Below are 70,933 nucleotides of genomic sequence, written 5' to 3'. Positions count from 1 at the left end.
CAAGGTGAAATATGCCCCGAAACCCCCAGAACACCAAACTCCACAGCAGTCAGTCTAGACACAAGCTGCTCCTCAAATCATCCCACCTCCTTTCTTCCTCCCCCCTCTCATCCCACCATCATTGTCTGAGCCCCCAAAGTGTTTTTTTCCCACGCTATATTTTTCTCTGTCCTGTTTGCAGCCTAGGAGGAGGAGGAGGAGGAGGCGGTTGTAGGGAAGTGATGGGGTCGCCATGGAAACCCCACATTGGTGTGCCCCTGATTGGAGAATGCGGTGGCTAATTATTCAGTGCATATGCTTAAAAAAAAAAAAAAAACAATAAAGTGGGACGTATTTAAATGCAGAGGCAAGCATGGCGTGGTGTGGGATTAACATACAACCCAAAATCCTTCTCTGAAGAAGAACGACTGCTTCATGTACGTGAAATTTTAGTGACTTAAATTACATTTTGTATAAGATTGGAGATGTATAAAAAAATGCTATTGTATTTACATAAAAAAGGCAGAATTTTTTATTTGCTCTAGCTGAAACTTTGTGTTTTTATGTATTTATTTATTCCAGTGAATTAAACATATAGTAAGACTAATATTAGTACATATAGTCATTAAAAAAGCTTTATATATAAGTCCTCTGAGAACATGACAGACCTATAATAAATGAGATGAACAATATGCTTTTAGGGGTTTTCTATATAAATTTATACATGTGTGTATGTGTGTGAAAGGGGGGGTTAAGTTAACAATGGACGGTATTGTTTACCAATCTCCCTCGTCCATTAATCAGGACGATCCGGCTCTAATTGGCGTTTTGGTTAAGCTGCTCTCCAGACCCCAGTTCCCTCCGCTGGCCTAAATAATGGCGTTACGCCACAAGTGCCGCCACACATTGGGGAGGACAATGTGCCGCTTGTCTGAGGGTCCACGATGGGATCCCCACCCTCTCCTTTTCCCCTCTTTTCCTACTGCCCCCTGCTCCCTCCCAAAATAAACCTCACAGAGAAACACAAAGAAGGCCTCACACTATTGAGATCTCACTGTCGCAGCCTCCTTCTTGTCTGTCTGCCTCCCGTCCTCCTCCTCCCTTTCTGCCTCCTCCATCCTTCCTCCTTCAGTCGCTCACCAGAGTTTCTCAAGCCTTAGGTTCGTTTTTTGTTTGTTTGTTTGTTTGTTTGTTTTATCCCGTTTGGTTTAAAAAGATTAGAATTTCCCTAAAGTAAGTAAGGGACTAAAAACAAGAATTAAGACTTTTAAATCTTTACTCTTCCATTAATTATCATTGTTGTATTATTAGAATATTTCAGTAAAAAGTCCCACAGTTAGCAACTGCTGCTACAATAAAATTCTATATAAATAACTAGCAATGCAAAAATGAGGACAATATAAAAGTTTATAAAACAACGTTCACTTAAACTGAGACTGGAGTTGTTTTTAGACGCCAGCAATCCGCTTTAGTTTAGGCTAGCCGCTAGCTCGACAATTAGCCCAGATCTAATCTCCTAATCAGCGCCTAAAGGAATGCGTGCTTGTATAATAAATGTAAAAATTAGCCTCAAAGAACTCATTAGGTGAGTTAATTTAGACATGAAAAAAGGTATAAAGTATTAAAAACCTGTGTGTTTCTACGTACAGATCAGGAGATTCACATCACTGCAATGGGGTCAAACCATCCACATTCTGGTAGACCAGAAGCAACAAATGTTTCTCTGCAGACCAAGACATTTCTCAGATCTAGCCAGAACCAAATGAGTTTTCAAATAGATGTCGTAGACTGTCTGACCTGATGTTTTTACTTCCTGGAGTCTGGATGCGATTCAAAAACCAAGCAGAAAGATGTTTGAGCCACACAGGAAACGCTCCGCTCATGTGAGAACACCAATAAGTGTGATAACAAGTGGAGATTTATGAACGCTGCTGTGTTGCTAATTACGGCTCGTTGTGTATGTGTGGGAGTGAGTGGGTTGTTGGGTTTTTTTTTTTTGTTTTTCACTTCATCAAATCAAGCTGCCTGCATGTGGAATAAAAACCTCGCTGACGCTCCACGAGCAGAAACGCCGCCAGACGTGCAAATTGTAATTCTTTGCAATTAAAACCACTGAAATGATCTAATTAAGCGGAGAGTTTTTTTTCTGAGCATCGCTCCTAAATTCCCCATCCTCTGCACCGTGACGATGGGCACTGCGAAATGCGACGCAGTTGCCCTTAAAAATGCCACCTCGTCAATGCTAAAAAGCCGCTGGCTCCACGTTTTTTCTCCTATCTCGTCGCCTCCTGCATGTCTCTTGGGGCGATCTCTGCAATTAACACACTGGCAGTAATTAACACTGTCTTGAGGCAACCAATGGCGCGGAAAGGATTGGGGGCAAACGTGAAGTGGGGGGAAGGTGCAGCTGTGGCTGTCCACGTTCCCCCCGTTCAGCTGCCATTTTGTGCCAGTCTTAACACCTAAGATGGTGGCAGGACTGTGACTTGCCATGCGGGAGAGGAGGACAAACTGACAAGGGAGGGGTAGGTGAAGAGGAGGATTATGGGATTGAGGAAGGAGTCTCTTATTTTCATTCTTCTAGTTGGTGCATTACGGTTACCACGACAGGAAAAAGAGGAGAGGGAGCAAAAGGCGCGATCGTCACATCGCTGCCCTACATGCTGTGTACACACTCAGGAATTCTCCCACACACACACACATGCAAACACACTCATCACAGAGAAACAACAAACTCCTGGATGGAATACACAACTCCTGGTGTCAGTCTGTTCGTTTAAAAAAAACCAACAACGACAACAAATGTGTAAATTAACATGTGCTTAAAACACCGCTCACACATGTGCCCATGCTTGAGCACACACACACACACACACACACACACACACACATCAGACCCACAAACACAGCCGTTCTCATGGTATGGTCTGCCCCTGAGCATGCAAATGACATTCATTATGCAAATGCATACAAATCAGAACCAACCATCTGAGAATCTGAGCTGGGAAAAAAACAGAAAGAAAGAAATTAAATGAATGAGGGGGTGAGAGGGGGGGCTTCAAAGAGAGGTGGACAAAGTACAGTGTTGCTTTGAGGCGTGTGGTCAACAGAAAATAGATTATAACCTGTTCATTAGGACACGGACATACAGTACTTTGTTTAGCTAAAAGGGCAGGATAAATCTAAATTATTCACTTTCTGTTACCTTGTAGAGAATAAATAGATATTAATACTCAAACAGGATAAAACTCTTAAATTTCTATAAACTTTTCAAGCAACATCTTTGAAACATGAAGCCCCTGCACCCTGATTTCATATAAAAGCTCCAAAATAGCATGCTAACTCAGTATGCATGCTATGACACGTCACACCCTGCCTTGGTCTCTTACAATTTAACACTTTATCTGAATGTTTTAAAAGCCTAAAATGGGTAGAAACTCAGAGCAAAGTGTGCCTGAAGTGTCGTGTGATCTCTTCTCCGAGCCACAACCTCAAATTAAATTTTCAGACGAGACTTTTAAAGGGTAATTATTAAAAGTCTTAGACTGCACGCCTAAAGTGCGATGCATGACATACACACGTGCTAGTTTTCCTCTCTGCCTCTGCCTGCCGTGATGCCACGCTGTCAGGTTGAATGGTTGAATGCTGCTTTAGGATGAGCAGCAGAAAATCAACTGCAGAATAGCTTCAACTGGAGTGGAGATGCTCCAAAGGAGGCAAAGTGCTGCTAATTGCCTCTCGAGCTGGTCTTTGTTTTGTCTCCACCTCTGCCTCTGCAGGACGTGCTCTCTGAAACCCAAGAAGAGCTGCAATCTCATTACAAGCCTTTATGAAAGGTATCATAAGAGAAGCCAAATGCTGATGAGTGTGAATTAATATTCATGTAAAGAGAAGAAGAAGAAAAATCCACGTATAAATATAGAAATTGGCCATTGTGGGAGGAAATGCATGAATCTGTCTCAGTTGACAGACGTCTGCAGTGAGGCAGGTGTCTAAATAATCTGTACGACAAGAACAAGAACAAAAAAATCAAGGAAGAACAAAAAGTCTGCAGAGTTTGTGGAACAAAGGAACATATACACACTGTAATTAAGATATTCTTTGAGACAGAATTCATTAAACCTTTTCTTCCAGGTGCAGAATATGGCAGAGCTTTTTTTTTTTTTTTTTTGTGAAACTATGGTGACACATTTCAGACACACTTTTCTACCCTTTTCACACATCTTCTAGAATGTCTGTATGAAATAACTAATTTATCTGAAAAGGTTAAAACAAGCCCTGAGAACCGACTCTGAAATGAGGCTTTGTCGAGGGTAGCTGCAGCTTCTGTTGGAGGCGAGTGCTGATAAATCTGGTTGTTTTGATCTAAAAAAATGCTTTGATTTTGAGATGTCAACTTTCAACACAGAGTCAATATATTTAAAAAGACTGTGAGAATGATTAGCACTAGTTGTGCAGAGAGATGTGCAATTTCCAGGAGGCAAATTGCAAATTTTAGATGTATATTATAGAAAATGTGTAGAGGTTTATTTGGCTCAAAATTGGTCGTATTTTTCTACAGAAACTTGATGTTTGAGATCATCCTCAAATTGCAGTTTAATTTGAACCTAACATGATGACATACAGCCAGAAGCGTGAGAACGATTGTGAATTTACCTGTTATTTTTGCCCCACAGTGCACACAGACCCTCCCCCTCTCAGTAAAATCAGCCCTTATGTAACGCAGCATCATACCTTCATGTTATTAGTTAGCAGCATCATCCACCTTCAGTCAAGTGTGCAGCTTCTCTCTTTTTTTGTTGTTGTTTTCAGCTTCCAGTGCAGGCATGTAATGGGATTCTTGTTACTTTCGGTTATCTAGCTTTATGAAGAATGTACGTCACTCATACAGCTAGATAACCAAAGATAACAGACAACCCCTCTGGCCTGCGAACACTCTGCTCGTCTGCAGAAACCCCCCCACCACCACCACCCCACCCCGATGCACCTGCGAGGACAAAACAGTGACGAGGGGAAAAGACATCAGGGCTCAATTCACCGAAAACGAAGCTAATTTACTCTGGAATATGTGCTAAACAAGAGTCATAGGTGTAAATTAAGACACAGTATATGTGGAGAATTACCACAGATGACTGATCACATGAAAGCAAGTCAGTGGAATCGTATAAAAAACAAGTGAGACTGAAAATTCACAGGAGGGAGCCTGCAGGGAAAATGAATCTTTCGACCAATTAAATGCTTTATTATATATATATATATATATATATATATATATATATAATACAACTTACCATTTGGTAAAACTAGAGAGGAAAAAAATATATTTGAAAAAAAATCCTAATGAGGCGTTTCAGAAGCTGGATAAATTAGCAGCACTGAAGGGAAAAACTTACTTCATCAAGGAAATGTTATAGGAGAGTGCCAAAAGTGTGAACACGTGCACTAATTTTACAGCAAATGAATGCAGCCTGTCAGTATTTCTTCTGCAATTGATGTTGTTCCAAGAGCAACAAATCTATTTATATTTTAATACAATGTCTTTCTACAAGTGCAATAAATGATAGACATTGTTTATTTTACCTGTTTTCACTTTACTGTCTCTCTACAATTTTAGAGGTTTCATAGTTTGTTTTAGTCAGTTTTTTTTTCTTATGTTGTGTTGTTTTTTAATTAAGTCCCTTTGTTTCTTAATAATTTCTTTCTTCCCTTATCTTGATCAATATCTGCTGTTGCAGCAAAGTGAATTTTCCTACAGAGGGACGAAAAAGAGGTTTATTCTATTTTATTCTATTGTAAACACATACTTTTAAAGGTTAGCCTGGGATATTTTACAGTCTTTATAAGTAATGCAGCTGAATCTTTAATGTAGATAAAGATGGACAGTTGTATTTTATTTTATTCAGATAACAAAATATGCACCTGTCACATAAATATCTTCAAGAACAGTAGCACAAAAACAAGCTGAAGATATGTGAAACTTTAAGCAGCTGAAATGTTTTTTTTTTATTTGTTTATTTTTTTAATATGTTAAACAGGTGAGACGTGAAAAATCTGAATTCAGCCATTTTTATTTGTTTAGGTGGGAAAATAAAATCTCAAAACGAGCTAAAAGCAAAAGCTGTGATTCGGCTTTGTGTAAATAAAATAAAGGCATATTTGTGTATTTAAAACGCTCTCCTTGTTGGTGGTTTTAATTGGCTTTTAGTAGCAGAGGGGAATGACGTCACGGGCGGTGTGTGTGTGTTAGCAGCGAGGTGTGATGCCTAATTAACACACACACACACACTCCAACATGTCATTACGGAGGAGATGTGTTTTTTTTCTTCACAACATGGTGAAAATAGGCCACTGCTCCCGTCCCCACGTCAAACTCAGCTGCTGCAGGACGCATGCGCGCAGAAAACCTTAAAAAACTAAATGAATTAAAACTAAAGACCCCCTGCTCGTTTCAGACACGTTTTATTTTCCTGCTAACCGAGGAGCTGCACTCCGAGTTCAGATTCAGACTCCAGCAGGGATCACTTTGCTCCTTTATGCGTCTTCAGGCCACGAGACGCATTTCCACGCGTTTTATTCTTTCCTGAACTCCCGCACACGCCGCAGTTTTCCTCTTTAAAATACAAATAATTAGGCATATGGAGCTATTTAACTTAAAACCTGTCATTTTTATTTTATTTTTTTCATTCTGTTTGCTATAAGTTGCTCTCCTTGCTGTCAAGATAATATTCCCAAAATCACAGAGGCTGCAAGTTTTATTATTATTATTTTATTATTATCGTACTCTTTTACTTTTGTGAGATTTTAGTTCACTTTAATTTAGTTTTCTTTAATTTTTAAAAATATTTAAAATTGAGAAATAAATGACTGCAGATCTCATATTACATTATTACCCTGCCTGTTACGGTTTCTTTCTGATTTTTAAACATAAATTATCCAATTTTACCACAGCTCGTTCTTAGAGTAACTCAGATTTCTCTGTCAGGTGGTAATTTTAAAAGTACCAGCTGTTATAGGTGACTTTATATATATATATATATATATATATATATATATATATATATATATATTGATATATTATATTTTATTTATATATTATAAGTATTTACTGTTTTTAGGCCAGTAAAACTGAGTTATAAAAATAAATAAAAGTAATATTTTGACCTCTGCGTAAATATTCCTCTCAAGTTTCTGTTCGAGGTAACAGATGGGATTTTCTGCTTCCAGAAATAAACTGCTGGATATTGAAGTTCAAGCGTCGACAAGCTTCCCGCCGAAATGGTTTTGAAACAATGATGTCCGGGTGTTTAATCCCCTCCAGATTGAGTGCATGCTCTGTGTGAAGAGTGAATCAAAACTGCAGAGTCATCGTGTGAGTGCAGCCATCTATATTCACCTGGAGCCTGGAGGATGCCTTGATCTTCATTTCTGCGGCTATAAGACAAAACAAACAAACAACAAACTATAAGAATGGGGATAAAACTGTGATTAGAAACCCATCAAGGCAGGTTCATTCACACGAATATCTCCATCTGGAAAGCTCTCCCTCATGCAGCAGGCGGGAAATCTCTGCTCCTCTCTGACCCAACGCGGCCCAGTTCGTGCTGCTCAGACGCAGCTTCTCTGACTCTGCAGCGGCGGCCTTCAGCTCTCAGACCTGCTGTGCATCTCAGCGCAGTCAGAGATGCAAAGCAGGAAAAAAAGCCTGAAGGGCTCTCCACCTGGATGTGACCTGCTGCGGGTCTGAGCGCGTCTGACACAGCCCTTAAGTTGCACGGGTCCTCTGAAATACGCATGCGTAAAATGCTGCGTTTAGTGCAGCTTTTATCCTAAAAAGCTCCAGAAATGGGGGTAAGTTTGGACCTCATTTGTGATAAATATATAAAATAACTCCACATGTGCTTAAGTGGGAGGCTGGTCACCTCTCACACAGATTAAGCAGGCCTTATGTAAGAGTGCTTTATAATCTCAGGCTGCGTAAAGTCCTGCTGGATTCAGGGCATGGTCACCTGTGTCAAATTTTACCCCATTTCTCCTCCTTTGTTTAACCCTTCCTGCGTGTATGTGATGGTGGCAAACAGGCCAAGGGCCAGAACAGACACAGGTCATCATCAGGACCACAAATTATAACAAAATCAAATAAAATCTGCTATAGGAAGAAGAGGCAGGGCGCGTGTGTCTCTTCAGCTGGGGAAAATGGTGCATCATGGACTTATATAATACTTGGGACAGAAATAGGGGAGCATATGGCTGATCTAGGGTCAGCACCACTGACTGGAGATCAACCAAATCAACATTTGAATGTTTTACCACACGTTGTAGAGACGATATCTGAAGTAAATTTTCTTTCTGGGAGTTAATTTAGTTAAATTTGGACTGAATAAACTGAAGGATGAGGTTTGAGTGGCGCTGCATTGTTGCTCCCATCAGTATCAATAGAGCAAAAAAACAACTATTGTCTAATGTGAATTCAAGAGTTCAGCTGCAAATAAATAGATGATCAGCAAACAAAAGTGTTTGCAGCCACAAGTGCTGCAAGCTGCTGCCGTCACATGAGAGCTGAGCCTTTATCTCAGAAGATGCTGCTGCTGCGCACCGTGCATGCATCCAAAACTCATCAAGACAAAATCAAAAACAAGCTTCATTTCATGGACATGTAGAAAATAAGCCTGCAAAACCCTCAGCTCACATTCACAATGAGGTCTGGCTGCGCTCGCCAGGCTGAACCGTCTCTCTGTCGCTAAAACCCTTCAGAACGCAAATAATTTAAAATATGTATATATAACAATACAAGACAGGGTTCTTACTTTCTCCTCCGCGGGGGCAGCGGGGTGGGCTCCGCCGGGTTTAGGCGGTGGTCCCTCCGGACTGGCGGCATGCTGGGAGCCAAATGAGCGCGTTCATGAGCGGAGCTTTGTGGCGACGGCGCATTGTGACGTCCCCCGCCGGCCCCGTCCATTTATCCATCCAGGGGAGGGGTGCGGGTCCTCTTAATGTCTCCTGGCGCGTAGTCTCCCGCAGCCCCGGTCCTCCCCGCAGCAGAGAGAGGACGGGTCGGGGTGGGAGGTGGGGGGGTGGGAGGGAGGCTGCCCGCCCGGACGGCTACATCTCCAGCATGCCGTGTCTTCAAGCGGCTCCACATCTCATATACTTGGTCCAAGGCCCTCCCCCCTCGTGAATCAGATTGTCCCCTCCCTTTCGAGATTTTTGATATTATGCAAGAGGAAAGATGCAATTATGAGACGGACCTATAGCGGCGCCTCTCACGCCCTCCAACAGGCGCGTGTAGAAGTGCAGCACCGTCACCCCCGTCACCCATCATCCTCCTCATCCAACATGACCCGTGCAGATTGCTCCTTCACCAGCGGAGAGCTGTGGATCCACTGGATCACCACTGGGAGCACAGCCTGTACAATCACGACAGTGCTCACAGGAATCCAGATGTTTGTTGTTCTTCCCCCAGAATAATTCGACTCACATAAAGTCTACAGGTTACAGCTAATTCTAGGCCAACACAAGAGCATTTATCTATGAAGCGGACAGCAGAGCACGAGGCAATTACACTTTCCAAAGTTAAACATGAAAAATTGCGCGTTTTGGGGTCGGCCTATACGGTTCCTGTGGACTATAGGTGCTCTGATCTACAGTTATCATCATCCCAGATTTTATTTTTTATCATTATAATCCCAGAATCCCCTCATTGGAAGAGGGTCTGCAGACCTGTAGTCAGTGAAAACCATTAATAAATGATGAGAACCTCACACTTTAAGGCTCATTTTAAAGGTAAAATCCAGCATTTTTTCGTGTGCAACTTCATCTAAACGCACACAGGAAGATCTTGAACAGTGTTGGCGGTAATTTGCGCGCGCAGAAGTTAAAGTTAAAGTTCATCTCCTCGGTGCAGATTTTTCTCCTCACTCGACGGGCTCGGAGATGTTCGGTTAACTATCTGTCCTCCTTTCTGCTGCGCGCGCTGATAATTCGGGGTTTATCATCATCATCATCATCGGTCCACCAACAGGTTCCTCGAGGCGCGCACACTGGGACACCTGCGCGCGCCCCGTTGCTAGGATACCGCTGGAAGCTGTGCTGCGCTTTTCGACCACCGACAAAACGCTTTTGTCTGCGTGTTAGCAAAATATCTCGCGAACCACCGGGCGGATCGAAATGAAAATTTCCGGCAGTGATCTTCGGATGCACGTCTCCTACTGATTGACTTTTGGAGTCAAGCCAATTCAAGATGGCCGCCACAGCTGGCTGATCTTAGAAAGCACAAAAACGGGTACATCTCAATCAGTTTTGCAGATATTGACCTAGAATCTGGTGTGGTCGTAGCTGAGAGTCGTCTTCAACACATACTCTGAGCGGTGATAGATCACGCTATGATATGGGATTGCGCAAAGCTTAACATTATTTTCAAGATTTAAGTTTAAAAGGCGATGGGCGATATGCATTCCTTCAATGGATTCTGGGCCTTTCATTAATTTATGAAACTTGCTTTTTTTGCTTTATTTCAGAGCTAAATGAGAAGTGTAACCTTTAAAAGGGACGGTCCAAGCCAGGTTGGGTTTTATTCTCGCTATGTGGCAAGAAACGCACCCAGAAAGCATCACATCAGTCCATTAAAACCCTCAATCTGTGTTATAGATTATAATCCATATAATCCATTAAACCTCAGACCGGATCTGCAGATGACGACTAGAGACACTGACAGACCTGCGAGACTTTTAACCAAGTGGCCAAGATTTAAAAGCTCCTTCTGACACGAACCACAGTGGAATAATCAAGCAGACACGCTGTCTCCAGAAGAGACAGAAGGTCCCTTATTTGGACTGTCTGCTTTATAATCAGGCGTGTTTTAGGTTGGATTTATGGCTACCTGTAGGCCTCACAGGTGCGCATAAAAGCAAAGTCCAGTAAAATATTTGGACTTATCCCGTAGTTCTGCTTCCTGATGAAAAGAAGCAACTTTAAAATACATTTAGCTGTAAATCGTCTTGTAGAAATATAAATTCTCCAAGTTTATTTTCAGAGTCATAATAAGTATAAATGGACTCCGAGGCGTGAGAAGCAGACAGGGTTTCAGCCTCCTTATTGTGCGTCAGAACTGGTGACAGCAGTAAACCTCCCTCAGTATCGCTCCATTGTTTTACTGCAGCCTGAAACAGGCAGTAATGTGTGTGTGTGTGTGTGTGTGTGTGTGTGTGTGTGTGTGTGTGTGTGCGTACATGGCACCTTTTCACCCTGCGTCGCGCCAATATTCAAATCAGGGTTTGAATGGGGAGCGAAAGTGGAGAACATCACGTCACGCTGCAGAAACATGTCAGGAAACACATTTCGAAGCCCACAGCGCGTCAGATCAGCTGGTACCTCGGTAGGATTAAATGCGCAGCTCACACGTGAAAATGAAGTTCTGCAGCTCATGTGGAAGCAGCTGAGCTCTCCATCATCCTCTGAGCTGCGGCTGAGAATATTCATGTTTATTACACTTTCTGTAAAGAGAAAATCTGACAACACAGACACGAGGATGCGTTATTTAAGGCCTGTGTTTTAACCAAAATATTTATGTACTCTAATAATTAGACGTTATGAGGTGAATAACTCAGGGGGGGGGTTCTCTGTTTCACTCACATTTTGTTCATTAAAACATTTATTCTCCTGAGAATTGATCCAACAGCCACCTGAAGACACTTCAGTCTTGGCATCTAAATGATGAAGTTATCTCTTTGTGGTAATGAGTTTATTCAAAAATATAATAGACAATAATAGTTACTGCTCTTAATGCATTAAATCTTTACAAAAAATCACAAGTTGCATTCATATATCAAACCAAACTATCAAACAGTTTAATTTAAGTCAGTATTTTGATTCTGGGAGAGTTTCTGAAGCACTGCAGACAAGAAGAGGTCAGACTTTAAGGTTGGAGGATTTATCAGCTGTTGTTTCATGTTTAAAAATAACAGATGATTCAATTTGAAGCTCCTGATTTTTTGTGTTTTTATTCCTATCAACAGCTGATTAAAACCAGGAGAAACAGGTTGCATTGCCTTTAATACCTTTAATACCTTTATGCTTCTTGTTTAGTTGTCATTCAGATATATTTTCTATTTTATTTTTTATACTAGATGAAGAGATGTTGTAGATGCATCAAATAAATTCTTCAAATCTCATTAAGCCTTACACTGAAAATGAGGATGTTTCTGTTTTATTCTCACTTAAAAAACAATGTGAAACATTTTGTCTTGATCAGATAAAAAAATCTATTTTTCTGTTAAATTTGTAATAAATTAATAAAAAATTAATAAAAAAAATCTTTTGTCTTCTTTGACATTTGATTACATAAAGTGAAGCAAAAAATAAAAAAGACAAATAAATTTAATAAGGAAATCATTTTGTAGCATAAAGTTTCACATTTTGAGTCGTTTTTAAATGGTTTGTTTATTATTTGGGGGATAATATAGATATTTTTAAAAGATTTAAATAAAATCTGATATGTTAGTGCTTTTCTCAGAGACATGAGCTCAATTTAAATATATTTTTTATGGAAACAGAAAGTCGGAAAAATGAGATTAAGTTGGAAATTTTCCAGTCGGGATGAAGCTCAGCAGGTTTTTTTATTTCCTGACGAGAGGAAGCTCAAATGTTCGACTGAAGAAAAAAGAGAAGGGATTTTTAAACCTTCTGCCACAGAATTTTTTTTTTTTTTTTACTTATTTTGCACAACATTAAGATTCCGACAAACTCTGAACAAAAGCAGAGTTTAGGTTATTATTTAGGTTATATTTCAGGTTTATTTCCTATAAAGACTTTTTTTTCTTTAGGAGAGGAAAAGCTGCACAAACTGCACAGCTTTTCTGTATGATGTTGATTTTTTCATGACATTACTTTAGCATCATTATTTAAAACAGCTGTGGTGATGTTCTGCAGAGGTCATCCAGGGGAGTTCTGGTTTTATTTCACTGAAACTGAGAATCATTTAGATAAATAAAATTGCTCCAATTTTTTTTTTCTTTTTTCCTGAAATTCATTTAAATCTGCATTTGGGAAACACTTCAAAGAGCTCTGAGCGTTTTTTTATATTTGAATCATCTGAATTCATTTATTAAAAGATCATAAATCAAAACTATTTGTGTTTTCTGTGAATATAGCACTTTGCATTTTTTATATATTTGCATGTAAAATCAACATCAGCTGCACAAATTATATTAATTAATGCAACCTGGGTTATAGTTATTCGTAATTTTAAGCTGCTTAAAGCTCACAAAGTTTGTATTTAAAATTTAGATTATAGGTCGATCAGTCAGGTCTTTAATAATACTTCAACTCTTCATCACAGAGAGGAGTTTATAGATTACCTGCTAGAAAAAATAAGCTTTTAGTAGGTGAAAAGTGAGAAATATTGGTGCTTTATTTTTGTCTTTGTTTCTTTAATTAATGAACAGGTTTGCGACTAACTCGAGCAGAAAAGAAACCATCTGGTGGGTTTTCTTTTCTGTTGCTGCCATCTTGTGGACATTTTGTGTATTACACCCAGGCTGATGCCCTGCTGCCCCTTCAGGACAAACTATTAGGCTCTACTGGAGTAAAAAAAACCTTTTTAGTTGTGTTTTATTGAGCCTCATAGTTGTTTAGATGGTTTAAAAGTCCAGTAGATTTAAAGGTTTGACTCCAAGAAAGTTAATCTGTGCCGCTGTCAATCTTTTACTTGTACAAACCTGAATGATCTGAGTTTGGAAGCGTTAAAGGAGACACAGTGAAGTGGTTTTGTTGAGAATCTTTGCTCATTCTTGTTTATTTATTGTGTTCATATTCAGATATTTGTTGAGTCCAAATATGACTGCTTTATTTGAAAAAAAAGGACAGAGTTACTTAAACATCTGAAACATCTGAAACCTCTGAAATCTGCATCGTGTTTCTGCTGCCTTCTTCTCTGAGAAAACATTCCTGTAAAACTGGTTTCTGGGCTCTTATTTTCTCTGTGTTTGTTTTCTGATGTCAGCCTCTGTGCTCATGTTACTCCAAACACTTACTAAACCAGTTTTTATAAATGAATAAAATAGCAGCTGTGAAATTCAAAACTTTGGGCCTCCGTGCTCAAAATGCTTCTTTTCTGTGAATACTTAGGAAAGACGATCTTTAAAAAATCAATTTTTGGCAACATTTTTACACAAGATTAATTCTGTTTCAGATCTGAGCTGTCAGAGAGTTTCAGGAAACAAGACAAGCTGGGAAGCGAAACCGAGTTAAATATGTTCAGGAAGGTTTGGACATTTCTGGAGAAGCTGTGTGCTTTACTCCTGACCTCCATCAGAAGAAGAAAAACCATAATCCTCACTTCAAGTTCTCGCAAATGAGCATGTGAACACATCTGATGCTGGAAACGAATCCTGTGAACCTTAAAATAGAATTAGCTCCAATTAAAGACGTGTCGGGGGGAGGGAGAGAAAGAGGAAAATGTTTCATGGGAAGAAGCTGTGAAGCACGAGCCAGCATCACATCATCGGGTGAAAAGACTGAAAGCAAGCAGAAGAAGGTTTGGATAACAGGACCCTGAATGCATCATCTGTAACTGTCACACTGTATGGCCCTCCAGCCTTGGAGTCATTAAAAAACACCCTTAAATGAGCAGCACACAAAGTCGGATGAAGAAATGAAGAAAATTTTGCAGGAAGAAAAATGGCTGAAAATCCTCAAAAGAGGAAGTGAAAGACTCTCAGCTTCCAGAAAGTGAGTGTGAATTAAAAAAAAAAACGCTGACATGCAGTGTGTGAAACTTCTGCTTTGAGCTCGTTTCTAGCTTTCTTATGTTGAGACTGCGAAAGATGGAAATAAAAGAAGCAACCATGTTCAGACTCTTAATGAAATGCGTTCAAACGTGAATACTTTATGAAGAGAAACTAATCTTTCACTGATTGAACTGGAGAGTTTTGTGAATTTATGAATCTGTACTGCTGATTTACAGCAGTTTTCTCCCTTTGGTGAGGCTAAAAGCAAACTTCAGCAGAGTTCTCTGCAGGATGTGAACATACAGTTAAAATATATATATTAAAAAATAAACTTCACATAACATTTAGGGAGAATTTGGAACAAAGATCAACAGTTGCTTCAGGACGTTCTGAATCACTTTATAGATCTTGTTCTTTTACATTTTGTAAATCTAAATATTCTCCTAAACTTCCCTGTTTTCTTTATATTTTGCTTCCAAGAAGCCAGACTATCTTCTCATTTTAAGAAGTGGTCTCCATCAGCTGTTCTTCAGGCTTTCTGAAGGTCTTTCAAAGCTTTCCTACAGACTTCAGCTGCTGCTTCACTCATTTTCAGTCCTTATATCCGACTGTGATAACACGCTGTACAGGTGCATAAAAATAAGAAAAGTGGAGGATGAAAGGAAAAAGTGTCAGGGTTAAAAAAAACAGCTTTCTACTGTAGAAAAGTTGTGTTTGTAAGAAACAGAAAATGTTCAGCAAAGTTGATCATGTCTGACAAGTTTTTAGCCCTCTGCTCTTTGAGAATCATGTTGTTGGTGCTAAATTTTTATCTGTCAAGATGTTCATTTTTAGATTTTTCATGACTTTGACTAAAGATACAGAAACAAAAAATCTAACTTTTCTAGCTGCCTGTTATGCTTTGATTCAAAACCGGCTCATCCCTTGAGTTTAGGAGCGATTTTATGCCATTTACAAAAAAGTAACAAAAACATTCCATTTAAATACATCCAGGTACTGGATTAAAAATGAATGAAAAAGCATCCAAAGCCCAAAGAAAAACATTTAAAGAGGTTCAAAAAGCCTGAAAAAAGACTACTGAAGACCAAAAGACAAAAAATATATAGAAATGAAGGATAGTTTAAGACTTTTTGACATTAAAATCTAAATTTAATTTTTCTAAAACTCACTGGGAGTGAACAGCAGCAAGAATTTGTGTAATACGATCATTTCTTTTAGTCCATTTTATTCCAGATTATTATCTGTTCTCAAAATTGATTTAAGGAATCCAAAGCATGCAAACATCAGCTCCTAGCGTGGCCGGATCCTGCTTTGTTTACATTTAAAACCAAGAGTTTATCCTGTTTATTGTTGCATAAATTCAACATGAAAATGCATCCAAAGCCAGAAAGGCCCTCAGTGAGCTCTTAGAGGCAGAAACAGCTCCGAGAGCATAGAAGAGTCGCGTGACGGCAGAGTGGAGTGTGTGTGGAGTGTGTGTGGGCAGCAGAGTGGGACAGACCTGCGTGGAGTGCACTTTGGCTTGTTTTTGTTATCGTCTACAAGAAAGTGAAGCACGCAGACGACCTCTGATGACCAGGTTTACACAGTCGTATGGATGGTCAAACAATAAACCGTCTCACCATGAACCTCTTTGTTCTGCTAGCACATGGTAAACAGGTAAATTAGTCACACTGAGTGTTATCATACTCTAAAGTTTACTGAATATATGAATGTTGGCTTAAAAATATTATATTAAACTGCAATAAGAAGTCCAGTCGTAACTGCTGTGGGACTTTTATTAAAAGACAGTTTTTAGTTTCTTTTTACCCTGCATTTCAGTTCTATACAGTAATATTTGACCCAACTTTTATGCTGGAATTAAGACAAAATCCTCAGTATGTTGAGGTGTTTCTGGAGGCTTCTTCCCTTCATGTGAAAACACGAGCTTTTCATCCTCGGCTGCGTAATTCTCCGGCGTCCCTGCTGTCTCCGTCCAGACTTTAATGATATCTCGCTGTGACTCATCTCCGCGTCTTTTTGGAGTTCACGTGTTTGAAAAATAAAGATCAAGCCAGGCTTTGATATCTTGTTTCCGATCCGAGAGGTCCCTCGTGACGCTACTTCTTTGCCGAGATGTCGTGTGCTTTATTTTTGCGAGCCTCTTCCCTCCCTGCGGCCCTCAGCACTGGCTCTGCTGCAGCTCCTAAACGAGGACGGATGTGCCTAGAAACAGAAAAATGAAAGATGGGAGCATCGTGTTATTGGGGGTAAAACATCCTTTAAAGTCAGGTTTTTAAACTTTCAGCTGCAGCATCATCTGTCACCTTTGACCTCTTAATCCTAACCAAGTGAGCACACTGTAAACTTATTTGTTTTCTAGTTTTAGATCCTGACTGTAAAGTTTTAACCATGTTTAAAGCATTAGTTTTCCATAAATGTATTCCTTTCTTCCTATTAAATCCACTGAAATTAAATTTAGTGATATATCTTATTTTAGCTGACAAATGATTTTTTTCTCAGCCTAATAATTCACTACGAGCTGAACTACACAATTAGAGGACGTGTTTACATGTGAAATGACAGCAAACATTGACTCAAAATGGCCAAAAGGTGACTCATAATTGGAGAAGAATAAAAAAAGAGATGTGAGACCAAAATCAGAAACAAAATGTCCCAAATGTGACACAAAGGGGAAGTAAAATATGGCAAAAATGAGACAATAACTGAGCTGTCGCACAAAGCAAATAAACCTGGAGTGCAAAGCAGCAACAATATGATGTGAAGCATCTTCAGTGTGAACAAAGAGGAAACATAAAGTCACAAACTGACTGCAAAGTGTTAACGAAATGTGCAAAAATCATCTGGAAAATCAACTTTGCACAGACTGCATCTGCTTCGTTTGTCGCCTTTTGTCTCTTTTAGTCACGGCGTCTCCATCCTCAGTAAAAAACAAGAGGGACTTGAACAAATTAACGTCTAAAGGCCTGATGTTTTATTATCCGTTCAGCGCAGTTATAATTATTCTAGCTTTGATGACCAACCAGGCAAAACTGCACTGCAGGGGGTCGAAAGTATTACACCGCCTGGCAATTACTGTGTGTTAATTTGATTACTTGACATTTAATTTGGAAGCACGCTGCTCTCTGGACTAAAACATTAAGGGAGCATTAAGAGGTCTCCAGTTAAAACTAAGTGTTAAAGGGATAGTTCAGGGTTTTTTTAAAGCACGATCCAGGGGAAAGGTCATGAACGCGGGCTAACATCTAGGCCAAGTTCTAAAATTTGGTGTGGTAGTAGCTGAGACTGAACCCCAGCACATATTATGAACTCTAACAGGTTAGGACTATTTGGAGTGCAATCTGTCTGTCTGTTAGCAAAATATCTCATGAACCATTTCACACATTTTAATGAAACTTTCAGGAAACAATTGGCGAATCTGCATCTACAAGTGATTAACTTTTGGAGCCAACCCAATTCAAGATGGCCGCCACAGCCAACTCACTTTAGAAAACACAAAAAAATGGCTGTAATGCAGTCAGCAGACATTGAGCTAAAATGTAATGTGGTAGTCACTGAGAGTCATTCAAAACACATACTCTGAGGGTGAAATCTCACAATATTGCATGAGATGTTTGACCAAAACAGGTACAACTCTGTCATTTCTCAACATAAAAGAAAATTATCTCAGTCTAAAACTCTGGCATGAAAGGCAGCGGGTGATATGCATTCCTTCAAGAAGTTCCAGGACTTTAATTAAGCCTGCGTTAGAGCCTAACAGGGGATCAGGAAACTTCAAGTCCAGACCTCAAGTTAGGAGTAACAGGTAACATCATAAAGAAACGAAAAATAAAAACAAGGAACAAAAAGTGCTTCAAGTCAAAACAACTGCAGAATTATTTCAAACAATCAAAGATGCACAAAGTTAAGAAATATGCTAAATCATCAAAGGGTAGAAAATAAAGTGAAGATGCATGCTCCATATAAAAAATATTAAAAATCATTTATTTCATTTAAAGTCTCTGTGTCTTTTTTAAATGTTTCCTATAAAGTTCAGCTCTAAGATTAGCTGTTACGGCGTAGGATCAGAGTTGCTTCTTATTTTTCTTTGCACAGAATGGCTGCAGCCGTGCACAACAGCCTAATCACAGCTCAGTATTTATTTAGTTGTGACTTTATTTAATATTTAAGGATTTGCTCCAAATCTAACCCCAGAGATAGGAACTGAATTCTTTTCCTCATCCTGCCAAGTGCTTCAGCTTCCCGTTTTGTAAAACCGTGCTTCGTTTTTCGCTGCTGTTTCCGTTGCCACAGCCTGTAACTTTGTGGAACAAACTTTATTTTTATAAGCAAATGAACGATGAAGGGAGTGTCTGCATCCATTCATTGCTAAAGGGGGGATGTAAATCAGGCTGGTGGATGTGTGCTGGTTTAACTTTTACAAAGCAGGACAACAAAATTGATTAAACTGATAAAAACAGTGCACATTTCTGGCTTTGCTTTTCCTAAATCAAGAAGTTTTTAAATAATATATCAGTGCTCAGGGGTCTGTTTATGCTTTCAGAGACTGAGAGACAAAAATAATAAAGAATACTGTGTAAAAGTTTTCATCTAATTTTAATTTCTATTTAATTTGCTCACAAGAGTCCAGTCTTTCAAGGTTTTCCTTTGAACTTTGGCTGCTTTTTCACTCTTTTTCAGTCCAGTCCTTGACCATGATAGCATGTGCAGTATGTGCTTAAAAACGGCAAAGTAAACAAGTGAAAACAACTGTCTACAGCAGATGAACAGTATCTGAAAGTCATGTCTTTGAAAACGGAAAATTACAGCAAAGACCTGAAACAGGACCTGAGAGGTGCATCCTTCAGCGGATCATGACAAGTTTTCAGCTAATAACTCTTTGGAAATCACCTTGTTGGAGCTAAAATACTGTTTTGTGTCTCTTAAATTGTGTTATCTTTGGTATTGGGTATTGAATTGACTGTAGAAATGGGAATAGATTGTTCCTGTGTGGCAGGCTGCTGGTAAAACTGCTTAAAGATCCAATATTATTGCACTTTTTGTTGCTGTCGTCTATGTATCGACACAACACTCAATCGTCTCTTAAATTTAGGAGCTTTTTTTGTGCCTGGATGATGCATAAATCACAGTTAAGAGGCAAACAAACAAAACACCCCTTTAAAGCGATTAGTAGCATACTAAACTGAGAATTAGTGAAAAAAGCAGCCAAAGTCCAATCAGAAAGCCTCAAAAACTACTGATTAAGACCACTTTAAAAGATTACAAGAAAGTCTGGCTGCTTGGAAACGAAGAATAAAGAAATTAGAGTTGATTCAAGACTTTTGCACAGTAGTGTATTTTGTATAAACTTACACAATACACAAAAAGATGTAATCTATTACATATAAGAAATTGGTCTGATAATACTTTTTTTTAAATTATTAATTTTCTTATTTGGGTATTTATTTGTATGTGTCATTTACCTATGCAAATTTACACAAAGCCACATCTGAAATAAAAAAAATAAAAAAGTATCGATATTTAACCAGACTGCTGTGCCATAGGGGTCTAAGAGCATATTTTGGACACAAACCCGGTTTAATTTTCAGCCTTTCTCTGTTTTGTAGCCTCAGAAAACGTCTTCAGAAGTGTTTATTTAGGGCTTTTCAGGCCTGTGGTTAAAAAAACAGACGAGAAAAACAAATGGCCTAGCGGGTTGTCTTACGGAAAGCAGACAGTGAACAGCGGGGCTACAGTGGCATTTTCCCCACATGCAAAATCATGCAAAAGGTAAATACTCAGGCGGAGGGATACAAACACTATTGCAGAACATGGCCGTCACCTCCGTCATGTCCTCTCTCACGGACCGCCCCCTCAGGCCTCTCCGCTCTGTGATTGGACGCAGCTTTCGCACGACAGCCTCCCATTGGCTCACGAACGGGTCGCTCACGGACTAATGTCAATGACGTCGATCGTACACTGGGTACGCTGTGTCGCCTGGGTGGACAGTGTAGTTACATCAACATAAAGTGGAATAAAATGCCGCGTTTTTATGTAAATAGAGACGCCGCTTCACTGGTTCTAGTTACCGCTTCTTAATTAACACGGGTCATTCTCGGAGCAGGTGGTGGCAGGCCTAATTTCGCTTTTTACCAGCAATATTTCATGGTAAGTGGAGTGATACATTTCCTTCCTGCGTCTTTTTTTCCCCTTTCACGGGTTAAAAAAAATAACAGAAAACCCCGTTTTATGATTCGTATGTAACAAAGTAATAAGCATTATTCTTATGAACAAATAGGACGTAGGTACGCGGTCTGAATTTGAAGGTTTTATGAACATAATTTGATCAAAAGTAGTGCGTGCTCCAGCTCGTCTTACCGAGTTACACGGAGAGAGTCAGGAAGGTAATGGCTGTCGGTCGGGCTGGCAACTAGAAAATTGTGAAAAATGGCCCGCGTACAGTAACGTTGGCTCGTCCACTGATTTGTTAATCAAACCCCAGTCGAGTTGGTTCAAAGAGGAGTGTTTAATTCGTGGAAATCAGTATACACGCGAAACGACGCCAGCCTCGGCGTTCAACGTGTCGGGATTAAATCACGAAAGGACTACCTGTCTGCCGTCAGTTGGCCTGCTCAATCTGTCACCCCCGGCTGTAGGATACAGCTAAAACAGACAACTTTCTTTAAAGAAAATGTGCGGGTTTTATTGTGTTGTTGTTTTTTTATTTAAAGCTCATGGGGACTAACACGGATCGTTATCAGCTCGCTGACATTAAGGAGAAAATGGACTCACGGGCGCCTTTAAAAGAGAGCTATTGTTCGGAGCTGTTTAGCTAGCTGCGTTTCGGAGGCTAACTCTTAAAGAAAAGCCCCAGGGAAAAAAAAACTAATCATATATTTTCCTGCCTGGCTCGGCTTAGCATATATTTGAAAGGGCACATATTGAAGCAGGCTGGATTCTTAAAACAAAAATAAGACGCAGAGGGGTTTAGACACGAAAGGATCAGTGCTGCTATTTGATATCTGCACGGCCTTATAGGTCAAACTAGACATTCAGACACTTAAAAAAAACCACTCAGTTTGGTTTGACAGAAGCCAGTTTGATGGATTCAGTTCAGGCATGATTTTTCCCTGCTTCCCCAGGGTGGGTAAGAAGCTGCTAGGCAAGAAGTAGGCCAGTTTGACAAGGTGATCCACAACATCTGTAGCTTGTGACCAGGAGCTTTGGCTTTACTGCCAGTTTTTCTTGATTTAAAATGTCACTTTTATGGCTTGGACTGCACTAACTCCTGTATCTCCGCTGGTCTCAATAAGATAAGCGCTGTCTGGCTCTAATTCCTACAAGAAAGCTATTGTTGTTTATAAATTACTGTGCTAAAAAACAGCACTCTTGACACCCTGCCCTGTCTTTGGTAGGAATTTTAGCAATGCTTGATCATTTGGGCTCTTGGAAATCAGTTTTTGTCTAAAACGTCAGATAAGGTAATCAAATTTGATGTTTGGCACAGATTTATATGACCAAAACATAACAAATGATAACATAATCAAAGCGTCTTTGTGTGCAGAAAGGTATAGATGAATTGAGATGGGAGCCCTTTTCATTTTAAGTTTTTTTTGTCCTTTTATTTAGCTGAATTTATCTCATTAGGTTTCAGCAATTCATATATTTTCATCAAAGATGAAAGCAGCTAAGAAGTTGTATTGAATGATGACTGATCATCCAAATGCAAAATAATTAGAGATGTTCTTAATTACTGTTGAACGCTTTTTATATACGCTGTTACTTGATTATCCTTTGATATGAGTTACATCACATTAAAATGGGAGAATTGTGTAACCATGTAATTTTCGAAACAGGTATTTTAAAGCAAGAATTTAGCTCTCCAAATATAAGGATTTGCTCATTTTCTTGGACTTGTGTGTTAGTTGTCTTATAGAAAATTCTGTCAAAAAAGTGTCACTTTGATATTTTATGTTTGAATCAAATTAATATGTAATCATAGAGTAAACATTTTTTATTATCAGCTTGATTCAAAGGTGTCTTTTGGTGAAGGTCGACATTATGGCTGTCTTAAACACTAATCTGAGAGCTGCAAACCTCACTGAAATCCGTGTTTGAGACGTAGACCATTTATCTCAAGGCTGGGGTACATTTCATAGGCTAGTGCATAATCTGCTAAAGGTCACTGCCACTAATTGGACTGTTCCAAAACAGACAGATGCCTACTCTGAGCTTCGTTGCACTCTTTCTCATCAGAAGAACATTTAGGGATTGCATAATCTGAGTGATGATTCAAGCATATTTGTGGCTCATTTGTTAGGAAAGAGGCTAAACGCTCCTCCTTAAAGAATAAGGAAATAGTTGGTTCGATCAAAACACATTAGTTTGATGGTGCTGTACTGTTTATGACCAATGTGCAGATCAAGTTTTTTTTGTTTTTTTTCTGCCTCTTGGATTTTTGTTACCATGTAAATTTTATTTGATGCGTGGCTCTGTGTTAACTGAGCTGCGACCTCATTATGTTGGTGTCCAATCGGTCCTCCGGCCAGTTCTTAATTGAGTCATCAGTGCCTTAAGGGGGAAGAGGAGGGATGAACGTGTCAATTACAGTAATGAGGGACCAGCCATGCGGAGGGAGGCCAGGCAGAGGCCTTCTAGTGTTGCCCCGGTCTAGTCAGTTGACAACTAATCAAAGATAATATTATTGCCTGACTGTAGCAAAGTTAGTAGAGTCAGTAGGGATTATTATTATTATTAAATTAATATTGCCCACTGCTGAAAAGCCAAAGTAAGTGATAATGTTTTTCGTCCTTGTCTGTGTGTTCCTGAGCTTGTTACCACAATATCTCATGAACCAAGAAACCGATTTTAATGAAACCTGCAGAAAATAATCATTGGCTGTACATCTACAGCTGATTAACTGTTGGAGTCAACACATTTCAAGATGGCCACCACAGTCGACCGACCTTAGAAAACACAAAATGGCTATAACTCGGTCAGTTTTACATATATTTATGTCAAATTTGTTGTAGTTTTAGCTGAGAGTTATTCACAAAACATACTTCTCAGTTCACAAGGTGTTTGCTTAAAACTTTAGCAATAACTGTTGGCCATAATTATTTTTTTTAGCATCTAGCAGTGAGATATATCTACATGCTGACTTGTGGAAACTGTTTAGATGTCGAATGCTACCATGAGTCAGTGAATGATGTGTTATGATGCACACATATGAAACACTGCAGCTCAGCACAGATAAAACCACAGAAACCAAGCAGAACTGTTTTTACAGTTTTTTTTTTTTGCAAGGTTAAAGGTTATTTGATTTGATCATTTATTTGGATTGCCTATTTAATGGTTGTGTGAGCGAACAATGGCTGCAAATCTTCTGTATCATTTTGTCTTAAGCAGAGGTGCACTCTTCTTAAAACAGATTTCCAACTGAGTGAACTTTGATCTAGATTGTACTTGTCGACAGCAGATAACACCTATTTTATTGCTCTGAAATAGCCAGTTAATTGTGATTTCCAATTAGGTTGCAAGTTATTCATTTAGGAATAAAGTGGTATCAGTTTGGTAAAAGTGGACATTTGAAAACCTTTTGGATTTGGGCTGATGTTCAGACAAAAACCGGATGTTTGAAGGTGTCACGTTGGGTTTCATAAAAGCGAGATTAGCCAGTTTTATTTGTTGCAGAATCCATTAAAATTGCTATCACCTGCTACCATGAGAGGCGGGACATTGTAATGTCCCGTGTTTGTCTGGCTGTTTGCAATATTTTCTCATGAACCACAGGACAGAGTTTAATGAAACTATAAGAAAGTAACCACTGGATGTACATGTACAACTGACCTTTGGAGCAAACACAATGCAAGATGGCCACCTTAGCCAACACAAAAATGACTGACTCAGTCATTTTTACAGACACTGAGCTAAAGTGTGGTGTGGAAGTAGCTGAGAGTCATCCCTGACACATGCTGAGTGCTAACAGATTGGTATTATTGGTAATCAAAGTAACCTTTGCAGATGCCTTAATTATATGAAAAACAAAAATCCAGACCATGAAGTTAATCATCATGAAGAAAAGCAGCAAATTCTTACATTTCAGCTTCCAAAAAAGTGAATACTGTGATTTTTTTTTTTATTTTTTTTTTTGTTACAGCTCCAAATCTCAAAAATCACATCATGTTTCCCATGACAGCTTTTATTACTTACCCAACAATTAGACCCAGTTGCCAAAATCTTTACTCTTAACATTCTGCAAAGCTGCAAGAGTTAAATTAATTTTAAAAACACACCAAAATATGTTGAAGTGCCTTTCATGGAGCCTCTGAAACTGAAAGGAACGCCCATTAGGGGGTGAAAATAGACAAACTGGATCTTTTTTTTTACCAGTGGCTGAAGGATTAGAGTCCAGCTGCTGACTTCTATAATTTGTATATTATTTCAAATAAGTTTGATTTAATAGAAATAGAATTCCACCACAGCCTGTGGAATCGTCCAGTTCCACTACTTCCTGTTTTAGTCGTCTGCAGGTTTATTCCTTGTAAGGATGAAGTAAATTCATAACACTGACACACTCGTAACCACAAAGTTTCTGAGTCATAACGAGTCCTGGGAGGGTTATGGTTTGGAAAACAGCCTCCTGTCACCGAATAAAACTATGTGACAGTGTAAACACACCATATGGTGGGAAAAGTGAAAATGCACTTTAAACCTGATCTTTGTAAAGCAATTATTGTTGATGCAGATACAAAAAAAAACACAATGTAGGGAAGCAGAATGCTGCAGTTAAATTAGAAAAACTCAGACATACAATTAGAAATAATAAAAATCAGCCTAACCTTTCAGAGAGCTATATATTTTTTTGTATTATTTCACTCGTGTGGGCATCCAAGCCACCACTGGAGGCGAACCTAATGTGTTGGGTTTCTTTCTGATTAATTCTCAAGCTGGACATGTGTTGAAACGTGGGCTGTCGAGGCCACATGTGCACTCCAGTTGAGCTTTCATTTTTTCCGTCTGGCCTAACGACGATCCCACAGGACAGCAGGGACACAGAGGGTTAAGACTGGAGGGAAAACACAACACATATAGGCCGCCGATACCATCTGGACAAATGGATTTTTGCTGAGTTTTTGCTGAATTTTAGAAGAAGACTGATTTGGTGTTAAAAGAATGAGAAAATGGTTCTGCTGCTGCTTTTTTAAACAGACTTCTATTCTTAAATGTAAGTATTTTCCTGTTGATTTGGTAATAAACTTTTAAATCAGTAATGCTTTCTTTATTCATAGCAGCCCTTAAACTATTTCAGATCATATTTTAATGTTATGTATTCAGTATATATCAAACATTTAATCTTAGTGGATTGCTCTTATAATTTTAGGGGCTTTAATATTTGGACACTTTGTTGGATTGGAAAAAAAAGAAAGTGAGTGCTTTAATCTTTTGTTTTATACAATAGCCAGCAGATAAAACTTCCATGGTTACAAAAAGAAGTTACTTTGTTTCTTTAAGGAAATGTGTGACCTTTTAAAAACAAATTCCTGATAAATCAAGATGTGCATTTTTGAATGGTGATTTTAGTAAAACAGTAAACGGTAGTATTATAAACTAAACAAACAAGTTGACTAATAAATACTGACTTTGCCAACAAGATGTTGGGGGACAAGAAAATGAAGATGCAGCCCTAAAAAAAAGTCCTTTTATGTTTAAATATTCCATCGCAGATTGCAGTTCTCTGAAAGAAAATCCAAATATTAAAATTGTAAATATTTAAATTTTAGTAAACTGTCCCCCCAACAGGTCAAGTGGGAGGTATCTCTAATCTGCAGCACATTTATCACAGGGTTCTAAAAACGGAGTAAAAAGCTCAGCGTCTTTTTTTTTTTTTTACAACCTGCAGATAAAGTTGAGTTCAGGTAACTAATTGTCAAGTTGTAGGTGCATCCATCACTCATCTCTTTAGTTGCAGTAGTTGTCTAGTTGGAAATGTTGCTTTAGTTTCTGTGGTTGGTTTGGTTTCTGTGTTAGTTTGCGTTTGGTTGCAGGTGCTGCTGTAATTTTCAGGTTGTCTTATTTGCGCACGTTAGTTGCTGAAGTTGTTTTCGGTGGTCAGCTGCAGGAGCTGTGCTTAGGTGCATGTGGTAAATGCAGTGCTTGCTTTGTGATTTATTTACACTTGTTCCACATTACGTCTTCAATCGTTTGTTGCACAAGGTTCCTGCAAAGACGCTGAAATTGTTCAGAAGTGAATGAATTCATTAATGAAATCTTGGGTTTATTTATTCATCCAGTAATGATACTGGGGGAAAAAAATTAGCTTTGCAATCATCATCTCATTCTTATTTTGAGAGATCTATTTACCTCTAGGTATATTAAAGACAAAAAACATGAAAAATGCTTAATCAATACCTAAAGTGAACTAAGTGGAAGCCATGATTGGCAAAGATTGGTTCTTATGCAAATATATGCTGCAGCTAATCAATTGTTTTTAGTCCGACAAATATTTTTCTTGAATTATTTAACATCTTTTTAAATACAGGGTTTACGGAAAATGTATTCTTTGTTTCATCAATATCAGCGCCGAAGCCAAAGAGCCTAAAATAAACTCTGAAATGTGTGTGATTTTCTGTCACTAATTAATCAGAAGTAAAACAACTGCTCCTCTCAGCTGTAGGCAGAGCTTGATTAAATTAATCAAAACAGCCATCCTAAATGCAACGTGCCACCCTCGCACCTGACTGAGTTTAACACAATGTTTATGCTGAAGTTGTGATTAACATATGATTGATTATGCAGTCTGACTGTGAAGGTAAATCACAGTTGTAGATGGATTAAAATCCCTCGCTGCAGGAGGGATAAGTGCAGCAGTAAACAGAGTATTACTGTGAATAAATTCTTACTCCTCAGCATCATGTTTTCACACTCGACACGACTAAGCAAGCTGCTGTTCCAGCTTCTGTAAATTACTTTCTATATGTTTTTCAGGGCAACAGTTGATGAACTAGAATAGAACTTAGATCTTTTCGGGGACAATTTTATTGCCCGATATCTTGAAAGTTGGACTATCATGTAATTGCCTGTGCCTGAGTGTTTGTTTGTCTGTCTGTTAGCAAAATATCTCAATAACCACTTGATAGATTTTAATGAAACTCTAATAAAGGAGTTAATTATTGGATGAATGTCTGTAACTCAATAACTTTTTGACTCGCCACCACAGCTTATCGACTTCAGCAAGTGCAAAAATAGCTTCAACTCTGTTGGTTTTTACAGATGTTGAATTAAAGTTTGATTTGGTAGTCATTGAGAGTCATCCCAAACATAATCTGAGCGCAGACAGGTTGCCTAAATATTTAAAACTTTGGTATAAAAGGCGGTGGGGTGATACGCATTCTTTATTTTGTCAGATTTTTTTTTTGTAGAAGATCTGCTAAAAGTACAGTTTTCAGATGAGTCTTTATTATTGCCATAAAATTATTTGCAGCTCCCAGGCGTTAATACAAATAGTGAAGATAAATTTAAATTAATTACCTTACGGTGTCTCACATAAAGATGATGGGCCTCCCTACACATTAGAAAGGATGTTTTAAATTCCCAGTAATGCTGCTATAGTAGATTAAAACCTGTATATCTGTTATTAATTATTTAAATATTCAGACAAAGATGTTGTCTTTAAAGCTTTGTAAACAGCCTTGACTTGCATCCTGATGTGTCCTGAGCTGTGATATTTAACATTTAGACTTTTAAATTGCCTATTTTGTTTGTTAATTTGCTTATTTCCTTTTTGGAGGAAATGAAAAGATTTAATTAAAAGAAACAGAAATTGTCTTGTTGTTTGAAGACACCCTAAATTAGAGCCGTCGTTTTAAACAGCAGAAACATCTTATTTCTCCTGCAAAGGAGGCTTAATAGTTGGTTTTATATTTGTATTAATATCTAAAACTTTAAATTAGTTGAAAATATTGACAAAAAGACATAATTATAGTTCTCTATACATCAATTATTTAGTTTGTTTTAAATACTAGGCAGCCTTTATGGAGTAATTATGAACATACAGGAAAAAGAAATTAAAATTATTATTGACTTCAGCTTATTGTCAGATTAGTGTTTCTTTAATCTTTGTTTTTAAATACTTAACTTTTTCGTCATTCATAGTATTTCTGTTTGTAATAATAATTTAAATCTACAAATTGTCATTGAATTGTTGGAAAACCATTGATTGGACACAAATTGCTCCTCAGTCAAGAGCTTCTTAAATACCTTCACAAAGAGACTGTTTTCTAAATCAAATCAAATATGGTTAAATAAATGCTCGTCCCCTGACCTGTTCGGGGTTTTTCTAAAACCTGGTGGGTGGAATGAGATCAAACCCCAGAGATCGAATAGAAAACCTGCTGACATCAGGTATTAAATTGCATATTGGTCTCTAATAAAGACCTGAAATGATTGCTGATACTGAACTCTGAAAATTACAGCTATTAATGTGATTTACGCAGGTCTGAGCCTCTTTATTTTTTCACATCATGATAGCTTTTTGATTGTGAAATGTAGTCCTGGGGTTTTGCAGACAGATTGGTACTAAATGTTGCCCTCAGCAACTCGCTGTTTGTGTTGTAAACTGTGAGTTTATTTGCATGTCCAGCTGACAGGTGTTCACTCACAATGCACGTTGAGATGCCATCATATATCGGTAACAAAGTCTAATTACGATCAGATCACTCAAGACTCTTGATTATTCACATGTAAACATCTTAGTTGAATCTTTAACATTTATATACTGTTTGCAGCTCCTAGATTTAACAGGAATATACTCGAAACTTAATATCTCTTAATATGTATGCAAATGAACATGTAGCCTACATCCATGATGTTCTGTTAGAGACAACACAGGACACTATTCATCTGAGGTTGCTGCAACTTTAGTGAATAAAAAGGTTTTATGCATGATTTGTATTTGTTTCAAATCTTCATAGCTGTATTTACTCATTGCAGAGTCATGGAGACCAGTCAAAAATTTAATCTGCACAATTCTTTTTCTCATATCGATGGTTAATGTGTCCTTAAAATTAACAGCTGCCAGCTACCACGTGCGTTTGTTTACCTACAGAAACAGCCGAAGTGACTAAAATTAGGCCAAAAATGGGCGACGTTCACAGAAGAGCCGTTTGGGATGGAGAAGTCTGACAGTTTTGATGCGTTGGTCCATATTTGCATTCAGATTTGTTGAGTAAAGTTTGCAGAAACGTTTCCAGCAGATTTAGCCCAGTGCTTTGTTTACATTGAGTGTGGACCCACATTTTAGAGCTGAATATCAGTATATAAACTTTTTCAAACTCCACCATTTATTATAGTTCAGGATATTCTTTTTATGTTTGGTTTCACAGTTTGCAACGACTACCTTTTTAAAATAAATTTACATGTTGTGTTTAATGTGCAACACGTCCCCTTTCCTTTAGATGCACCACATTTAGCTCCGCCGTGTTACATTAAAATAAGAGGTTAGAAAACCCAAAAGCTGAACTCAGAGTTTCGATATTGCGTTCACAGCTGTTGGGTTAACTCAGACGAACGAAGACGGTTCGCTGAATGCTCGTCTCTTCAAGACACCAGACGAGGAAATAAAAATAAATTACAATCCGTGTATAAATGGAATAAACAGAAAGTAAGCTGTTTAAGGAGCAGACATAAGTTGAGTGGGTGGTCCTTCTCTGAGCTGCAGGGCTTATTTACAGGTAACCCCTGCCCTCGTGATCAGGCAGCACTTTTATCTGTATCCACAGAACATTAGCTCTTTGTCGTATTTGCATTTTCTCACACAGCGACACAACAAATGCTTGTCCTCATAGTCCATTGTAATTACATTGTTCATCTTGCGTTTTTTGAGTAAAGTTTTTGTTTCTTTCTGTCACACAGGAGAGAAGTGACGTCCGTCTTTCCCACAGCAGCTGCACACTTCAGTCCCTGTTGAATAAAATATGAACTGAAGAGCTCTTCCTCTGCTCCACGTCGCATATCTCTGCAGCACCTGCTCTTCACTCTCGCCGCTCTTCAAGCGCAAAAGTCAACCGTGTCACCTCGCCTCGCCTGGACAGAGAAATGCGTCTGCACGCGTGTTATCGGATGCATGACCGTGTTTGAGTGGTTTTCGGCTGCACTTTCATTCTCATCTTCAGAGAGGCACTTTTCCACTTGACCGACTCCAACATTTGTCTTCACGACTGCAAAGCATCATGGGTAGGAAAAAGATTCAGATCCAAAGGATCACCGATGAAAGGAACAAGCAGGTGAGTCAGTGTTATGTAACAAAAATGCTGTGCTGTTTATTTGTTTAATTAATCTGCTTAAAAGAGTCTTGTCACACTGTTTCATGAGTCACACAAATTTGGATCTGGATTTCGAACAAACGCTTTACTTCAGTCTCTTTTAAAAGCACTCTACATTTATTTCCTAAACAATCAAGCTGTGGCCCGTTTGAATTTCATCCCTTTTTATCCTTTCCTTCCCTTTCTGCTTGTTCTACATCAAGTGTTAGGAGGTCCTACTTAAATTGTTTAAATGTTTTGCTGAAAGTATTATTTCTGCAAAAGCAGTTGTTAAAACACCAATGTTTTAACAACCTAAACACATCGCACAGCCTCAGTTTGCATGGTCACTAAAAACAGGTTTGTTATATATAAAACGCACACAACAAAACAGCCGGCGTGCAGAAAGAATATAATTTAGTTGGCTCGTTGTGTGCATTTTGCAGATTTTGCACAAGAGTCAGATCATCACTCTGCATTGACTTTATGTTAAATCTACATTATTTCTGTAGTGAAAGATAGAAAATTTGCCTTTTCAGCCCAGTTTTCTGTTTCCTTTTTCTTCTCATGTGATGAGGATACCCCCTTGCTTCATATTAACTGCGAGAATGAGAGATGAGGCTGAAGTCTGTGTTTTTAAAGCACCGCTGAAAAGAAATCATTGAAAACGCTCACCACATCCTCTCAGTCCTTTTCTTTGTTTGTTTCCACACCTGACTCGTCGTTACTCATTTTGCAGACAGCCTAATCACGTAAAACGCTGCGCTGATTGCTGTTCTCGTATAGATTTAGTGTCTCTGCTCAGGTTTGTTTTCTCAGATAGTTAGATGAGAAGTTAAAGGCTTTCTTTTTGCTCTTGTTTTAGCTCTTTTTCCACTTCTTCACGCTCCCAAAAGTGCAGAGAAATGAGCAAATCTAATAGATTTATTTAGACACCAAGCATTTAAAAGAACTCGAGAGCAGGAATAATTATTATATTTATTTATATCAGTATTTATTATATCAGTAAGATTGTTAATTTTCTCACGCGTATTATTTCTGACAAATTATTTATTTAATAAATGCGTACCATGTTTGTAAATACAAAAATCTGTAAAACTGTAAATATTAACAAAAAATTTAACTTGGTTCATGGGAAACCAATAACTTACTGTAGATGTTTTGCAGTTTCTGCCTAATATAAACCTGAGAGATTTTGACTTCTGTTATTACAATAATATACAAATCAATTATTGTTCCTTTAATAGATGATAAACTTTTAAATAAAATATTTGTGTTGCTAAAGTCCTGCATAAAATCTCCTAACTCCAAAAGAAATTGTTATGGCAAAGTGTAAATCTTCTGCTGTACAAACTTCATGTATAAATTTCATATATTTGTGCAGAACAATAATGATTGTATGGAGATTTTATTTAAGGTGTTCAGCTTAAAATTAAAATTTAGAGAATCTAAGCTAAAATATCACCAGTTAAATTGAGTAAATTATGTGTTAAATATTGAAGAAAAAAAGTTAGAATTGCTTACTGATTAAAAAAACAAAGAGTTTAAAGTTTGTTTCATTACTGTAATAATTATAACTCCCAGATGATCACAAAACACAGGATGTTGGCATTTATACTAAAAACTGACTCAGTTCTGCTGTTCATTATCGAAGAGGACAAAATAAAAACAGGTTTTTTTGCCTTTATTATCTAATCTGTCAGTCTGTTACATGTTTGTGTCCATTTTATACATGTGGAGTTCTGTGTTTGATCAAAGATCCTGTATAATCTGTTAAAAATTGAGTTTAAAACGATAAAGTCATCACTCCACTGCCAGGCCAGCTTCAATCAGTCCTCCAGAAATCACAGTTTTGTTTCTGCTTTAACCCGTTTCCTCTCCTCCTCTCAGGTGACGTTCACAAAGAGAAAGTTTGGCTTGATGAAGAAAGCCTACGAGCTGAGTGTGTTGTGTGACTGCGAGATCGCCCTGATCATCTTCAACCACGCCAACAAGCTGTTCCAGTACGCCAGCACCGACATGGACAAGGTCCTCCTCAAATACACCGAGTACAACGAGCCGCACGAGAGCCGGACCAACGCAGACATCATCGAGGTGAGTTCGCCACGCCTGACGGGTTTCTCTACCAGTAAACGGGCAGAGACCTCGACGCTGGTTTAGCCAAATATGTTGAGCTTAAAGTCAGATTTGTCACAAACTTGGCTCTTCTTTTTTTTTTTTAACCAGGTAAAATCACTGCACTAATAAATAACATCCTTTGTAAAAGTTTATGTACCAAGCAGAAGTGCTGAAAACTTATCTTGACATTATTAACCAGTTTAGAAGGACTTCGTTGATAGTAAATAATCAGTAGATTGATTTAAAAAACTGAGTCATATTAGACATATTGTGAGATTTAACTTCATTACACAGCTGAATCATTTACACATCATTTAACTTTGACCTTTTATTAAAGATTCATATTGAGCAGAAGGTTTTAATGTATTCATCTGAGAATTATTTGAGTTGTTAATTTAAAAGTCCTAACTTTTAATCCTTACACTTTGCCACAGTAACTGTGTGTTTTGTTTCTGACACAGAATGAACTATAGGATATATGTTTTTAAAAAGTGTTTTGTAGGAAATTACCGATAAGAGTCTTTTATCGACGGCCAACAGAGTATTCTGTCAATTATAATTTTATGTATTATTTGTTAAATTACTTGAACTTGCTCTTTAGGTCTGGGACAGTTCAGATCTAAATGCTTGTTTTTGATTCTGAAGTTAAAATTGTAAAAGCTTTATGACATAACTAACAGTCTTGGATCATTTATCTTGATTTTACTGAAGCAACATGTTTAAAAACACGTTCTTCACAGATGGTGATTATTGTATTTCAGGACATAAGTAACAAGAAATGAAATGTAAAGCATCTCTTGTGTGATCCCTTGAACATTAAAGCCTGAGTTATTGATGAAAGATCGTAATCACCTCTAAAGGATCTGTTATCTCTCAGCAGAGTTTTAGGTTTTGTTTAACCAGCTAACACAAACAAAGCTGGCTGTATTTAACTTAAGTCCAATACTGCTTAGATTTTTTATTTTTGTCAGACTTGTTACTTTAAGGGGAGTGTACCCTAAAAGAAAGTTAAAAAACCTATGTATTTTCACAGAAATCATTTTTTTCCTCTTTTGTTTATTTATTATAGTGGATTTCTGAGCCACTTTGTTTTTCTATCAGGCTTACAGAGTAGTAGCTAATTCAAATATTGAGTTTATTTCTCTAACTAAAGCAGCTGTAATTAATTATTGTGTCGTGCTGTTATTTCTCTCTTTCTGATTTTAAATTAAAATTTCCAAACGTAGAAAACTGAAACATAAAGCAGCTCCTAATTAAGCCTCAGTGGGATCCAAGAGTTCACAAAGGAAAACATTTACTAACAATATATTGATCTAAAACGACACAGTCTCATCGACTTTTCTCCCCCGTGTGTGATTTGTTTTTTCTAGACTTTAAGAAAGAAAGGTTTCAACGGATGTGACAGTCCAGAGCCAGACGGCGAAGACTCGATCGATCAAAGTCCTCTTAATGACGACAAGTTTCGTAAGACCACAGAGGACCTGGATGTTCTCTTCAAACGCTACGGAGTAAGAGTTTCTTATCGCTCTGAGTGCTTTTCTCTGTGAATTACTGGTCAAACATTAGTCTGTTATTGCTCCGTTTTGTCCTAAACTGCCCACAAGAAATGACAAAAAATCCGAAATTTCTCCTCCGTTTTTTTTTTTACTTGAATTTTTAAAGAAAAACAGCAGAAATGCCACCAGTAGTACTTTGTGTTGTTTAATCTGGTGTCTCTTAATCAAAGATTGTTGAGTCTAACTTCAAATCTTTAGGCGTTTAAAGACTGCTTTAACTTTTTAACTTAAAACTTACCTACTCGCTGCCTTCAGATTATTCACGGTGATGGACTAAAACCTTCGACACATTAGTCTGTTTTGTTGCAGATTCAGTAACCATTTGGGTTTTGTTTAGTTTTTCTGACACATGACACGTTTTGTTACACCTTTTTTTTATTTACCGGTTTGGTTTTAAGCACTAGCTTCAGTTTACTTTTACAATTACTAGCTGATAAAATTCACCCATTTTCATAGTTATTTACAATATTCAAAGACTTGTTCTACTACAGTAACTATAGAAAACAATATATATTGTGTTATTAACCTGGACAACATGAATTTAAAGTTTATTTTTTATTTGTCTGATCAGTGTCACTGTCTTTGTCAGTGCTAGTAATTGCATTTAAATATGTTTTGATTACATGTGCATAGCTCAGTTTACATATCCCTACATGGCCATCTTTTTTATTACATTGTAATTAACTAAGCAGATGTTAGCAGCTGTTGTTATTTTTCTTTTCCCCCAGTTTCTCGTACACGGACGTACGAATCCATAACACTTGGCTACTACCTGTGGTGCAGCCTTTTAGTGCAAAAACGTCTGGGATTGGTTTATTGATCTGTCACGACGAATGTGTTCACTTTAAATGGTATCTTGTGAAATTTAACTTTTATTTCTCTAAGGACAAAGAGCAACGAAATGAGAAATTTAGGTGTCAACAAATAATTTATACTTTTAGTAATTTAACGCTCAACTTAGTCATTACTGTTTGGTGAAACCATTAACTTAGTGATGCATTCTTTGTGTTTAAACACTAATATTGTAAAGTTTATATATATGGAGAAGTGTGTTTTGGTTGTAATTGTTCCAGCTGGTATTGAATTGCAAACTAAGAATCTAATTGAATTTATTTTTATTTTTTGTGATCCTGTAGCAGACTGCTGCTCCGCCCCAGACATTCTCCATGCCAGTCACGGTCCAGGCGACCAATCAGGGCACGCTGCAATTTACCAACCCTAGCAATGCACTGGTAACTACCTCCTACGTCACGTCGTCGCCGCTCACAGACACCCACCTCCTATCGCCACAGCAATCGACTCTTCAGAGAAATACAGTGTCTCCTGGGTTGCCACAGCGACCCGCCAGTGCAGGTGAGCTAGTGACTTCAGTCAACAGAAAGTGCAAAAATGTTCCTACTTTATTGCAAATGTTTGTTTTTATAATTATAATTAGATTTATATCCGTCATTATAGCTCATATGGACTGCGAGGTGGTATGTCACCTTAATGCATAATGTTAAGTTAGCATCAACGCTAATTGTTACTCAGCAATTTGTGATTGTGTTTTTTTATGATCCTGTGAACTCTTTATTGGGATGAAACTAAAAAATAAGCCATAGTAATTTAGGTTTCAAGAAAATAATTGTTTTGTAACCCTTAGAATTGTAATCGAATGATGAGTTGCCGCCTCTAATCAGTACAAGGCTGTAATTTTTGTGCACTCTTACAGCTTGAGTAGTGAAATAACTTTAAGGCTGTCACAAACAGAATTGTGTAGAATAGAATAAAAACGAACAGAAGTAATAAGAAAAACTTGTTGTGTATTGAAAGGATTTGGTGTTGTTTTAGATTTTCTCCGTTTTTAATCCACAATAAAGCTAAGAGGCCGATCCCATCGTCACACAGAGCGAAGCTAACCTGACGGAGCTGAAGCTCGGTGTGTTTCAGCTCGGTGTCGTCGTTTTGTTGTTGTTGTCAGCCTGTTTCGATCCCCTGTTTGTTTCTGTGTGGGCGAGTTGCGGTGAAACAGACAAACACGTGGGCAGCAGAAGAGAGGAGAAACACGTGAAGTGAAAACAACTTCACTCACGCTGACAACGGAGAGTCATGTTAACCAAATGTGTCTCCACTCATATAAATGCGTCGATTGCACTGGCAGTTTTAAGATTTCAGAACCGTATGTGGATTTTCTGAGTGACTTTCTTCCTGCAGAACCACTAAAACAGAGCCTTCTGTGTTTTAGAACCTCCAGATTTACAAATTAAACGTTGGATTTCCTTCTTCTGTGTAACACGGCTCATACTTTGTCAGACCGGGCTCACTCTTTTTGTTGAGCTTATAGATGCAAAATCAGAATTGAAAGTGGGCTGCAAGCTAAGTGGGAGAGAAAAAAATTATCTTTAATTAATTGATCTTTAATTACCTAAATTAAAGGACACCGTGAATGTGTTCTGGTTTGTTTTCAACACTTGAAGGACTTCAGGATACTCTGACATGTAATCACTTCACAGGAACACATGATCAGAAACCTGTGTGACTAAATGACCCATTTATAATTTTTTATAAATTTAGTTTATTTAGGTACAGTATAAACACAAAATATGATCAAAACCTGGATTTGCTCAAATTTGACCTACTCATTTGCATTTAAATGCAGTCGATGAAGCAACAATATAGAGTTAAGGCTTTGTTTAAGTATTTTAATTCAAAATAAAAAACTAAACCTGTAATTTTGATTAACAGATTTGGGTTTATCGGGATGACCGATCAAAAAGTCTCAACTTGTCTTTGCACTTTATCAACAGGTGCTCTTCTTGGAGGCGACCTGGATAATTCAAACGGAGGATGTCCAAGTCCAGTCCGTGAGTAGTTTTAAATATATTTTTTTATAATTTAAGTTTGATTTGTTTAGTCATATCCACTGTTTTAAGCTAGATATTTATGATCTGATCTGTACTGGGTGATTTATTTTTCCTTTGCGCTGTTCGGTTTGGAGATGTTTGTTGTAACAAAACAACGAATGTGATTCTCAGCACATTTGACATTACGGGACATCTTTTTTTCCTTGTTTTATTCGTTTGAATGCATTCGTAGTAATGAAAGTGAGTGACCTGGTTACCTGTTTAATTACATGTTAGAGCGGGTACCTGATTGCTCCAGACACATTTTAATGCCAGGTGTGAACGGTCGGACTTAAAACTGTTAATTTGTGGCTGAATCAACCAGAAGGGATGTTGGTCCAAGGTCTGAACAGGACCAAAGGCACGGTTTAACTGAGGGAATAAACTTGCATTGTGCCAGGCCTTACTTATTATTTCTTCTCACCACATTTATATAAGCAGCTTTTTATTTTTTTGATATTGACACAAGTTATTCTTCCTCAGAGTAGAACAGCAGCTTGAAAGCGAAACCTTTGGAGGATTATGCAACACAACCTGCTCACTGTCTGCACCCCGCTGTGTGAATTCACCTGTTTGATTTTTTTGCTATCGATCTCCGTCTATTCGCACCTCCGTCTCCCCCGTAGCTAATGGATACACCAGCGCCAGGGCCTCCCCAGGTCTGCTCACCGTCTCCAACAGCAACAGTCTGGGGAAAGTAGTTCCGGCCAAGTCTCCACCCCCGCCTCCCAGCCCGCAGATCAACAGCCGTAAGCCAGACCTCCGAGTCATCACCTCACAGGGCGGAAAGAGCCTCATGCAGATGGTGAGACCAGCTAAACCCAACTTGGGCTGTCTGGGTGCATTTACTTAACATTTTCACTATTCAAAGCGTGGTACTTGATACAAATGACTTCTTCTAATTATGAAAAGAAAGCTTAGTTGCCTGAGATAAAAGAGAATAAGCACAACAAAACGGTGACACAGATGAAACAATAAATCCCTGGAAAGCACAAATAGTAAGAAAGTCTGTGTTTGGTTGATTATTTCTTTGTTGTAACAAAGCTTCTTGGCAATAAATCTTGTACAGTGGGAAAGCCTCTTTCTTCCCCGTTAAATGGAGCCAAATCTTATAAACTTATTCTGCTGTTGACTCTTCTTTGGTGTTTATTGAATTGGTTGATTGCAGTCTGAAGAAACAAGACATATTGGCAATTTAGGAATTTATTCATGTAACAACCAGGGACTTTAGTAGCATGTGGAAGAACCACACACAGCCACAACAGCCTGGCACCTCCTCCTCGTGCTGCTCACCAGCTCGGTCACACACCAGCATTTGTTAAGTCAGCTGGTGTGGTTGTGTTGGTCACTCTGGAACAAACATCACGCCCAAGATGACCCCACAGGTGATCAGACAGGCCAGTCCATCCTCTCCACTATCCTCTCTGATAAACTCCACTCTGTGGGGGCGAGTGTTGTCTTCTTGGAGGATAGAGTTTGGCTCCAGACTGTAGAGATATCAGTTTGCTGCTGGTTGCTCACAGGTGCAATTAAGCACCTGATCGTCAACACCTGGAGTACCACAGGCTCAAGATAAAAGGCAGTAGCAGAATAAGCTGTTTGGCAGAGAAGATGTGGCAAGATTATTCATGAGCGCAACCCACAAACGTAACTCTGCTGCCCAACCTACAAATGCATTTTCTTTACAAATGTGGCTCCATTTAAGGGGAACCAAAGACTTTCCAACCTTATAAGATTTACTGCCAAGAAGCATTGTTACAAAAAAGAACCAAACTCAAATTTCTCTACTTTTTGTGCCATGTTCAGTTTTCTCCCAACATTAAAAAACTGAATAAACTTTGAGTTACACTCAATATAAACAATCCTGTTGGAGGGATTTATGTTTCAGGGATCTTTAAGCATATATTTTCTTCTATTCCCCCCAACACTTGACTGTAATTTGATTATTTATTCTGGCAAAGAAGGTTAAACCTGCGGTGAATCAGCCAATTCTTACTGGCAAGCTAATGGCAATCATAAATAAAAATCGAAAAACAAGTTCGTCCAAGCCACCGATTTCTTCATCCTAAAGTTTTTGTTCAGACTGACAGTAAAAGGAGTGGGGTATTCTGAAGCTTTCCATCACATCACAGCCTTCCTCATAAAGATTACAATCATTTTTTTAATAGTAAAATAGTTTAATTTAAGGAGAAGCTCTTAACCACCTGATGCATCTGTAGTTAAAGTGACTCAGGTATAGAATTGGGTTTGGGACAATTACTCCAGAGTTATAACCCTCTCTGTTACCACCCTTTGCAGACAGAGGATGAGCTGGAATTGGTAAACGAGGTGATTTTTCTCCCACTTCAGTCACTCGCATGAGTCGATGCCGGTCCACACATTATTCGCATGGATGCAGAGCTCTGCAGGAGTTTCTTATTGTTTCGGTCTTGCCTCACTGACATTTCTTGGGGTGGTTTTTTGAGTTTGTGCTCCCCACTTGACTGCATGCGGTTCAGTACTCATGAATGTGTCGTTCCAGCATTTCTTCAGCCTTAACGATCATGGGCGTTTTAGCGATAACCGGGCCCTGAACATTGATCCGTCCACGTTGCGTTTTCAGAACCGTCTGTGAGCCCCTTCGGGTTTGAACCAGGCCCACATCATCCTTCTGTATCGATGCTGCCTAAAGCATGGGTGTTTTCTCACATTGCATTGTGGTGCAACAATACCACAGAGCATGTTTCTCGTTCACTGACACCCATTTTCACCATTCACCCAAAAGTTTGAGAGTTTTTTAAAAACTTCCTGGAATTACATTAAAGGCATTTAACTCAAACTTCTTCTTTTTTCTCAGTTCCTCTTTTAACTTACCTTTAAATGAATTTGCATCATCGATAAAATTGCACAATAAGTGAAATGAGAGCTTGAAAGATTTGTTTAATTAAAGTATGCTCTGCCAAATAATTTAGTTTAGACTCTTATTGTTATCATCTATCTGAGGTTTTTGGACTTACTAGATAAAACTAACAGTTATCCAGAATATTATGATGTCTAGATAATAAAATAAATTGGGTTCATTCCCAAAGATTATGCTTTAAACAAATATTTTAAAGGAGACCTATTTTGTCCCCCTTTTTTAATAAGTTAACATGATTTTGTCAGATCTTAAGATCATTTTGACATTAATAGGAGAAAAACTCTAAACTCAGCTTTTATTTATATAACACTTCTTTAAACACAGCTGGAACAGAGCAATACAGAGACCTAGAAAACAGAGAAACAAAGACATAAAACACTGGTTTGAGAATAGTAATAAAAAACAAAATTGGCAAATGTAAAAAAAAAATATAACAGCAGTTAATATACAAACAAAAATAGAAATAATAAAGAAATCAGAAGGATTCAAAATACCTGAAACAAGCGTTGTAAAACAGGCAGATAAAATCCTTAACAAGAATAAGTTAAAGTGTTTTTCCAGGTATTTTAGAGACACACTTGACTATGGTTGTTTTTTTGGAAACATTTATTTTACGTCTATAAAAGCCCTAAACTTCAAAGAAAGCCTGAAAGTTTAAAACGACGCACATCCAAGGCCTTTTTTTGTTCTTTGAGTCTTAACTGTGTGTGTTGGCTTTCATTAATGATAAATATAATAAAATTTAAAACGTCAAAATCTTTAATCTGAGGAACAAAATCAGAAAAGATAGCCGTCGTGCCGCTTGAAAAAAGTGATTATTTTTTCCAGTAATACATTCTTTTTACAGTACAGATTACAAATTAAATGAATGAAGGAGACTTGTTATTCTGTGAAAGAATTCATAATTAAAATTTAAGATGAAGGTTTTTTTTTTTTTAAAGAAAGCTAATGGCTGCAGCTCTCTGCCGCTGCTGGTTGTTTCCCCTTTTTTTGCACAATTTGTCTGGAAGTTGACAGGCAGGATTCTCATTTTCCGGAGGATGGTGATTAATTTTCATCACCCTCACCCCGCCGCCCCGCCTCACTTCTTTTTCTTCGCAGACGCAGATAATTGAATCTCGCTCCTCTCTGCTCCATCGCTTCTCCCTTTGTACAATTAGTGTTATTCACAATTCTTGATGAATGTTTCTTTTCTCACATGAAAGTGATTCCAGCACAGAATTATTTAATCTTTGGCCTTTTATACTAAATGTGTTTTGTATATAGATATATTTTGTCCTCTTAAAAAGGATCCCAGTTTGCTTTTTTCATCTGTGCTTCAGTTCAACTTATGTTCAGTTTGACAAATTTGGCAGCACGTCTGTTAGAGAAACAAAATATTTAACCTTGCAAATAGTTTAGTTGATATGCAGATATTCAGCCTTTTTTTAAGAATGTAACATATTTAAAGAATGCTTTTTTTACATGCAGTGGCAGTTCATGTGATGAAATGATCATTAAATGAAGTAAAACAAGACTGACCAGCACGAATGATTTTATTTAAAAAGCTAAAACTGTAGTAATATATGGGAGAGTTTATTTTTGTGTAACATCTGTAAAGAAGATATTTTAGAATCATTTGTGGTTAAACAAGAATCCCTATCAAACTCTGAGTTTTTAAATCCATATGCTCCACCAGTTTTTGGGCAATAAAAATAAATAAATTAAATAACAAAGACTCTTAGTCAATCAAAATGCTAGTGTTGATTTTCCTACAATTATTAAAATTCTGCCGTAAGTTGTAAAAAGGTTTTGTTTTAAACCTGTTTGTTCTCTTCATAAAACGAGTCTTGTTTTTTCCTTTTTCGTTACACAGATTTGCTGGTAATTGATGAATAAATGCCGCCTTTTTTCCGCCCCATTTTAACGCCGTTCCTAAGCGAGTGTTGAATAAATTGCCTTTGATGTAATTCTCCTACATGCCTCGATCAGAACACAAAAGCAGCTTTTGAAGCATGCCATCAAGAACATCCTGAGATTTACTTGATGTGCGACACCATTACGAACCCAGCCATTTTCACGTCGTCATTCCCAGCATGTCGAGATGGAGCGAACTGAACCGAGCCTCGTGGACGCCGGTTTCTGGTTTGCATTAACATGTTGTGTTCCTCTCTGGCAGAACGCCCAGCGGCTGGCAGCTGGAGCCCAGGTGGCGCAGAGCCTCACCACGCCGGTGGTTTCTGTAGCCACGCCGAGTCTCCTGGCACAGGGGCTGCCATTCTCCGCCATACCTACAGCGTACAACACAGGTGAGGCAAGAACTCCGGGTGGAGGGGGGAGTCGCTAACAAATTATGATCCGTTCTGGCAAAATGAGTAGAAACGAGGGATTTACTTCATTATTATTAGTTGTTATTTTCAAATTCTCAATCTCAAAAGCTCCAAAACGATACATAGTGTGTTGAAGTTTGGTGATTCATCAGCAAGAGTACTGGTTTGAAAACAGGATTTTTATTGGTCTGGAGGGATGTGGTCAGGAATTCAGCCCCCACATTTCAAAAAGGGGAATCCCGGAGCTTCACAATGAGGTCACACAATCTTCGAAGCAATTTCCCAGCCTTCGGCAGTGGGCAGATAAAAATGGTCAATTTTAAATAATTCTAATTGGATTAGAATTAAAAGGCTTATTTCTGAAGGCATACTTGTTGGAAAGCTTCGATTTATAAAGATCAGGAAGAATAAGTGCTGTTTTACTTACATGGTGTCTTTATGGATGTTTCTTTTTCTCAAAAATTAACATTTTCACTTTTCCTGCACTGTCGTCTGTGCTTATTACAGCTCAATGGGTCACAATTAAAAACCTTTAACCAATTAAAAGCTGAGCATTCCTCAAAGGAACATATCGCCCGCCAACTTTCATATAAGAGGTTTAAACTAAGATCTTATGTTAAGAAATGATGGCGTATTAGCTGTTTGGGTCAAGTAATACTGTGATATCTTGGAGTATGTGTCAAATTTTAGCTCAGTATCTGTGAAGTTGGCTGAGTTGGAGCCATTTTTGTGTAGGCTAAGGTCAACCAGCTGCCTCCAGATGTTCATCAGCTGAAGACGTACACGGAGTGATCACTTTCTGAGAGTTTAATAAAATTCGTCCAGTGGTTCATGAGATATTTTGCTAACATGACTGACAGTTTAACACATTTTCGCCCGCCTTTGTTGCGATTAAACACATAAATGTTCGGGTTTATGTTGTGACTTTGGCGTGATCCGTGCTCCCCTCAGATTACCAGCTGACCAGCGCGGACATCACCGCTCTACACGCCCTGGCGTCACCTGGCGGCTTGTTGCCCACCAGCGTGTCGACGTGGCAACAGCAGCAGGCCATTTCCCAGCAACCGCAGCCGCAACAGCAGCAGCAGCAGCAGACGCAACAGCAGCAGCATCTCAATCTGGCGTCACTCAGCAACTTGGTGTAAGTCTTTTTCTGATTTCCCCTTTTCAGAGCTGCCCTGTCGTACAGTGAGAGGATGGAACGGCCTCATCTATCAGCTCCCAGACTTCAAATAACACCCCTAAAGCTGACATACTGACCTTCCCAGTCGCTTGCATGATTTACATACCATGACCTCGAATGCAAGTAGTTTGCATCCTCTTTAGTGAACTGGTCGCTCACCAGCATCTCCCCATCTCAGCCTTCTCATTACATCTACCTGAACTGTTTTCCTCCCGTTGATTCAGTTCGCAGAAACGTTTGCTGGAAGGAAAGCAGTGGCTCTGAAACGCAACATAATGACTGCAGGAATGAAAATATGTTCTGTCGCTCGCAGCCCTCCCTGTCAACTAAACAGCATTATAAAACCGAATCAAGTTTTTATCTTTTACCTAAAAACAACTCGTGGTTCTGCTGTGGAAGTCCTGCTTCTGTTAGTGACAACAAATACTTTCTGTTACCACAAAAACAGCCAGTTTTAGAGAAGATCTTTAGATATTTATTTCCTTATTGCTCATACAGAGCTGTAGAAAAAGTCACATTATTTTGCACCTGCATATTTAAAGTGCTGTTGCAAACTTCCCGAGGGTCCTAATCAGCACAGGTAAATGCTATCAGTCTTTATAATGCGTCACAAGACTATAAAGCCATATAAACGTAAAAGTTAAAGGTTTAATTTGACCACTCTTTATTCTTCAGACAGCGAGGTTAGTTGCCTCAGTGCTGGCCATGATTACTTTCCCTTAATTTCTCAGTTTAAATGTTAAAAGTGAAAGCCAGAAGAGAATTAAAGTGCTTTGCAACAAGTTTAAAATATCTTTCAGTTCTTTGCCAGATTTTCCTGTAATCTTTTAAAGTGGCCTTAATCAGTCGTTTTTCTTTAGACTTCAGCTGCTTTTTTATCTCATTTTCTATTCCATCCTGGTGCCTCATGGTAGCATTTTGTGCTCAGCTATGAGGAAAGTGGACAAAAGAAACATCTGATCTAAAAAAAAAACGTAAATCTAATATCTAAAGTTGAACTAGAGCTGTGTTTACGATTCCACTGAAAGCTCTAAAGACCAGCCTTAATTTAAAAATGGTTCCTTTTATCCTGTTAAAACGGGAATAAACACAGAGTTGAAACGCGGAACTGACTTGTTGCAAAGTTTTGTCGCTCTTGGTTCAAAGGTGAAGTTTTAAGTTTCAGTCCGTGTGACATTATGGTGTTTAAGACGTTCACACCTGTGTCCAATTCTTCAAAGACAGTTGGGATTAATTTAGTCCAAATTAACTTTCCCTTTGAATGAAAGTCCCTGCCAGCTTTGCACAATAACTTCCCCTAATTTAAATGTAATTTAAACTGTGTGTGGCGACTTTCTGCAGAGGAGAACGCAGCGAGAAAGTTCTTATTAAACCAGAGCAGATGTTTCCACTTTTCCCTTCCGCCTTACCAGGGTTTAATAAAGAACACTGACAAGTATTAGATTTGTGGCTTCGTTTTTTGTTTTTTTTTCTTTTTGAATATCGGTGTGACTAAATGGCTCAGAGGGTTCGAGCCAAGCTCCTTGAAGTTTATTCTCTCCTCTCGTCCGCAGCATGTGGGGCGTGGACAAACAGAGCAGCGAGCTGTCTAGCCAAGTGTCCAGTCTGGCAGCCAATCTGAGGTGAACGGCCACTGACAGTGTGTGTGAGATGTCGTGACCTTGTCTGCGAGTGGAAGTGGGGCTTTTTTTTTTGTCTGCTTTACATTTGAAGGAGTCCAGCCTCGAACGCAGCAGCATGTCTTCCGTCAGGGCAGGAGGCTGGAACAGAGCACCAAGGGCTTTTAAAACGTTTAATCAGATTCACAAATCAAGTTTAAAAAGAGCTGGAGTTTTCCTGACTTTTCCAGCTTTCATACCTGAGTGGTAAAACCTAGCCTTAATATCTACTTTTTATTCTTACAGGGTTTTTATTTAAATTCAATTTACAAATTTGGCTTTTGATGCTAATTATTTAATAATCCACCTGCACAAAAACTGCACCAGTATATTAGCATCCACGCAGGCTAAACTTTAAATAAAGATGTATTTTTCCTCGCAGCTAAACCATTTCTGCCCCTTCAGACATGCACTAATTTGTATTAATCTGATACATATTGAAAATGTTAGTCACGCCTGGATCCCCCCCCCAGCGATCAGGCTGGGATCGATTTCAGCAACTCGTTCACATCAGTTTCAGCTCAGCGGGATGACTTAATATCTGATCAGCTGTTCATAAGAAGAAAGTCGATCATGATAATAAATAAATGGATAGCAGCGCCGTTCGAATATTCCTCCTCCGTGTGTGAATGTATTTATACGGGGCTGTGGTTTCGGTGGTCAGTGCCGCCGTCTTGTAATCCTGAGGCTGTAGGTTCGAGCCCAGGAAAATCTGGCATCCGGCGTAAAACAAATGCCAAGTTTGCTCGCTGTGGCGACCCCTGAGGAACAGAACAGCCGAAAGAACAAAATCAACACGTCCCCCGCTGCTTTGTTTATTACAGCTCTGCACCGTTACATTGATAGTTTATTGATGAACGAACGTTTTGCAGCCAGTGGACTCTTTTCTTTCAGGTGAAATGAAAAATCATGTTTTTCTAGAATCGATCCTCGAGAATCAAACAGTGATTGTTAAATAAATGTGAACATTTAAAAACAAAAAGATCTTCTTCCATTCACTGTCAGTATGTGCCCTGACTTTCCTATTATAATGTGTTAGGGCAGTACGAGATGATCATTTAAAAAAAATAAACAGACTAAACTGAAGCTCCCTCTGCGAGGAGCCAAACATGAGGAACAATAAAGTTATCAGTGACTGAACACGAGCGCTTTAAAAACAACAAAACAGTCATTAAAACTACACGTCTCATGTCTGAAAGGGGCTTTGCTGAGTTCAGGTTACCTGTTATCTGTAGATGTATTTACATATTTTTGTTTGTTTCAAACGTAAATGCTTCAAGTAACCAAACGGCAGAATTTCCTCATTTCTTTGCTCTTGTTTTGTGCAGTTAAAGTGATAAATATACAAAAACAGGGACTGCTAAGGACCATGCATGGGTCATAAAATGAAGTTCAGACGAACACAAAGTAGATCATATTTTTATGGATGTTTTGCTTGGGTTTTTGTTGCCTTTACTTCAGATTTTTGTTCTTTAGGGCCTCTCAGTCCCGATTAACACTCCAATAAATGCAAATTCTGTTTGATTTTATTTGTTTTTGTCCGTGTGCTGCAAGCAGAACTTGTCTTTCTGATGCAAAGAACATTATTGCTGTTGTTTCTAAGGGGGGGTAAAAAATAAAATAATGCAATAATGTTTCACACTTTTCTCCTCACATGCCTTCTAATCCACCTGTTCCCTTTGGTTTTGGGCTCCAACGTTTTGTTTTCTCCCCACAGTGTTGGCTCTCCGTCCAACCTGCTCTTGGGTAGAGATGAGTGGTTGGGCCGGTACTGTATCATACTTCCTTTTTCCTGTGTGTCTGCGCTTTTTGGCTGCCTCCCTCTGAGCATGACCTCTGCCAAAACAGGAAAGCGACGTACTTCCGGTTTCCGCCATGTTTTTTTTTTTTTCTTTCTCTAACCTAAGATTGTTTTCAGTTTCTGTTTTTGTTTGTTTGTTTTCATTTGAAGTTTCTTCACGTCAAAGCTGCCTCACTGCGATCCACCCTGTCACACACCAATCATTTCACGCTTCTTCGGCTGATCTGTTGATCCTTTGGGAGCAGTTGGGGTCGTTACTTCTGCTTTTAAAAGGCTCAGGAAAGACTGTTTTTGAAGAATCAAGTGTGGCTTCTCTCTGTCGGTGCTGTGCTCTGTAATGTTGGGTTTTGTCTTGGAGTTCAAGTTAATTTGTTTAAAAACTCGGGACTTGTGTTTTTCCGCTCCTTACCGTCTCTGTGATCCTGTTCTCAGGCCGGTGACCAACATACCTCAAGGCGCCATGCTGACGGTCAACACGAACTCCAGCGTCAGCATCAAGTCGGAGCCCGTCTCGCCCGGCCGGGACCGCAGCACCCCCTGTCCTCCTCCTCTCCCTCCTTCCTCCACCACGCCGTCCTCCACAGCGGGCGGAGCCATCCTGTCCCCCCAGCCGCAGTATCCCGGCTCCCTGCTGTGCCTGGAGCCTCCAACCGGCCGCTCTCCTGCAGACAGCGTGAGCAGCAATGCCAGCTCCTTCGAGGGCAGCGATCGGGATGACGCCGGCACTGTGGGCGGCGGCGGCGGTGGCGGCGCGGCCGGCAGCACCAGCGCCGACCTCCTCAGGGTGTCGAACGATCCGGAGCAGGACGGAGGGAACATAAAGCGCATGAGGTTGGATGCCTGGGTCACATAAAGTGCAGGTTTTGGTGACTTTTAAACACTTAAACACCCCCTCATTATTAGCCCCCCACTGTCCCGACCCCACTGCCATGTGACACTATCATCGAATCTGTCCCCCTTCACTCTCCATGTCACCCAGACTTACAGGGCTTTCCCAACAAAAAGAAGTCAAATTAATTTGGGTATCTGAGCGGAGGGAGTGTAGCTTAGAGCTCGGCTGGATTTACGTCCCGTTTTGTCCTTCAGATGGAAGGACGGCAGATTTTAAAGCCTTCTTGCTTGAATGGACTCTTGTATTGTGATTTTTTTTTTTTTCTTTTGTTCGTTTGTTTGTTTTTTCTGGTGATTATTATAATTTTTTTCTTTTTTTTTTTTGCAATTTGACGAAACCACAGAAACATTTTTCATACGGTTTTCGCTCCCCCTTCTTGGATTTACACGGAGCTTTCACATCGTTTACAACGTGGCCGGTTGGCTCCTTGACATTACCGCATGTCTCGCCGCTTTCTGCTCTCTTTAAACGCCGTTTTCATCGTGCGCTGCCCATTGTTCCGAGCCTCACCACTGGAAATAAAGTCACCAGGACAAGTTTGGGAACTGAGCATCTACTTGGCACTTAACAGACTCAAACAGCATCTTTTTTTTGTTTGTTTGTTTTGGTTTTGGTAAGAACGGCGCTGCCGCAGTCACAGACTCCACGCATCGAGGCAGAGCCGAGCACCCTGCCGGAGTGCCAACATCAGCTTCTTTTCAAGATGAAATAAAAATGCCAAATGCCTCTCGCTCGCAGTGCAGGGACACTGACACACGATGGAAACCTTCAGAACTAGAATTTATTTAAAAAAACATTTTCTTCACAGACTATGTGCTCCTCCTCCTCTTCCTCTTCTTCTTCTCATCCTGCCCCTCAGTTTATCACCAGGAGTAGATCCCATCCACTTAGATGCATAGGAACATTTATGAGCCTCCTCTTTTTTTATTTTTTCCTTTTTTTTTTGTTAAATTCATTAGGGAAGTGTTTGGTTCTTTCAGCCTGAGTGTTCCTTATCTATTGGTATTTTAAAAATCTGTTTTGAAGGTCCGTTAGTCGTCCACAAGTAGAGAAATCTGACTTTGTATAAAAATCACTCCTTATACAAAAGCTTTGATGTCCTCTTTAGCTCTCTATATCTCTCCTTAGCTCTTTGCTGTGTTTCGAAAAGTGAAAGGAAAAGACATTTTCTATATTTCTACCGCTTCAAGTTGGCGACAAAGTTAAACTAGCTTTTCGGCTTCAACGACGTGTATGTACATATGAATATATTTGCATAGACTTTGCTAGGTATCCCTAAAAAACAAAACAAAAAAAAAACAAGCAATGTGTTGATTCTCAGTGGATCTGTTTGCATATATGAGTGTAACTTTGATAATGTTTCGAGCTACGGTGCAGGGCTTACCGCCACACTCTGTAATGCCGGTGGATCGGACTAGTTTCAGTAATCCTATTTTATTCTAGTGTTGATGGTGTGCGCACTTTGTTTCACTCACAGAGGCCTGCTTGGTCGTGGTGTCATCATATTCTCTTGCCACACATTTTTTTAAAAATCCCACAATTGAAGGTAAATTGTACACGGTGATGTGAACTCATTATTAATGTTATAATTATTATGATTATTATTAGGACACTGCCATTCACTTATAGTGTAGTAATAGAGCTATAACACACTTTAAATTGAGTGTATCATGTAAAAATCTTTTCCACATTAAGCAGACACAAATGTTGGTAGATTGGTTTCAGTTTTGTTTTCGTCTGAAAGTTTGAACCCAGGTTACCTAATAGAAAGGTTTCTCTCGATTGCTTATTTTTTTTATTTGAGATGATGACGATGATTATCCAGCTTAGCAAATCCTACCTTACTGAGTCTGTGCATTTGGTGCGCTCCTTGATAAATAGATGTGTTTTGGTGCACTCAGCTGCAGACGATGTGAGTTTGTGGCGAGTGTCCGGAAACGACCTCGAGCTGAGTGACACATTTAAACGCACTCTGATAAAAATCTAAGATCAGATAAGAACCAGCTTCGTTGAGTCAGCTATGGTTAACAACTAAACTTGTGTTGGAAAAAATATATTGACTCTCTGGTCCAGAGTTAGGTGTGGGTGGTGTTTAACTTGTGTTTGTGAATCTTCAGACATCAACTGGATACATTTGCAGAAGATCGCTCATTCTGATCTGTCCAGAGATGACACCTCCAGCATACCAGCACCTGTGAAGCTAACCTGACTTTTAGAAATGTAGCAGAGGAAGAATACCAGTTCAGACGAAGGAAAAACCCTCATCACAAATTTAAAATCAGACTATTGGTCTTTAATCCAGTGAAGCTTCTGAAGCCTCTGACTGAAGACGTCTTTTGTTTTTCTAGTATCTAATGGCTCCGGGGCAACGTCCCATCACTAAGCTCACTTCTTTTATAACTTGGCTTAGTTTGTCACCTTTTTCCCCCTGAGGATGGTTTTAATCATCCATCTTCTTCCTGCTTTTCCATGCAAGCGGGGGTTACACCCTGGACAGATCGCCAGAAACAAATGGTTTAAACCCAAGAGTTAACATGTGTTCTACGTTCAGGTTGTGTTTTTGGACTCAACGCCTCTGAAGCATCGAGTGATGCGTCCCTCTTCTTCTGCATCATTTTCATGAGTCTGAAAACAGCCCGGGCAGAGTTTGGGTTTAAGGTGGAGGTCAAACTCGGCTGATCAGTCACAGAGCCGAGTTAATGTTTATATCTGAAGGAGAACGTAGAGCAGGGTCTCCAACCGTCGTCCTGGAGGGCCACCATGCTGCATGTGTTACTTATTTCTCTGCTCCAACACACCTGATTCAGTGGTTAAATCACCTCTTCATGTTCTGCAGAAGCCTGTTAATCACCCATTGGTTCAAATCAGGTGTGTTGGAGCAGAGAAACAAGTAAAACCTGCAGGATGAGGCCCTCCAGGACCAGGGTTGCCCACCCCTGACGTAGAGCATGCAGCTCAGAACTCTAACCCAGCGGTTCCCAAATCTGGATCCTGCTTGGGGTCACCGAACATAAAGCGTGAGGCCCTGAGAACAAATTAATTAACTTTCGAAATGATTATCAGGAGCACATTTAGCTGCTCTAATCCACGAGTCTGTGGGTGTAACCACACACTGCGGCATCGATTCGCCTCCGTTTGGTCCGTGTGACTTACCAGAGAAACGGCAGCATCTTCTCAAGATTTCTTTTTACACCAGTGAGTCCCAAACGTGTGCAAAGGGTGAGCTACTCTGACGGCGTTAACCCCTACAGATGACCGTTTTACAAGCATTAACCATGAGAAACGAAACACCTAATCCCCTTGATCAGCGTTAAACGGCTGTCGAGTCGAGGCGAGGCGAAGTAGCTTCAGAGGTGCTGGTTGTGAGGCTGGAGCTGTGCTCGGCTAACTGAAGGATCAGTACAGACCATGATAATCATTTTATTCTTTTCTTCTTCATTTTCATGGCATCTCTTTTGTGGGCGCTGATGGTTGGGCTGAAATGTGACACCACACCGATTTTTGGCTTTGGTCAATGTACAAAAAGGTTCTCTGTCCAATCTTGCAGTGTAGTCACGAGACAATCTATATGAGCAACACGAGAAAACCTGAACCCCTGTTACTCGTTGTAGACGATGTTTTTTAGGATCTCACTATTTTTGGATTAATTTGTGCTGGTGACAGTTTCCGACGTCTGTTATTATGATGATATTATTACTCTGGAGCTTTTATTTTGTTGCTATTTTCGTGTAGTATGGCCAACTGTTTTTAATTTCTCTTCTTTTTTATCTTCCTTATCATAAACATATAGTACTGGTTTCCTTTTTTTTTTTTGAGACAACTTGCTGAAAATTGCACGATCAGTTGTTGTGGTATTAGCAAATGCAATGAAGGAAATACCAGTTAAATGCTGCAATTTTAATTAAGTCATAGAATATATTTATAAAAAAAAATGGGAAACAATGGAAATTAGTAAATCGTGAAATTTAAAAAGCAAAAAAAAAGTCAATGCATGGGACACAGGTAACAACTAAGCTTATGTTACGTACAGTAATGGTAAGGACATGCATCACAAGTGAGTCTGAAACCGCTCAGAATAATGTAGCATATGAAATACTAAAGATGAAATTTATAGCTAATATATTGTGTCGAGCTGGTCTGCTTTGGGTTTTATTGTAAAGAAAATATTTCTTTTTGTTGTTTTTTTGTTTTTTTTGGTTTGTTTTGAGAATGATATACAATTTGTGTATATTTTCATATACAAAGTATGCACTGATGTTATTAAAATTCTATACCGCTTTTACAAAAAAGTGTTTGTTGTACCAAAGTATCCAAGTCCCTTGAAACCTTATCCTTTTTGCGTATGTTTTACCGTATTTTATATATTAAATAGACAAACTGAGTGAAACTGAACAGGATCTGTGGTTTTGTTTTCTGCTCACGGCGATGGAGTCGGTCTCCAGCTCATCGTCGCGGCGACGTGTGACGGCGCTTCGGTTCGCAGCTTCAGAGATAACTAGACTGCTAAATTTAGCTGCTCGCTCGTGACTTCTTTGGGTCTGAAGCAGTGATTGTTACGGCTCTGCAAAAAAAATTTGGCCCATTCTTCTTTGTAAATGATCTAAAACCTCAGTCAGACTGGATGGAGAGCATCTAGATTTAGGTTTGGGCCGTTCTAACACACGCACACATGCTTTGATCTGAGCCGTTCTGCTGTAGATCTGGTTGGATTTAACACTTTAAATGGCTGCATGTACTCATTACAGTGCTTTATAAATAAGTTAAGCAGTACAAAATGGATTTGGTGAATTTTTACCCAATAACTCGACTCAGAAATATCAGTTTAGCTTAAACTGATGATTTGTGATGAGTTAGCTTTGATTGTTACGCTGCTGCAGCGTTGTGTTTTAAATGGTTCATTAAAGTGTTTGTTTTAAGGTGGAATGATGAATGGTTTAAAATACACTTTAAGTAAATATGGTTTAATCACTTCAATTAACTTCAAGTCATCCTTTTTTTAGTTACTGACAAAAACGAACATGAGGTAGAAGGTTTATAACACCTGTCAAATCTTTGAGGAGCAACATTTTTTTTGTCAAACCCCTTCAGGTGTTTACTTCCTTACCTGAGTGGATCTCCTCATGCCTGACAGCATTTTTCTCAACTTGTTGAAACTCACCTCATGTTCATAATATCTCTTTAACTTCCTGTTACGTCTAATCTGTCTGAACAGGACAGAAAAATCAATAAGAGGCGGCTCACCTCCCCCCCGCCCCGCCCCCTCGTTGAATTTAAACGCCGCACGCCGTTCAGCGTCGTGTTTCGTAAAGCTTTATTGAACTCACAAACATCGATCACATCTGCTTTATCGCTACAGGAATCCTGCAGCAGGAAGTAGAACAAATGTTTGTGCAGCTGTAAACAAATCAATAAAAAATATAAATTTAACAGTTCAGATAAACTAAGTTCAGAGATTTTTTTCACTTGCAACAGCAGTGAGATCAAAACAAAAAAGGAAAAATAAAATTACATAAATACAAAAATTCCCTCAGATATCGCTGCTGTTGTTTTCTTTCCTCAATCATGAAAAGAAAATCTCGTTTGCTTTTGAATTTAGGAACAAAAACACAAATTATGCCTCGTGTTTTTCCTTAAAAATAGAAAAAATACGTCAGATTTTAATATTTAATCCGTGAAATATGTAGAAACATGACGATGCAGCTCAGTTAGTTTAGGTTTTTTTCCAGACTGAACAAAAAAAAGATTAAAAAATAACTTTGGTGTAATGTTGAATGTCCACTATATAGAAATCAGATGGAAACTGATTAAAATTTTGTTGTTTAATGTTAATATTAACAAAAGAAGTTGAGTTTCAGGCAGTAATATATTTGTCTACATTTAAGTTTTCCAAAATGAACATAAGACAAGCAAATTAATCCATTCATTATTAGATGTTTGATCGGACTTTCTGTTTATCTTAAAGTGCTGAAAGGTTGTTTTTTTTCTTTTAAATTAGATTTTTCTGCCTTATTTCCACACATCAAACCTACAAACTCATTAGATCCAAACTAAACTCAATTAAATAGCTTTCTGAAAGAGTTTGATGGCACAAAGGGAATAAACACCCTTAAAAGAACATCCCTGCAGCTTTTATTTGCATTTAGGAGTTATTTTAAACAAGATGCAAAAACTTGCTTTTCCTTTCATAGCCTGAAAGATCCAAGCATCATTTCCCAAAACCTGGTTTATAGTTGAAATCTTTGTAAACAAGGATCAGTATCAGAATTAATATGAAGTCCATTGATCCTTAAGATTTTGAGGAAATAAGACAGAAGTATGAAGGTTTTCTTGGCAGCAACGGACTCGATTAAAAAAGTAAAAAGTTTAATAAATCCAAACTAAATAATCTTACTGTCTGGATTATTATTTAGTTTCAGTAAAGATGGAAATCTCTAAAACCTGAGTTTGTTTGGCAGCGATGTAAACAGATAAACGTCCCTCTGAAACAGGTCGTCATGAACCGTGCGTGCCGTTCCCACGGCAACCATCTTTAATTAGGCCAGAAATCTTCAGGATTACAGTTTAAAAAAAGAAAAAAAAAAAAGGTACAACGTGAACAAACGGTGTCTGAGTGAGCTGGCTCTAAAACCACCAGCGCAACCGTGGAGGGGGGTTGGTCGCGGGGGGCGCCACGTCGAACACTGACTCCTGCCCGACCGACGAGCACACGTAGTAGAGGTTGGCGCCCAGCATGGCGACGATGGGGAAGAAGGAGAGGCCAAAGCCGAAGCCTCTGACGGTGCTGTTCAGAGCGAGGCAGAGCCAGTAGATGAGCCTGAGGAGAAGAAAACAACATCACACGAGACTCCCGTTTGGATGAGAGGCGGTTAAACAAAGCCAGGATCACTTCAGGTGATCTGGTTTAACGAGGTTCAACCGGCCTCAGGTGACCAATCTGAATAAACAAACAGAATTAACTACATCAAACCAAAAAGCCTCTGAGCATCATCGTCATCTTCAGCCTGAGAGAGGAACAAACTTCAGAGCGATCAGCTTCGGTTCTGCTCAGAAAGAATCATTTCTTTACATTTAGCTTCCAATCAGCCAGATGTTCTTGTAATTTACTAAAGTGGTCTTGATCAGTAGTTCTTCAGGCTTTCTGAAGGTCTTAAGTGGAGTTTTTTTTATTATTATTTTGTCCTCCATCTGTCCACTTTTCTCCAATCCTATTTCTGTCCTCCTCAGACACGAGGACTGGACGGAAAATCAGCCAAAGTTAATCAAACCTTAAAAAAAAACAAAAAAAAAAACAGAGAAACAGTATCTACTGGATGTTAAGGTTTCAGCTGTTAGCGCTTCTGGAATCACCTTATTGATGCTAAAATACCGTTTTGTGCTTTTTGGACAGACTGTTGGTAACAAAGAGCCTAAACATCTTATTTAAATTGAATGATTCAAAAGGTCAGAGTTAAAAGGCAAAAATAAATAAATAAATTCTTCTGAAAAAACGAGAGAAGACGCAGCCGAAGTCTTTCCACCTTGATGCAGTTTAAGTGGAAGTCATTATTCTTTTTAAAGTAAGACAGGAAGTGTGAACTCAGAGCAGTTTTTTTCATGTATAAACCTGTAAAAGAAAAGACGTGTGAGTCATAAGTGGCAACACAACGGCCCAAATGATCAGACGTGTCTCATATAAGAAACCTCTTTGTGTTTCTGCGTGATGAACAACAACAGATCACCAACCGGTACGTTCAGATTTGGTAACGGGTGGAACCGTCCGTGGCTCGGATTAAACGGATCACATGTGGCTGAACTGCTCTCTTCATGTCGGGTCACGTCTGCAGATTTCAGGTTTGGTTTGAGAGACGACGAAAGACTTTCACTGACAATTAATAACTGGCAGCTAAACGTCTCAGAGTTGGGATTTTCAGAGGGAAGCTGTGTTTGTTGGGAGTGCGTAGGCTCAGGGTTTTTAAGTGATGACTCACTGGTCTGAAACGCCACATCAGCTCCCTGCCAGACACAAAGTGGTTTGAGTAACATTGACTTGTCTCTGAAGGAAGACAAAGACACCAGTGTCCACTTCCTTTACAGAGTCAGAGTCAAAGTGCAACGACAGATTAGACTGCTTTTACTGTCGAGCAGAGATTATTACATCATTAGTCTGATATATTTTGCCTTTTGAGGAGTGGAAGTTTCCATTATTTGGGTTTTTGAAGGTTGCGACTCTCCCCTTTGGTCACAAAAGCTGCAATATATTCATGTTTTTTGTGAGTCTGTTAGCAAAATATCTCAAGAATTTGATGAAACTTTCAGGAAACAATCACCAGAAGCTCATCTACATCTGATTAACTTTTGGAGCCAACCCAAATCAAGATGGTCGCCACAGCCAACTCATCTTCGAAACACAAAAATGGCTCAAACTCGGTCAGTTTTACAGATACTGAGCTAAACTCTGATGGGTGCTGCTCGTTACACGATCTTTGTTAAAAACGTTAGCGCCAAACCCGTCTGTTAGCAAAATATCTCATGAACCACTGGAGGAATTTTAATGTAACTTTCAGACAGTCATCACTGGATGTACGTCTACAGCTGATGGATTTGGAGTCAATCAAATTCAACATGGCCACCACAGCTTATCGACATTAACACAAAAATGCCTCCAACTTTTACAGATGTTGAGCTAAACTCTGATGTGGTAGTAGCTGAGAGTCACCCACAACATCTTGCAATATCTCCTGATGCACAGTCGGTAATCCAGATGGACGAATCTAAAAAGGTTGAGTCAGCCTTATAAGCAGCACCTTCGAATCGTGAATCAACCAGTTGGTTGTGACACCAAAACTAGTTGTTCACATGCAAAAGATGCCCATCAGCCTGACGACCGATCGTTAGGGCCCTGATGGCTGCTTGCTCTTCAGAGGCTGAGGGATACTCGCAATAACAGCACTGTAGGAGGAGGACAGGTGGACACGGAGGCCTCCGTCCCCGTTTAAAGACGGACGGGTTCTCTTCACAAAGATGGCTTCCTTTAGGACCTCTCCATACTCCAGGAGGAGTCACAAAGTCGGCGCTCGTTCACGTGGTCACGTGATGAAAATTGCATCATTTTTGTTCTCGCAGCAGCTTCGCCCGCCTCTTCTCGACACAAAGCCCGGGACGAACATTTTCTCTCAGGGGTTTGCTCCAAGTGTCGTGTGATTGGTCAGAAGTTGTTTATGTGGAAAAGTCGGTGAGGTTTAATGGAGTCATTTTGCTTCTGCTGCTCCGCTGAGAAGCAGCTGGAGGCTGTTAGAAAACACAGCCGTCTTTACGACTGATCCTGCAAAACTTAGAAACCTACGAGCTTAAAAAGACCTCAGAGACAGAGGCAGTGTCACTAGTATTTTACCTTACTACAACAGGTAAGATACTAACTGTTCAGAACAATTACACAGAACCCCTCTTTAATGCTTTTAGGATAAACACCGCCCTCTTTTGCTCTGTTTAATATAAACATCCAACACTCTTAATACGAAAATAAACTTACCTATAAATATTATACAAATACATTTAAGCTGTAATCTTTTCTATGATTCTTTTGCCACTGAAACCGTAAACCTTAAAAAAAAAGAGGATTCCTCACATACCTGCCAAAAACGAATATGATGGTGAGCAGCGGCACCAGTTTAACCAGGTCCTGGCTGACGTAGGTTGCCATGACAGCAAGCTGCAGGAAATAGAAGAGGAAGAGCACCACTGATTCGTTGACGAAGTGCCAGTGGATCATCACTTCCTTGTTCACCAGCTGCCCCTGATAGAGAGGCCTGACGGCGCCGAAACGCAGCCGGGCGGCGCCCTGCACCAACACACCTGCGGAGACAGAGGGAGCGTCTTCGTCACGCGGCTCCTTCCGGCGGGAGGCGAGGAGGGGCGCACGGGGAACTCACCGAGCACGACGGGGACGCTGGCGAAGAAGGCGCAGCGGAGTGTGTACAGCACCCTGAGGGGCGGGGTCTCCAGCTGCGGCGGCTCAAAGGGAAGCAGGGCGTAGCCCCCCCACGCCAGGAGAGGGAAGACGAGCACCGCGGCCATCGTCGCCAAAATCAGCCGAAGTTTCTCGCTGCATAAGTTTTCACACAGGTCTGAGGGAAACAAACATTTATCAGGTCTCAGGAAAGAGCAGAAATATAACTTTTTATTAAGATTCATAGAAATCTGCAGTCTGCAGCACACTAAAGCTGACACTTTCATGTTTCTTTAGCTGATATTTGCCATAATATTAACTGGAATTAATAATTTGATTGTCTTCTCTGATCATGAATTGCTGATATTCACTGTTTACAAAAAAAATCTAAACTTTTTTAAATTTGCTGAGATTCAAAACCAAAACGTGGCTTTTTCATGAAAACATTAAATCGGTTTATTGACCTGGAGTTCATCCAATCTGAGAATAAGCAGTCCGTGTCAATAAATTACAACACATTAAAGAGGAAAACTAAGTGGAAAAAAGAACAATCATGATCCAAATAAGTGGTTAGAAACTCTCTTAGTTACATAAAATTAAAGCAATCTAATGAACGGCAACAATTATTCAAATATTTATTATTTATGAGGGTCTCCTGGTTTTAAATCAATCATTCCCTGCTTGGGGATTTAGAAAATGCAACCAAAAGACCAGTTTATTCCATTATTTTAAAGTCACTTATGAGATGAATTTTGTCTTTAAAAATAATTCATTTTTAATGGATTGCATGTTTGATTTGGTTTCTGTTAGCTCCAAACACATTTGACTCAATTGTAGTGCATCTTTGTTTGGTTTTTGGTTAATTATCATTTAGATACATTTTATACTATATATTTTTGCTTAATATTTTATAAATGGTTGTAGTTGATTTCATGTGAATTAGAAATCAGAATGAGGTGTTTTTGCAAACTTACAGACATGTGAGGAATTTCTAAATCTAATCTCTACTTTTCCTGCCAGACTGAATTTGATTCTTGATAATCTTCATAAATACGAGTCGACTTCGTGGTGAAACTCACAGTACTTGTCGTCCTCTTCCTCCAATTCGTGGTAATACTGAGCATCCAAGTGGTGCTCCATCAGCTCCTCCCTCTGCACCTCCTCCCTGAAGTACCCGGTCTCCTCAGGAGGATCTTTGCCCGACGGTTTCAAAATCTCCACGTGTGGCGTGAAACCCAGAGAGTGTTTCTCTGAGATCCACTCCTTCTCCTCCTCCTCATCCTCTTCCTCCTCGTCATCTGCCAGGGACCCATCTCCTTTGTCCTTCTTCTCCACCTGGATGTCATGGTCCCTCCACCTCTCGACTTCAGGCATGCTCTCCCTCCATTTGGATTTGCTCCTCCCGTCTCCCTCCGCCTGACTCTGCTCCTCGGACATGTCCTGACTCCCCCTGCTGATCCCCGTGTCCCTCTCTGACCCTGAAGCATTGTCGTCCTCATCTGACAGGACCTTCTTGTCTTTGTCTCCCGACCACGATAAAGTGCTGGCCTCCAGGTGAGCGAAGCTCTTCACTTCCTCCTCCTCCTCCTCCTCCTCCTCCTCCTCCTCCTCACCTTCACTCTCCCTCCTCTCCCCCTCACTGCTGCTGTCCTCAGGCTTCGTACCTTCTGCCGTTTGTGGCCGTGGAGTTTGACCAGCAGGTAAAAGCGCCTCCTCCTCTTTCAAATCCACGAGTAAGTCACCTTGGCCCGACATTCTTGAGGTTTGTTATTTTCAGTCACCAGCCAGCACCTCACTGTGAAAACCCTGCCCTCCAACCGGTGAAAGTCATGTTTGGACACAACTTTTATTCTTCCTGCAGAGAGGAGAAACATGTTACAAGCGCGTCTGAACCTGACACGCCATTTCAGCTCCAAAAGGAAAACATCAAAGTTCACTGTTTATCATGGGTGTGTTTGTCCTGCAGGACGAGTCCTCCAACTCACAGCTTGAACAACATGCTTAACTTTCTGAAGCGTTGATTTGAGCCACAGAAAAATGCATTTTTAACAACATCTGAGACTTTAATAAAGAAGAAAACAAAAATAGGGACTGTGCTACAAACTTTGGGAACATATCAGCATTTTGTTTCATGAGGAATCAACAACATGTGGCATAAAGTGCTTATTTCAGTCATCTGAAGAGCATTAAATCATGTACTCAGAGGAAAAATACTGGATTTTAGAGTAATATCAGTAACTCTAATTAATACTTAAGGGTTAAGAATGTCAAAATACTAAAAATAGGTTAATCATAAGCTTCAGTTTTTATTTAAATGACTTGTTTTGTATAAAAAATGACATTTACTATTACATAAGCATAAATAGTATCGGATATAGACACTCCCTGTTGAACAAACACTGAAATTGTGGCTTTCTACTTTGACAAACTGGGTCCAAAATGACGAGTTTTCGATTTAAGCTCTTTATGTGACCAATTTGCTGTGAGGAACTAAATTTAAAAGGCTTTTTTTGGGTGTGTTATTATTATTATTACTATTTTACAATTTGCAGTGTAAGTGCTTGGGCCTGTTTGTGAGACGGAATGTCGTTTGGTCGTGAAGCTAAAACTCGTTCAACAACTCCGACTTTAAAGCTAAAACCGACAAACAAAAAATAAGAATATTGAGCCTTAAACGGCTTAACATACCTGGTTTTTACTCGACTCACATCACCGGAAACATGTCACAGATTTGTGTGGCGGGGTCGCTTTTTTCTCCCAGAAGTGAAGCTTGAGGTTACCTGTCAGGTGAGAGAAAGTTGCTGTGAACAAATCTTTCACCAGGACGCAAGTGTCAGTGCAGAGGTATCGCTCCGCTTTACGTCCCGCCGTCAAATCTGACGTAATGACGTTTTTGTAGTCCACCGTCAACCGTTTAGGCTCCTCCGCCGCCATATTGCTAAAAAGCGGACTACTTTAAATCTTCTGAAATTACAAATACGAGCAGCAGAGGCATAATTAACATTTTAGAGGTTATATTAAATATTTATCCACTTCTCAGACTGTTTTGATGTGAAATATAAATAGTTAACAAAAACATTATCTTGAACTAATCAAACTATTGCTTTCCCTGACGAAACAAAACGCACTGACTCATGAAAATTTGTCACTAAATGGTTCTAAAACCAATATTTTTAATACAATATTATATATTTTATATAAATGTGCAAATGCGCTCTGGAAATCTTTTTAACTTGTAGATTTGAATCCTTTCAGTTAAACATGTTGGAGTGAGTCATCTGTCGGAACACACAACCTTCGTTCCGGAGTGAGTCAGGTGGACAGGACAGGTGAGGGTGGAGCTTAGAGACAGAATAAGTCAAATTTATTTATATAGCCCTTATCAGCAACAAGGCGATGCAGTGTTTTACAACATGTGAACACTAAAATACTAAGTATATGAGCCTAAGACTAAGTCATAGGCTACTAAAGTTAAACCAAAGATTAGCTGAGGAGAACCAAACTATGATATAACATAAACTAAACTAGGATTTAAAAACCTCAGCCTAACAGAAGTCTTAAAAAAACACACATAATTAAAGTTTATCTAAAAAAAGACAGTGAAACTTATCTAAAATAAATCATACTAAAGATAAACTGGGGAAAACCAAACTAAGATATAATGAAAGCTAACATAAACTGAACTAGGAATAAAAAACCTCAGTTGATCAGACATGATTAAAGCTAAGATAACAAAACTAAAGGTACTGGAAGGCTAACTAAGAGTTAAGACAAAATAAATTAAAAATAAACAAGGACATTACTGCCTGAACTAATTGTCAACATTTATCAGGGATAATTATAAGAATAAAGTATAAACGAGAACAGAAAAGAAAATATCACACAGAAAAAGTGGTTAAAATGGCAACATTTTATTTTCGGTCCAACTTTTGTCACACATTATTGGGCTCTTGTTTAAAAACACACAAAAATGCGAACAACAACTTAAAAAGATTTGACTTCACGAAGCCAGGCCAACTTACATTAATCTGAAAACTTTAATCCTTTCCTAGATTAACAAAGCTGTTTCAGAACCAATAAGCCGAAAGGTTAAACCCCAGATCAGCTAAAAGATTATTCTGAGAGAATTGAAGCATTAAAACATGCACAATAAAAAATAAACTGAGCAGGCTAGTCAGAAACAGAGAAGCTACATATTGAGCCTAGCAAACTGAGTAATGAAAGTGATAAAAACAGTTTTCATCGATAAGAACGGATGCTAAGCTTCAACAGCAATAACTACACCAGACTGGATCTCCTATCACGCCTGCTCACTACTTTCAACGAGGACAGCTTGTTCCTCATCGTTCCCGTGTCAGACCGGAATCAGTTCTGTGTCCAACTACGCCTCGGCTTCACCTCCCACCGCGACGGCAGGCGACTCGCTCCGGGCTTCGTTTTTGCTGGCTGAGCTTTTGGGGCGGCCTCGTTTCTGCGGGACGGCACCTTCGCCTTTCGTGGCACTCGCGGGACGGCCCCTTTTCCTCTGAAGCCCTTCGGCACAGGTGTGTGGCGCGGACAAAGCAGGCCGCACGTTTTTGCGCAGGTGAGCGCCTTTCTTGGACTCGGACTTGCAGGGCCGGCCGCGGCTCCTTCGAGGGGCCGGCGGAGCGTCCGCTGGCGTTTCGACGCGGGGATATTTCCTCGGCCTTCCCAGGGGCTTCCACACTTTTGGCTTCTTCACCTCCTCAGCTGACGGTGGAGGGTACTTCCTTGGTCGTCCTCTTTTGGCTGGTTGCTGTCGTGGTCGACCGCGCTGCTTCCCTCTTACACTGAGGTCAGGTACGTTCTGAGGCTGTCCTGCTTTACTGTGCAGCCTGTTCTTGTTTAAAGAGCCTTTAGGTCGACCTCTACCCCTCCTCTCTGCCGGGGAGCCGTTTGTGAACAGCTCTTTTGGTTTCATGCACTTTCTTGGCCTGCCTCTTCCACTTGAAAGAGTGTTTGGAACTTCACTTGATGCCTCTGTGGTATTACTATCCTCCACTTTCCTTGGTCGTCCTCTTTTGGCTGAATTTTGGCTTCCATCAGTACCTCCGTCCCTCTCACTGCTCTCCTCCTTTTCCAGGCTCGGCTCCCCATCGGGAGACTTTTTTGTTTGGCCTCTTTTCCGAGGTTTTACAGGGCTGCCTTCTTCCTCCTCTCCGCTTGGTAAACGTTCCAACTTGCCCTTCGTTGTTCCTTTGGATCGTCCCTTTTTAGATGTTCCAGAACCACCGTTCAGCAAGTTTTCAGCAGCGGCCTTCTTGACCCCGGGCTTCTTGGAGCTCTGTGGCTTTCCTCGTTTCCCGTTAACGGGATTGTTGTTGGACACATCATCGCTCGTTTCGCCTTCGTTGCTCAGAATAACTTCTGGTTCTGATGCTTTCTCCTTGTCCATGCTGCTGCCTTTAACTTGGAGCCGTCCGTTTCCTGGAGAGTGAACAAAGTAATGTTTAATCATCAAAACATTATATTTACATCTTCTAAACATCTATTTATTGTGGAACTGAGCGCTGCTTTAATCAAACATTGTGGACTTTTAAATATTTTGTCCAAAACTAATAATAAATTTAGCCTTAAAGTCTCTTTCAGTGTTCATCATTTTCTAGATTTTTACCACTCAGTTGGGATGTCAAATTGTTTTTTTTGGCTAAAAATTGCTAAAACCTCACTTTATTGAAGTTTCACAAATCCCACACCTGGTTTTAAATATTCTGCTATGAGTTGAGAATATTCCAGTCCAGGTTTGAAGAGTCTAGGTGTTGTAGTTTTTTAACTAGAGTGGATTGAAGCTGCTGAAGGTCGTGAAAAACGAGGTGGAATCGGCCTTTAGCCATTTTCTGACTCGGAAGCTGCAACCAGAAAACAACTTCAGCTTCGTCTGAATGCTGCGCTCTTCTTAGCTTTTCCACATGCAGGAGCGTTTGATAAATAACACAGCATGCATTGGTAAATTTAACAGAGAAACGGGGTTTGTGCTCGATTATTTACTGTGATTACGGATCACGTTGTTGTCCAGGTATTAGTCAGCTTCAAAAACGGTAAACAGAATCAGCGGCGTGAAGACGATTCAACACCGGAACTAACGGGGAGCTGATCTCACCTTCAAATAATCCCCTGTGAGGTGTTTGTTTAATTTTTATATATATGTTTTCTTTTATTCCGCAGACTTACCGTGAAGTGAAAGTTTATTGTTGCTGTGATGGCTGTTCAAATTTGTGACCACTTCCGGCTGTATGTTACTGTTGTCATGTCGTTCATGAACGATTCGTTCAAACGAACGAATCTTTTGAGTGTATGGACTGAACCAACTCACTTTGTTCACTGGTTCGTTCCTTACTGAGTTCAGTTGAGAAAAATAAGTAGAAAAAAAAATAGTTGAGATCAGCAGAAGTGTGAGTCATGACGTAAATCTAAAGGACACAGCGCCGTGCGGGCGGGGAGGAACTGTTGTTGACACCTGAGCGAACAAACTCTATGTATCACTCAGTGGACTGACTCTGCCCTGAGGGATTCTAACTGTTTCCTTCTTGCAGGGATTTGCTCTCAGGCTTTTGGCAGCTGCATACATTTATCCAAATTAACTGCTAATGTTGTATGTATGGAAATAAACGCACGCACGCACGCCCCGTCCCCATTATCTCAGCAGACAGGGACACATAAAGGAGAGGAGAGGAGACAGAAGAAGAGCGAGTGAGACTCCCAGAGGGGCGGAGGTGGGGGGTGGAGCGTCTTTAGGTTGTAACAATAATAAGAAATAAAGAAAGAGGACCCTGGTTTACGTTTAGTGAATGCGCTGCTTGCTGCTGCAGTGTTGTAGCACTAGCTAACATCGGCTACGCAGAGAGAGGAGTCTGTCGGAGAGGGCAGGGGAGGAGTTCATTCAGGGAACACGCTGCTGAGTCGCGCATGCGCAGAAAGAACAAACTGCCGCCGAGTTTCTTTGTTTTTTATTAAACTTTATTGAAAAACAGAGTACAGAACAATACAACAAGATGCAATGCAAAGTAAAGACAGTCGCCAGGGATTAAAAATACAGATGATACTTTACAACAACATATTACACAAATACATTAAGGTGTAAGTTTCAATAGATTTAGTATTGGTGGAATTTCTAAAAGTCTTGATATATTGTTTGACCTCATTTTAAAAAACAGAAACAAGTGATTTTTCAAAAAATTTTAATCACATTTGTGAATATGCCATTTGGCTTAGTATATAAGTGAATTAATAATGTATTTTTTTCTTTTTAGTTATTGGGTAATAAATGAAGACAAACAATGCATGTTTAAAGCAAAGAGGAAAATCTGGTTCAATAAAAATAGAAATCAAAACACAAATATTTTTCCAGAATCGAGGCAAAACCAAAATAAATAAAACACGTCTTCTGGGTTTCCTTCACAGAAAAAGCAAATAATATCTATATCTTTGTTAAAACGTTGTAGAAAGATTTTGGATGGGTAGAATCTGTGAATAATCTTAAACAATACTTATTTTACTTTATTGGTTATCTTATATTTAGTTGGTAAAGTTCAAATCCTTTTCCAGTCCAGTCCGTTACCTGGAGAGTGAACAAAGTCATGTTTAATCATCAAACCATCATATTTATATCTTCTACAATTCTGTTTATTGTGTAACTGAGCGCTGCTTTAATCAAACATTTAGTGTAATTTTAAATATTTTGTCGGAAGCTAATAATGGATTTATTTTTTTAAATTTGCAGTTAAACATTGTTTCAGTCCATTATTCATTTATTTAAACTCCACCTTAAAGTGTCATATGTCCTGTAGAGGGCGATGTTCAGTCATTTTCAAGTTGACCAATAATTTCATTGAAACAAGTATGTTTAGACAACTTTGCTTTTTTAACTTTAAAATTATGTTCCTTTAATGCACTTAAAATCCTAATTTTTATCTAAGATAATGAACACTTTATTGAAAATATTTTATTCTTAAAAAACATGGCTAAAGTCTCTTCCAGTGTTCATCATTTTCTAGATTTTAACCACTCAGTTGGGATGTCAAGTTGTTTTTTGTTTTTTACCTTAACTTTTCCAGATGCAGGAGTATTTGATAAATAACACAGCATGCATTGGTAAATTTAACAGAGAAACGGGGTTTGTGCTCGATTATTTACTGTGACTACGGATCACGTTGTTGTCCAGGTATTAGTCAGCTTCAAAAACGGTAAACAGAATCAGCGGCGTAAAGACGATTCAACACCGGAACTAACGGGGAGCTGATCTCACCTTCAAATAATCCCCTGTGAGGTGTTTGTTTAATTTTTTATATATTTTTTCTTTTATTCCGCAGACTTACCGTGAAGTGAAAGTGCGTGTTTATTGTTGCTGCGATGGCTGTTCAAATTTGTGACCACTTCCGGCTGTCTGTTAATGTTGTGTCGTTCATGAACGATTCGTTCAAATGAACACATTTTGGTTCAGTGAGTGAACGAACTGAACCAACTCACTTTTTTCACTGATTCGTTCCATACTTCGTTCAGTTGAGAGAAAACAACAACAACAACAACAAACAACAACAATAATAATAACAAAAAAATTAGTCCAGTTGAGTTCAGGGGAAGTGGAACTTCCACGTTCTGTGACTCATGACTCATGACGTAAATCTGAACAACACAGCGCCGTGCGGGCGGAGAGGAACTGTTGTTGACACCTGAGCGAATGTGACCTGAGATTGTGACCTGTAAATGAACTCCATGGACGAACTCAGTGGACGAAACCCAGTCTGACTCTGCCCTGAGGGATTCTAACCGTTTCCTCCTTGTGTAATTTGCAGCGAGGCAGAATAGAAGGAGGACTCTCGTTTACATTTAGTGAATGCGCTGCTTGCTGCTGCAGTGTTGTAGCACTCGCTAACGTCAACTACACAGAGAGAGGAGTCTGTCAGAGAGAGCAGGGGAGGGGTTCATTCAGGGAGCACGCTGCTGAGTCACACAGACACAATGAACTGCCGCCGAGGAGTGATTCGTTCATGTAGCGCTGTGCTGAAAGTGGCCTGTTTATTCGTGTACTTGAAGCACCTTGAATCACCTTGCTGCTGAAAAAGCACTATATAAATAAATTTGACTTGACTTGCACGAATAAACTGTGTGAACTGAAGGATCTGGTGATCGAATCTTTTGAATGAATCATGTTAATGAACTGATTCTAGGGATTCAGTACACTCAAAGGAACTGCCGTTCCCATCACCACTGTCCCTGAAGGAAACCACAGAGTGGCATTTTGGTTCCACTATCCACAACCACTGAGCTCTCTTTCTTATTGCATTTAAGTTTTTTTTACATTTTAATATTCACATTTTTAATAGACTTTAAACCACAATTGTTTTCTTTTGGGATTATATAGGCAGTAATATAAATACCATATTAATTGTGGTGTATAAGAGCACTTTGTACTTGTATTGTTTATCAAACACTAAACTAAAATAAAATGAAAAGCTGAGAATGCAGTTTTTAAAATCACTTGAGTTAGCTCTGTGTCTCAGATTATTCATGTTAGGTATGTCGTTATTCCCCTAAATTCTCGCAGAGGAAGTTTTGCCCACACTTACATTGCATTATAGTTTATTGACGTTTGCAAACATTATGTTTTTCCTCGCTGCAGTGTTTCAGGTTGGTTGAGATTTTTATGCTTTAACTGAGGCATTGCAACGCTTTATTTATTTTTATCCATTTTGTTTTAGACGTCCTGCTGAAGATTATTGTCCTGCTGCACGGCCAAGATTCATCTGGCTGACATAAACCTCATTTGTCTCTGGAGTACTTCGGTGTCCATACTTCTTCATATATTTGACCTAAGGTGCAGATTCTGGGGCTGCAAATCGGGGACAAATCATCAGCCCTCCACCCCCGTGCTTTACTGTAATTATCGGATGTTTCGCTGCTACCTGCAATATGAATAGATGTCTTATCTGTCCAGACACAGCTCCTGTAGTCTTCTGGTTTGTTCGGATGCGTCGCTGCACTCAGCTGCACTCTGATGTTCCTTTTGGAGAGGAAACACGTTCTCTTGGCAACACTTCCAAACAAAGCAGTCGCTCTTTAATCGTGTCCTTTAAGATGCTCACACCTACCGACGATCAGTTAAGTGCATCCGGCAAGTTGCTGGCTGTTACTCACCACCTTCTACTTCTACTTTTTGGCATTTTGAATAAATAACGACGTCGACTAATGTCGTTTATTCTTTTGCTCACCTGACTCCGTGTTCACTTTTAGCACCTGGTTGTAAATCTGAGAACGGAAAGAACCCGCTGCTTTCTTTGATACCTGCTCTCCTTCATCATTTCAAGCCGCAACTGTGAGGACAAAAGGCAAAGTTGAACTAAGACTGTTTGACAAGAATACCAGTGAGCACAATAATCTTCCTTAATCTAATCAAATACTTGCAATAATAATAATAATATTAAAGCAAAACGTGACCTGTTGGCAGGCGCAGGCTTAATTGACAAACTAATTTGCTGTAAAAGAGCAAGACACTTGTAATAAGGAACTTAATTAATGTGTGAATAGGAATTTAATCAGAAGTGAAAGATCTTTGAGTGCACAGCTGTTCAGTTGTGTCAACATGTCCTGGAAAAACAGGCGGATTTATTAGTTTTCCTGAAGAGAAGGAAAAAGACTGCTTTATAGATCTGAACGCTAATTAAACTCCACGATGAGCTGAGAAGCAAAAGTTCTGCTGCTCCTCCGATGTGCAGAACACTTTAATACTTTGCGTCGAGGAGAAGCAGGCTTGGTTTGTCGCTGTTTTCATGTCAGCTGCTTCCAAGTTTGAGTTTCAAAATAAAACAAGCGGAACGGTTTGTTTCAGTGCAAAGATTTTATTTACAAAGCTTTAAAACATGACGTACACATAACAGACTTCTTATTCTTATTATTAAACAAAGAAAACGATCATTCCTTCTTATCTTTGCTTTATTAAAAAAGAACATGAAGGCTTACGTGTTTCTCTGCATTGCTCCAAACTTTATTTATCAGTGTGATCAATTTACTAAAACTTTCTATGATTATTTTTAATCGCCTCTAATAACAACACTTACTCTTAAATCTGGCCAAAGTGTAACATTTGTACAAAGTGACTGGATGTTTCACACATAAATTATAACTTTACATAAATAATTTTAAATCAGAAGTCTTTTTAGAAGTGAAAACACTAAATACATGTTAATAAAGCCAAAGAGTCCAAGTACAGTTTTGGCAATTTGTGGCAGGGGTTTGTAGATTTCCTTTAAAAAAGGAAAGAATAAAATAGTTTTTATACATAATTATTTTAAATAAAAACGCAAAACAATCAATGAAGCAGAAAGATCCATAATCCGAGTCTTTCTTCTAGTTTGTCACTTTGTCTCACATCTTTTTCATCTTCTCTTGACTGCGCATCCCCACCAGGAGAGACCCTGATGAGAATAAAGGCATTTGNGGGGGGGGGGGGGGGGGGGGGGGGGGGAGAGCGCAGAAGAAAGACGACAAATGAAAGTGAAGCAGATTATGTTGCACGGGGCACTTAGATAAGGCGGCTGAGTACGAGGTAAGGTCATCAGCAGCATCGAAAGGAGGAAGAAAAAGAAATATGCAAATGTGTTTACATGTGTGAGAGAGACGGAGGGGGGAAAAGCTGTCAGTTTAGACGGGCGAAAAGATAGGCTGAGAGACAATGACAGACGTGGCCGGAGGAAAAGGAAGGAGCATTTGAGAAAGACAGTCCCTGAGAGACGGAGCGCTGAACCCGCTGCCCCATCCCAGCCCTCCTCCTCCCTGCCTGTGTGCTTTGCCATGGTTACCAGACAGGACTCCCAATGCAGCCGGTTAATGTGTTTTTCAGCAGCGGGAGCGAGCTGGGTACTAATGTGTCTCAGTCTGTCTCCTGAACAATCAGTGTCAACTGTCCTGGGATGCACAAATACACGCAGGGCTGAGAGCCAGGGAACGCTGAGCCGCACTGGCTGGGTGTCAGGGCGAGAGCCTGACAGAAAGCCTTATTATGTTCGTTTAATTCGCCAGAGAACTTTTATTCGTCTTCTCTGCAGGAGCCAAATATTACACGTTGATCTTAACTACACTCATCTCGTCTTACGACGTAGAGAGGAGGAGAAAAAAAAAAAAATGTAATGCGCTCCAAATCTGTCCTGCAGGACACCAGAGAGGACAACTAATACAAATACATGTTAATTACAATCTTTGTTAATTCAAAAATTAAACTTTTTAACAATCTGCTAAATTTTACTGCTGTTTTTTTTTCTGATTTAAGATGCTTATTTTATTATTTCTTATAATAAAATAAGCATCTTAAATCAGATCTGGATCATTCCTCCATAAATTCATGGAAATCTAGAGGTGTCTAAAAGCATTTTTTTGGCTTGTTTTCTCAATCAAAGTACCAAGTTTAAAGAAAGAAGCTCATTCTTTTAGCTTCCAAAAGTTGTGACTGTGGGTTTTTAAAATGATTGTTACTATTTTATCAAATGAAGTCATTTAAGAACAGGATGAGTGAACTGAAAGTGATGAATAATTAAGTATCATACATTTTAACATCACAGTTGCACGGAAGCTTTAAAACATCTGCGACGGATTCTCCGCTGGGCAGGATCCGGTGACGTCACGTTGCCTCATTTTGAACAGATGTAAAAATCCAGTGTGAGCCATAACATCGGGGTCACGACCTTTGGCTTTCTTTTTAGTGAAACGTGGATGAA

At 39.3% G+C, this 70,933-nt stretch overlaps 3 protein-coding genes and 3 long non-coding RNA genes across 12 annotated transcripts in view; 1 reads left to right on the top strand and 5 right to left on the bottom strand.

Moving 5' to 3' along the window:
- The window catches only part of LOC108241835, an 11,318-nt gene extending 2,281 nt beyond the window's left edge, over positions 1–9,037 (bottom strand). Inside the window, exons 1-2 of one of the 2 annotated variants that reach the window (XR_001808826.2) lie at positions 8,784–9,037; positions 7,373–7,410 (exon numbers count right to left, since the gene is read on the bottom strand). This is a non-coding gene — a long non-coding RNA (uncharacterized LOC108241835). Of the gene's footprint in view, positions 1–4,713; positions 4,835–7,372; positions 7,411–8,783 lie in introns of those variants that run through there. The other variant, XR_005233234.1, reaches the window with a different exon arrangement.
- Positions 9,038–16,449: 7,412 nt separating this feature from the next.
- LOC112450632 lies at positions 16,450–21,348 on the bottom strand. The gene is made up of 3 exons (XR_003039306.2): positions 21,060–21,348; positions 20,524–20,678; positions 16,450–16,907 (listed from the first exon to the last, which is right to left on the bottom strand). It is a non-coding gene; the product is annotated as an uncharacterized LOC112450632 (long non-coding RNA).
- LOC108240741 (myocyte-specific enhancer factor 2D homolog) lies at positions 20,643–52,672 on the top strand. 5 transcript variants are annotated; one of them, XM_017424436.3, is made up of 13 exons: positions 20,643–20,849; positions 30,594–30,964; positions 32,873–33,076; positions 34,471–34,608; positions 35,793–36,009; positions 37,443–37,499; positions 38,165–38,343; positions 39,837–39,866; positions 42,596–42,725; positions 43,698–43,887; positions 45,483–45,551; positions 47,305–47,355; positions 47,821–52,672. In XM_017424436.3, exons 2-13 carry the CDS (start codon positions 30,911–30,913, stop codon positions 48,239–48,241), a joined length of 1,740 nt encoding a protein of 579 aa, XP_017279925.1. In that variant the 5' UTR covers positions 20,643–20,849; positions 30,594–30,910; the 3' UTR covers positions 48,242–52,672. The 5 variants fall into 5 exon arrangements, with proteins under 5 accessions (XP_017279925.1, XP_017279959.1, XP_017279932.1 ...); XM_017424443.3 differs by lacking the exon at positions 39,837–39,866 and having other exon boundaries at positions 20,644–20,849; XM_017424452.3 differs by lacking the exon at positions 47,305–47,355 and having other exon boundaries at positions 20,644–20,849.
- A 1,490-nt stretch (positions 52,673–54,162) lies between these two features.
- On the bottom strand, positions 54,163–61,048 carry tmem79a (transmembrane protein 79a). The gene is made up of 5 exons (XM_017419774.3): positions 60,894–61,048; positions 59,285–60,060; positions 58,189–58,383; positions 57,889–58,111; positions 54,163–55,094 (listed from the first exon to the last, which is right to left on the bottom strand). The coding sequence occupies exons 2-5, from the start codon at positions 59,958–59,960 to the stop codon at positions 54,902–54,904; spliced, it is 1,287 nt and encodes a 428-aa protein (XP_017275263.1). The 5' UTR covers positions 59,961–60,060; positions 60,894–61,048; the 3' UTR covers positions 54,163–54,901.
- Positions 61,049–62,096: 1,048 nt separating this feature from the next.
- Positions 62,097–64,603, bottom strand: si:ch211-288g17.3 (serine/arginine repetitive matrix protein 2). The gene is made up of 2 exons (XM_017420778.3): positions 64,398–64,603; positions 62,097–63,653 (listed from the first exon to the last, which is right to left on the bottom strand). Exon 2 carries the CDS (start codon positions 63,619–63,621, stop codon positions 62,587–62,589), a length of 1,035 nt encoding a protein of 344 aa, XP_017276267.1. The 5' UTR covers positions 63,622–63,653; positions 64,398–64,603; the 3' UTR covers positions 62,097–62,586.
- A 4,446-nt stretch (positions 64,604–69,049) lies between these two features.
- Positions 69,050–70,933, bottom strand: part of LOC108240275 — a 27,225-nt gene continuing 25,341 nt past the window's right edge. For both annotated transcript variants that reach the window (XR_005233180.1, XR_005233179.1), the window contains one exon: positions 69,050–69,637. This is a non-coding gene — a long non-coding RNA (uncharacterized LOC108240275). The remainder of the gene's footprint in view (positions 69,638–70,933) is intronic.

Source organism: Kryptolebias marmoratus, linkage group LG5, assembly GCF_001649575.2.
Source record: "Kryptolebias marmoratus isolate JLee-2015 linkage group LG5, ASM164957v2, whole genome shotgun sequence".
NCBI classification, from domain to species: domain Eukaryota; kingdom Metazoa; phylum Chordata; class Actinopteri; order Cyprinodontiformes; family Rivulidae; genus Kryptolebias; species Kryptolebias marmoratus.
Note: the sequence above shows the minus strand (reverse complement) of the source record. Positions and strands in the feature narration are given on the sequence as shown.

Excerpts from the sequence above, each read along its gene's own strand:
- LOC108240741 (XM_017424436.3), top strand. The coding sequence starts at position 30,911 with ATGGGTAGGAAAAAGATTCAGATCCAAAGGATCACCGATGAAAGGAAC. Across the intron at positions 30,965-32,872 it reads CCGATGAAAGGAACAAGCAG|GTGACGTTCACAAAGAGAAA; the intron begins GTGAGTCAGTGT and ends TCCTCCTCTCAG. Across the intron at positions 38,344-39,836 it reads GAAAGAGCCTCATGCAGATG|ACAGAGGATGAGCTGGAATT; the intron begins GTGAGACCAGCT and ends CACCCTTTGCAG.
- tmem79a (XM_017419774.3), bottom strand. The coding sequence starts at position 59,960 with ATGTCGGGCCAAGGTGACTTACTCGTGGATTTGAAAGAGGAGGAGGCG. Across the intron at positions 58,112-58,188 it reads CAGCGTCCCCGTCGTGCTCG|GTGTGTTGGTGCAGGGCGCC; the intron begins GTGAGTTCCCCG and ends CTGTCTCCGCAG. Across the intron at positions 55,095-57,888 it reads ATCATATTCGTTTTTGGCAG|GCTCATCTACTGGCTCTGCC; the intron begins GTATGTGAGGAA and ends TCTTCTCCTCAG.
- si:ch211-288g17.3 (XM_017420778.3), bottom strand. The coding sequence starts at position 63,621 with ATGGACAAGGAGAAAGCATCAGAACCAGAAGTTATTCTGAGCAACGAA.